General features: G+C 38.6%; 2 protein-coding genes across 4 annotated transcripts in view; one reads left to right on the top strand and one right to left on the bottom strand.

The window, feature by feature from the left end:
• Ift74 (intraflagellar transport 74) overlaps positions 1-13,904 on the bottom strand; it is a 78,106-nt gene extending 64,202 nt beyond the window's left edge. For 2 of the 3 annotated variants that reach the window (XM_021199859.1, XM_021199860.1), the window contains exons 1-6: positions 13,746-13,904; positions 10,654-10,788; positions 6,475-6,610; positions 3,741-3,789; positions 1,477-1,575; positions 1,238-1,298 (exon numbers count right to left, since the gene is read on the bottom strand). In XM_021199859.1, coding sequence (XP_021055518.1) covers positions 1,238-1,298; positions 1,477-1,575; positions 3,741-3,789; positions 6,475-6,610; positions 10,654-10,773 — 465 coding nt within the window. In that variant the 5' untranslated portion in view covers positions 10,774-10,788; positions 13,746-13,904. The other variant, XM_029540182.1, reaches the window with a different exon arrangement.
• A 13,972-nt stretch (positions 13,905-27,876) lies between these two features.
• Positions 27,877-60,810, top strand: Plaa (phospholipase A2 activating protein). Its single transcript, XM_021200097.2, has 14 exons — positions 27,877-28,409; positions 39,098-39,291; positions 41,814-41,914; positions 41,998-42,118; positions 42,485-42,652; positions 42,960-43,095; positions 45,579-45,748; positions 46,039-46,196; positions 46,913-47,132; positions 51,185-51,253; positions 54,382-54,450; positions 55,551-55,652; positions 57,749-57,913; positions 60,065-60,810. Exons 1-14 carry the CDS (start codon positions 28,261-28,263, stop codon positions 60,625-60,627), a joined length of 2,385 nt encoding a protein of 794 aa, XP_021055756.1. The 5' UTR covers positions 27,877-28,260; the 3' UTR covers positions 60,628-60,810.
• The last annotated feature ends 7,140 nt before the right edge of the window (positions 60,811-67,950 follow it).

The following is a 67,950-nucleotide window of genomic DNA, read 5'->3' as shown; positions in this document are numbered from 1 at the left end:
ACACACACACACACACACACACACACACACACACACATATAATTAAAAGTAAAACAAGATGTAGAAAACAATAAATAATGTTATAAAACAGAACATAAAGTCCTAATTAATATTGGGTTTCAAAATATTTGTTATAGACTATGGCGCTCAGCAAATTTAAGAACTGCAATGTGCTCTAATTAGCAACATTTTATTGGAAAGTATTAACAATATCAACTAGTTATATCATAATTTGCCTACTCAACAAAAGCTAGCCACTTCATCAACTCAAGGCACCATAATTGTTTAATGTATGTAACAAATCAGAAGAAAATTCTGGTACCAGGACTTCTTTGGAGGTAGTGTTACTCCAGGGACAGGTGGCTATCAGCAATACCAACTTGACTGTCCACCGTGGGAAACATCCTTCAGGAAACCATTTTTATACAAATATTGTATTTTGACAGAATGCGCACAAAATTAAACATACAAATGGAAGTAATCTGTATGCTACAAAATTATTTGTTTCATGATAATACTCCATAGCAAGGTGAAAGATATTTTTAAAGCAATGAAATCATTCATAAATTGTAATGTTTTTTTAAAATTACTATTTAAGCATTTATAGGAAAAAAGTGTATATAATAAGGCTGGTCGGTGTACAAGATGGCTCAGCAGGTAAAGATACTTCCTACTACAGCAGGTGACCTGTATTTGATTCCTATATAGAAGAGAAGTGAGTCACACAAGTTGTCTTTCAACCTCCACGAATGTGTCTGGAAGGTCAGAACAGACAAATAAATAAATAAATAGTAAGTAAAATATAAATGTATTTTAAAATAATTTTTAAGATGCAAAAAATTGAAAGAATTTCTATCAATATGTTAAGCCAAGTTATTTCTGGGGAAAGAAATGAAGGAGAAATAAAATGGGGTGATTTAATTTCTGTATGCTTACAGTTTCAGTTTTTCACATAGACTGAGGTATTATTTAGTATTTTTTAAAAAAAATTTAAGATTTTATAAATGTGAGTACACTGTCGCTGTCTTCAGACACACCAGAATACAACAGAGGATCTCATTACAGGTGGTTGTGAGCTACCATGTGGTTGCTGGGATTTGAACTCAGGACCTCTGGAAGAGCAGTCAGTTCTCTTAACTGCTGAGCCATCTCTCCAGTCCCCTAAAAAATAATTTTAAGTGTCAAGCAAAAAATAAAAAAAGAAGAGAAATTCTGTGAGGAAAGAAAAAGGCAATACCATGTTGTAGTCTGCTAGTTGTCCTTGAAAGTCTTTAATTTCAACAGCTAATGTCTCTGCCCTATGAACAAAAACAAGTGCATTCATAAATACATAAAACATTAATATTAAGAACTGTATGGATGGTGCACACATATTCAATAAATTATGTTCATAATACTGAATGAATACTGAATTGATATTCAGAGGTATACATCCCTAATAAAGATCCTGTATGTTTTAACTGTAAGATTACTCACCTCTTTTCATATGACAAATACACTGAATTTTCTTGGTTGTACATTTCTATTTCTTTCTGAAGCTTATTAATTTCAGTTGTAAGTTCACTTATTTTGCTCCTAATTGGAAAAAAAGAAGAAATTCAGCAACGCTTCTAACTCAGAAAAGAATCCTAACAAATAAGCTTTTCATAAATGTATAACTATACCGAATTCATTTACAAAGAATAGTTTCAGGAGTTTGTGTGACCAAGAATGGGAACTATTTTATCTTATTCTCCTGAACAAATGAGAAAAAGTACCTGGCATAGAGACTCTAGTCATGAGGAAAGATAACCAGGCCAGGCACTATAGCACACACTTTTGATCTCAACATGCAGGGGAGGCAGAGGCAGGAAGGTCAGTGTAAGCTGGAGGACAGCTGAGCCTACACAGGGAGTTTCAAGTCAGCTAGTGTTACAGAATGAGATCCTTTCTCAAAAAATAGAAGCAAAACCAAACACCAAAGAAAAACAGGATACATCACTAGGACAGCTAAGGAAAGATATTAGGTGGAGACAAATTAATTTACTTTCTTTATAGAGGGATTGGGGTTAGCTTAGGAAGAACAGGGTTCATTTCCCAGCACCCACATAGCAGGCAGCTCCTAGCTATCTGTAACTCCAGTTCCAGCGGATCCAGTGCCCTCTTCTGCGTTCCACAGGCAAAGGGTATCCACATGCCATAATTACACATAGGCATGTACAACATTCAAACACATAAAATTAAAATGGTGCATTGCTTTTAAATTTCTTCATTTAGAGATCTTAATAAAAGGCCTAAAGCCAGACATGGTGGCACATACCTTTAATACCAGTGCTCAAGAGGCAGAGGCAGGTAGATGCTCTGTGAGTTGAGACAGCCTGGTATACATAATGAGTTCCAGTTGAAGCTATACAGTGAGATACTGACTCAAAATACCCCCCAAAAGGCTTATAAATTAATTAAAATTAGGGCAAGTTTGTAACAAATGACCAAATACATACTTACATAAATTTCTATAATAATTAAGGTATTATAAATATACACTTCCTTTTTTAATACTACAATCAGTGATATTTCAATTACATGAATATACTTAGAATAACCCTTAAAAAGCATAAAAGATTATTACTTCCTGAAAAAATGAACATGATATGATCTGAATGTCTGTGTTCCCTCTAAAATTCACATTGAAATTTAATCCTCAACTTAACAGTATTAAGAAATTAAGACTTTTGCCAGGTGTAGTTGCACAAACCTTAAATCCCAGCACATACTATGCAGAGGTAGGTAGATCTCTGTGAATTTGAGGCAAGCCTGGTGTACATAGTGAGTTCCAGGACAGCCAGGGCAATGTAGAAAGACCCAGCCTCAAGCCACTCTATACACACCCACATGCACATGTGCAAAATAAATTGAGCCTTCCAGTTTCTAAGTAGGCCATGAAGGCTATTTCATATATGTCAGTGCCTTTTAAGGACTGGAAAGAGTTATACTGGCCTCATTTTTCTTTTTCATGATGTAACGGTAAGAAGAATGTGCCATCTATAAGGGCCAGACTGTAAACAGACACCAAACCTCCTATTACTTTAATTGTAATATTTCCCAACTTCTATAATACATAAGAAATAAATTCTTGAAATTTATAACTTAATCAGTCTTGGGTATTTTATTATGGTAGCACAAACAGAGTGAGACAAAATGTATAACTTGCATATATGAAACTACATAAAAAGGTAAAATCTTAGCCTATTTAGACAGCTTAGAGGGTAACGTATTTGCCTGGCGAGCACAAGGACCTGAGTCCATTGCCAGAAGCCATGTAAAACATGGGTTTGATGGCCCGTGCTTGTAATCCCACCCAGGGGAGGCAGCAACAGGAGGATCACTGAGGGTCAACAGCCGGCATCCTACTTAGCCTCCTTAGTAAGCTCAAAGGGAGCGAAGAGACACTGTCTCAAAAACAAGAGTGGACGGTGTCTGAAAAGTGACACTCAAGGTTGTCCTCCTGCACCCACGTCCATCCATATAAGTGTATGAATATCAGTCCAGATATGTATACCACAATACACACATACATGTACCTCCCTGTACCACACAAATTTCGGTCTAACCGTATTACCATGCAGTGCAGCCTATTAACTAGAAATTGTGTTAGAATATAAAATTATTCTTAGAATTAAAAAGGAAAATAATTATTGTAATAAATATCACAACTAAAACTCCAAGGTCATGCATTAAAAAAAAATACTTAGTTTACATACCTAAGAAGTCCAAGATAGTAAGATTTGTCTAAAATTTGTCTCTGGGGACCTAAAAGAAATGTTTTTGATGTGAATATTAATAACCAGCATAACAAATAACAAATCCAAAGCACAATCACTATGACATGCCACTATTCTCAAACCTCCCTCATGAATGCCAGAATACATCAGATGAAGAACAACTGAAAACTAGTATCCTAGAATCATGGCATAAAGGAGGCTGGACTTAGACCACAAAGATGGGACTAAAAGCAAGGCTGTAAACAAACAAGACTCTCCAACTAACTTGGACCCTTGGAGCTCTCAGAGTCTAAACCACCAACCATAAACATGCACAGGCTGGACCTAGACTTCCCGCACATACGTGGTAGATGTGCACCTTGGTCTTCATGTGGGTCCCAAACAACTGGAATAGGGGCTGTCCCAAACACTGTTGCCTGTCTATGGGATATGTTCTTCTGGCTGGGCTGCCTTGTCTGGCCTCAGTGGAAGAGGATGTGCCTAGACTCACAGAGACCTTAAATGCCAGGATGTGGGGATACCTCACTGCTCAGAGGAAAAGGGGAGGGGAGGGTGGGGAAAGGATTTGAGGGGGTGACCAAGAGGGGGGCAGTGAGCAGGATATAAAGTGAATAAGTAAAAAAAATAAATTAATTAAATTTTTAAAAAAGAAAAAGAAGACACTGGCCTGGAGACATGGCTCAGTGGTTAAGAGCACCTCTGCTTTTCTAGAGGACCCAAGTTCAATTACCAGCACCCACAATGGGCAACTCACAATGGCCAGTAACTCTAACTCCAGGAAATCTGAGAGCCTCTTCTGGCTTCCATGGCACTGCACTTCTGTGCACAAACCCACACATAGATACACACATACACACATAATTTTAAAATAAAAATACAGTCTTTTTAAAAAGAAACTAGTCACTACAGGACTGACTGACTAAATAGAAACTAGACCTATGGAAGCTTAGAACAGAGCAATCCAAAAGGACTTTTTAAAAATGTTATTTCATTATCATTAGATTATATGATGAGGGGAGGATACATGTGCCATAGCATACACGTGGAAGTCAAAGACATAATAATTAACCTATATTTTTATATTATTAATAATTAAGCAAAGGCTTCTAAATAATCAATGGTTTTTCTACTTAGTAAGCAATATGGTACTATAAAAAAATTAAATCTCCTAAAATTAATCCCATACTATTAAAGTACAGTGGTTGGGAAGGAAGAATAAGAAGTGGTTAGATTAGCAAGATGGCTCAGTGGGCAGAAGTGCTTGCCACACAAGCCTGACAACCTGAGACTGATTCCTTGTTCCGGGAACACACAGTAGGAAAGACCCTTCTCCAGAAAACTGTCATCTGACTTTCACACATGCACTATTGTACACGTGTCTCCCCCCACCCCCACTCTCTCACACATACACACACAAAAAATAACAATAAAATTAAATAATAAAAATACAGTTGTCCCTTGGTATAAAAAGGGAATTGGTTACCAGACTGTAATAGACACAAATCCAGGGATGCTCAAGTCCCTAATAAAGCTGCAGTACTTTCACATAATGTATGTATGTTACCTCACACTACTTAAAACCATCCAGATATAACTTACAATGTCTTATCAGTGTTATGGAGTTATATCACTGTTGGTATATTTATATTGTTTGAAATTAACTTTGTACATCAGGATTATCATCAGTCCTCATAAATCATTAGTCACAAGAAAAATACCTAAAAATTTTAATCATTGTTTAATTTGGCTTATATATGACACTGATCAAATTACTGAAATAAGCACAATATAATAGGTTTAGGGAAGAATTGCAAAACTAATTTAAGCCAAGTACAGTAATATCAACAATTGAGAGAGCTAAAGTAGGAAGACAGGAGTTCAAGATTGTCCTCAGTTGCATATTTTTGAGACAGTCTCAAAAATAAATAAAAAAATAAATTATTATGCCTTAGAAAGAAGCATAATGTCAGTCTTTATTTCCTTTCCTAATCCTCATAATGGAGAAAAAGCAGTAATAGTTCTTATCTCCTAAAAAGTGTTTTAATAGGACCATTTAAATTTTTTATTACATTAAAATGTTTAAATTCTATGTGTATGGGTACATGCCATGGCACATGTATGAAGGTCAGCGCACAGCTTGTGGGAACTGGTTTTCTCCCTCCATCACGTTGGTCCTGGCATCAGGAGCCATTTCACAGGCTCAGTAAGTGTGATTCTAAGTTGAATGCTATTAAACGAATTTCCAAATATTCTTATATAGTATAAAAATCTAATTTCCAATAATCAACTCTTCTTCAAATTTCTTCCAGCTGTAGTAAAACTCTATGAACAGAAAAATGAAGATCAAAGTGTGTCATACTCACACACATACACACACACATATACATAAGCACACAGCTTTCTAATTCACAATATATTTCACATGCATTCTATTATCTAATAATTTTAAAGGTCAAAAAATAAGAACTATGCTGGGCAGTAGTGGCACACGCCTTTAATCCCAGCACTTCGGAGGCAGAGGCAGGCAGATTTCTGAGTTCGAGGCCAGCCTGGTCTACAGAGTGAGCTCTAGGACAGCCAGGGCTACACAGAAAAACCCTGTATTGAAACCCCCCCCCCCAAAAAAAAAGAACTACAAGCTACATTACTCATTTATTAGGATGTGCTGTAACAGTTTTGGAACAAAATATATTCATCTTCATAAAATAAATACCTTTCATGCCAGTCTTCATTCCACTCAAACCTTGTTGGGTTACAGGACGATCAGCAACTTTGATTTGAGATGACAAAACTCCACCAGTCCCTAAGGGCCCACCGCGAGAACCTGGTCTTGCTGTTGTTGGTGGCATCTAAATGAGAAGAAAATTTACACTTTTATTAAACCAGGAAAAACAGTATATATCTATTAGCATAAGATTATAAAGAGAAATTTTATAAAAAATGAAGACTCTACATAATTTACATGTTCAAGGCCAGCTTAGACTACATAGCAAAAGCTACCTAGAAAAACTTCTTTTAACATAGGGCCAGCTAGTTAGGGCCCTTACTGCCATACCTTTTGATCTACGTTTGATTTCTGGGCCCTACACACTTAGAGAGAACTGATACTCTAGGGTTTTCTTCTGACCTCCTCATGGGAACCATGGTATGGGCCTCCACTTTCACTCAGATAAATAAATGGAAAAAAAACATTAAAGTATTATTATTTCTACATAATGATATTATAGTTGATTTTCTCCTTTACAGAATCTGGTGTTTCAAGCATTATTATAATGAGTATATGTTTTCTTTAAAATTAGGAAAAAGAAAATTTTCATTTTGGAAAAAAAAAGTTCTATTTTGCAGTCTGAGAAAAGACATAACTCTCTTCTTGTCAACTATACAGCACAGAAAGTCATGGGAAATTACAAAAATATAAAATATATAAAAATTATGAAAGTGTTCCAAACTCTCTCTGTATCTTCTACCTTTTTTATCTTTTTTTCATTTTCCTTTGTACAAGATCAGATTAAATATAGGGTATAAATTTTAAATTATTAAATTTGTATCATTTACTTTGTTGCAGGAGTGGATGGGTAGGTGGAGGAGCACCCTCATAGAAAGGGGAGGGTGGGTGTGATAGGGGATTTCTGCAGGGGAAACTGGAAAAGGGGATAACATTTGAAATGTAAATAAATAAAATATCCAATAAAAAATGAGTAAAAAAAAAAAAAAACTACCAAATTACCCACTTCTTAAGTGACTCAGAGAATTACTTGCATACTATTTAGATAAGTTGCCAACACTGGTACTGGAACAGAATCCAGAGAGTATGCTAAAAAATAGAAATGATTATAATCCAAATTAAAAAGTTCTGGGCTACCCACAGTGGTCTCCAGGAGAGACGGATAAGCCTTTGCGTTGGAAAGTTTCTAAACAATTCTTTCTTCTGCTTTAAGCAAGCAGAACTGGGAGAGCTTTGTCCTTTATCACTTACAGATGCAGTACAGAGGAAAATAAGGTAGAATGAAGTTAAGTACATATATAAGTACCTGGAAGAACATTCAGAAGATACTACTGAAAGGGGCAAGAAAGGCTAACAATGAATAGAATATGATCCTGATTTTGAAGCTATATGTGCATATGATCCAGACCACAAGCTATATGTGCATATGTGGTTTGTATCTGTAAATGCACAGAGAAGGTTGATAAGTTACATACCAAACAGCTGACAATGCCGGGAATAGGAAGTTCCCCAGTCAGCCACTGTTTGATTGCTTTACAATGAACATCACTCATTTCAAACCACAGACGTTACACAAGTAAAGTACATGGCAATTAGGAGTTGGGCAATAAACTGTCAGATTACTTTTCCAAGTATTTCATTAACAAGCAACAAAGTATCAATTATTTCTAGAACAAGAGAAAAAGATACCATATATATGAAGACTTTAGAAAATTATTTACATTTTAGGTTATAATGATATGATATCATTATCTTAAAGTCTAGATAAATCATAAAAGTTAGGGGGGGGGAAGATGCTGTTCTTCTTTAAACACAGGACTCAGTACTATATTTCTTCTGTAATCAGCCTATTATTGGAACTTGTATACCAGAGCTACATACTTTCTTAGTTACTCGAAACCAGATCTCCCTCTCCTCTCCTCTCCCTCTCCCTCTCCCTCTCTCTCTCTCCCTCTCCCTTTCCCTTTCCCCCTCCTCCCCCTCTCCTCTCCCCCTCCCTCTCCTCTCTTCTCTCTTTTCTCTTCTCTTCTCTTTTCTCTTCTCTCTTCTCCTCTCTTCTCCTCTCCTCTCCTCTCCTCTCTTCTCCTCTCCTCTCTTCTCTTCTCTCTCCTCCCCTCCCCTCTCTCCACTCCCCTCCACTCCTTTCTTTTCTTTTCTCTTTCCTTTTCTTTCCCTTTTTCCTTTCCTTTCCTTTTTTCCTTTACTTTTTCCTTTTTTCCTTTCCCTTTCCCCTTTCTCCTCTTTTGTTTTCTTTTCTTTCTTTTCTTTTCTGAGACACAGTATTGCTATTGTCCAATCCTGGCCTGGACAGGCTCTTGCTATTCTTCCAGTCTGGCTTTGAATTCATGGTTCTCCTGCTTCAGCCTCCAGAGTGTCTTAGCCCTCCATTTCATTTCTAACAATATGTAAAATAAGTCTGTAAGTATTTTAATAATGAAAATATAATCATCTTTGTAAGTAATAATTTATCTTCGAATGATCAGTTTATAAGCTTCATACTCTTTCAAATGTGGTGTTTCTCCTACTGACTTATACCACTATCTTAACATTTTAAAAATACTTTTCTCAATTTCTGTGACAATCGAAAAAATTTTACTAATACCATTCATGTATTTATATTTGGCTATTATTATATCTTTTCTCCTTTTTGTTTTTACCATTGTAAATGATTTCTTCCACAATTTATAATTCTATTCTTCCCCGGGGGGGGGAAATAACTGCACGAAATTTTACTTGAACATGAGTTTAAAATTTTAATCTAGAACAAACTCATACATATTAGTAAAGTTTACTTTTTCATCTTAAAATTCTGAATACTGATGTGTGTGGTGGTAGTCTGTAATACCAATTCTAAGGACATACTGAATTCAAGGCTAGCCCAGTGTATATTAGGATTGGTATTGCTCTCGCTCGCTCTCTCTCTCTCTCTCTCTCTCTCTCTCTCTCTCTCTCTCTCTCTGTGTGTGTGTGTGTGTGTGTGTGCGCGCGCGCGCGCGCGCGCGTGTGTCTTTTTGAGGCATAGTTGCTCTGTGGCTATCCTGGAACTTGTTCTGTAGATCTGGCTAGACTGGAACTCAGAGATCTACCTGCCTCTGCCTCCCAAGTGCTGAGATTAAAGGTGTGCACTGCTAGCTTTTGTCTCAATTTTTAAAAAGTTATGAACCACATATAGAAAAAGTTAGCAGTTTATCATTTCTTTCCATTTTAATGGAACCTTCGATTTTTGTAAAGTCGAATATAAAAACTAAAATATTTTCAGTATCTGGTTTTTCTATCAGTAGAAAGCCCTCAGACTTATCAACTTTATATTAATTATGAATATTCTCCTCTACCAGTTATAAACTGTTTAAAATATCAAGTTTCTACACTCTTTGTAAACCTAACAAATGATACAAGAAGAAACAAAAATTTGCTTTAAGAATTCATTAGGTGCCAGACATGGTGGCGCACGCCTTTAATCCCAGCACTCGGGAGGCAGAGGCAGGCAGATTTCTGAGTTTGAGGTCAGCCTGATCCTACAAAGTGAGTTCCAGGACAGCCAGGGCTACACAGAGAAACCCTGTCTCGAAAAAACAAAACAAACAAACAAAAAAAAGAATTCATTAGGTTTGGGGCAGTTTCAATATTCTGTGTTTTCTTTTTAACTAATTTGAAATGCGTAATAAAATTCTTACAAATGCTTGATTCTGGTTCTTGTCTATTTTATCTCACTTAATTTTGATCCTAAAAGACACTGCACAATTTTAGTTATAATAGCTTTACTCTCACCTAGTATATACAAGTCTCTGTGTTTGATCCCAGCACTACAAGAAGTAAATTCTTTTTTTTTTTTTTTTTTTTGGGGGGGGGGTTCAAGACAGGGTTTCTCTGTATAGCCCTGGCTGTCCTGGAACTCACTTTGTAGGCCAGGCTGGCCTCGAACTCAGAAATCCGCCTGCCTCTGCCTCCCGAGTGCTGGGATTAAAGGTGTGCGCCACCACGCCCAGCTAAGAAGTAAATTCTTATAGCTTTAAAATATCATAATCAGTAAGTATAATTCCTTGATAATGGCCTTATTCTTCCATGTTGTATTTTTTACATATTTCCACAACATTTTTCATACAATACTATTATTTAAAGAATAAAGAACAATAAAGTAAAATCTGTTATTGCAGATTCTCAACTTACTGCAGTCGCCACTCGAACATTGCCAGATGGGGGTCTTATTCCAGAAGGAGGCCTTCCTGTTAGTCCTATTCCACTCCGAGAAATAGGGCGAGGGGCTGAAGATTTGTGATTACTGGCCATTGTTCACTTTAACCACTGTTTGGAAACAAAAAAATAATTCAATTCTCCTTTGAGGTCTCATACACCAAAATACTTGTAGTTCATTATACCCTTCTTTCAAACACCCAATTCAAGATGATTTTTTTCTTCTTGCACACTGACATTCTCAGATACTACTTCAAGTCAAAATTAGCTTTAATTTTACTCCAATTTTACTTTAATAGCTCATTTAGAACTACGGGACTGAGGCCAGTGAAATGGTTCATTTGGGTAGAAAAACTTGTCATGCAAGCTTGGTGATATGAGTTCAATCCCTGGGGCCTTTGTAAAGGTGGACGAAGAAAACTAACTACAAACTTGTCCTCTAACCACACATGTACACTTCATGAGCTACACTTATTACAATATCAATCTTTAATATTCCATCTCTGCAAAGGCAAGGCACTCTTAATTCTTCTTGGTGTATACAATCCTTAATCATGTCTCCATGTGATCCTATTATTCTCATTAAATAACCTGATTTCCTAGAAATAAGAAAATTAGGACATAAACTCCATCGCCTTTAGAACACATAAACCCCACTGGAACATCCTGCTCTCGTATCAGCAGCCATCCCTCCCTCATTCAAGAGTAAACTCTATTCTGATTTGCCCTCTTTGACCCACTATGTGGGTCATATACTCCATACCTCCCTTGAGATACTATCCCCACTGCTGCGGCTCTCTTTAAAATTTACTTTTTTCAATCTCTTGTCATGTTTAATTTTTTTCCTAACCACAAGAAACTCCTTTGTCCTGCAAACTTCTCTCGGCTGTGCAGAAAGTCTTCCTTATATAATCAAGCTTTCCTGAGAAGCTTCTTTCCACTGCCTCCTAGATTTCTACCACTGCATTTAATGCCCCGTCAATATTACAGGGATGTAAGGTCATCTTTGACTGTTGTGTACTCTATGTGAAATCATCAGCATGGCACTCGCCTACTCTACTCCTCTCTTCAGCCTCCTTCAGCCTCTACTTGGCTGCTGACCCTGGAGCAGGATGTACTAGTTTGCTTTATGTGCTCTAAAGGTAATACACAATGCCATCCATAGTCTCCTTTTCTTTTGCTAAGCTCTGCTTGGACCACTGCATTCACACTCAAGGTTTTAGCAGACAATAAGCTAAAGATTCATAACTCCTCGTCTCTCTCTGACACACTTAATATAATTAATGTCTCTACTCAGATACAGTCTAATTGTTTTCGAGACAAACGTATATAATTAATGAGAATCTGTCATAGCCCCCAAATCCGCCCTTCTTCTTGGTCTTACCTCCTATCGTACATGTCAGAAACTTGGTCCTTGATTTTTCCTCTCTCACTTCCAATTGTGGGAATTATTAATTCCTTCAAATACTTAACGCACACACTTTCCTGTCTATTTTTACAGTTCTGGCATCCACTGTAGAGCCTCACAGTTCAGGTAGCCTATTATATCAACTTCTTAATGAGTCTCCTTTCCTAACAGACAGACATCGTGCACATGGGCTTTTCTCAGAATTCTTCCATGACTATTCCAAAGCAACTCCACCTTCTGAGGGCTTACTGGACAGCTGTATATGCTACCATATTTCCTGCCCACATCTCTGTCACAGTACCTATCACAGTAGCTGAAACAATCTGCTTATGTATTCCTTTCCCAAGAGAACAAGAGTTGGCTGGTATCTTTAATCTTCAGCATCTGATTCAGTGGCAAGCAGAAACTATGTGTGTGTATCTCTTGATAGCCTCCAATACAAAGGCATTCCCAATTACAAAAACTTGCTATAGTTGAGCTCAGAAGGTAGTTCAGTGGTTAAAAAAAAAACAGTATTACCCCAACCATTCTCCAGCACCACTAAGAGAAAAAAAAAATGTCTTTTAAAAAGATAAACTTTTGGGAAGATATATATGCCTAACTTGACTTACAATTTTAATTTTAAAACTAAATCAGGTATGGTGGTACATGCATGTGATGGGAGGACGGAAGCAGTTACTATGACTGCAAACAAAACATCCACGGAACTGTTCTCCACCTCAAGCTCAGCACCTTGGCTTTTCTTTGCAACAACTTCTACAATTTTACACCTTTTAGTTACAGCTGTAGTAAGAACTCATGAATGTCTACAGTTTTATCATTCAAACCAGGCACCAATTCTCAATTTTCACTTGTTGACTGAAATTTTCCATTTGGACATGCACACCATTATCTCTTCAAGTGGAGGGGGGGGTCAACCTCAGAATGTTTATATTCCAAGTAGCACTATATCCCTATGGTTTTGAACAACAAAGAGACATCAACATTATTTTTGCAAAGCAAAGTCTTATAGTCAAAACTCAAAATTCGAAAAACAACAACAACAACACCTCAACAAAAAACCTCAGTAATCCCAGCACAATTGGTCACTGTTACTCTAGTGGGCTCTCTGGAGTTCTTCGGCCCATTCTTATCACCGCAGAGGGAATATTCACACAATCCCTGATTCCACAAGGATTAAGGATACAGTCTACCTCTGACAGTAACCACTACATAAACTTGGCACACAATGCCTTTGGGATGTGATTTCTCGTCTCTAAAACAAAAGTGTGGCCAGGAGTCCTTATTTTGCAGTTGTTGTGAAGTTTGGTTCTTACATGGAAAACATCACGTTGTTCTGTTTTCCTTGTTATTACTACCATTATCCTCCCTGACCCAACCATTCTGACTTCTATTAACCGAAAGTTGCTACGTCCTTTCAACCGGCTGACCACACCTTCCTTCGGAGCAGAGACTTTTCTGAGGCGTCCTTATCCTTCCCCGGTTGGAGCATCCTTTCAGTCCAGGCGTAGTGTGGCACTTCCCAGGCCAAGCCTCCGTCCCCAAGTTATAGAAGAGCCAAGAGGCCACGAATTCCAGTTTGTTCCTTTTGGAGCGAGTCAGAGTGGACACAGAACTTTAACCCACGCAGAAAAAAGGCACAGCAGCTGAGATTTCTCACCTTGCCTGGTGCGACTGGGGCGCCGCTAGGACCCCGCGACATGAACTTCTTTCTGAGGAGTCAACGCGAGCTTCAGCCCCGCGTTTCACCGCTCACCAGTGCACAGCCAGGGAGCCAGGCCTCAGAGTCCCCCCCCCCCCCGCGATGCCGCGTATCCTAGCAACCGTCACCGCGCGGAAAACGCCCCTAGTGATTGGCCGGCGCTACGCCGGGAGGAGAGTCTCGCGAGATTTGAGAACAGTTTCTTTCCCTCCGTCCTTCCCTTACTCTTATCCTTTTCCCAGCTCATTCCACACTTTCTTGAAAGAAGTCTTTAATCTTTCTTAACACCAGAGTTCTGCTTTTTTTTTTTTTTAAACCTAAGTCTATGAGAAAGACTGTGTAAAGTGGTTTGAGTGTCCTTAAGAGAATTTGTTTTAAAACAAGCGCTCTGTCGTTTAAAATCACTGAGTAGCCCAGAGTGTTAAGTATCTCATTGGAATTATTTCTGGTGTGAATTTAGTTTTTTGTTTATTTCATAACTAAACGTTTGACGGATTTCTTAACTTACCCAGGCCATCTCCTCTACAGGAAACAGGGTGACTGCATTGGCCCCTCCAGTCGTCCATAATAGTGGAATCTGAATTCATTGCTTGCAAGCTCCAATCTAACCCTGTGCTCACACCCAGAAACTGAATGTGAGCCCTAAGGAACACATCAGGGGTCTATTTAAGCAGGGATGCCAGCCTCAGCAACTATATCCAGGTTTTAAAACTGAAGGTGTATCAACAGCAAGCTGCAATATCTTTGTCAAAAACTTGTAGCCTGTTCTGCCAGATTGCCTAATTACATTTGGGGGGGGGGCTTATTTGTTTTGATTTTGTTTTCATTTTAGACTGTCTTTGTAGCCCTCCCTATCCTGGGAACCCGTTATGTAGGCCAGCCTGGTTATAAGGATCTTTCTGACTCTCCTAAATACTAGAGTTAAAAACTTGGACCACCATACCCGGCTTCTTAATAAAGTTTAGTATGTTCATTTTTCTGATTTTAGTTTACAGTTTCTGTGCCTTCCAGTTAAGAACTCTGACAGATGTAACAGTTGGCAGGACAGGTGTTCTTGCCCCAATTTTAAATAGACTAATTTCCTATAAATCCTTTGGATAGTGAGCAGTGTTCCTGTTCCCATATCTTTTATGTGATGAAAATAATACAGAACTGAGCATCTCATTTAATAGCCTCTCAGCTTCCGGAGGGAAGGAATCGACTTTATTTGACTTTTGGTCATTTTCACTTTGTCTTTGCTTGATTGCTTTTTTGTTTGTGGTACTGGATGCCAGGCACTGTACCACTGGGCAACATCCAGAGTCCAAGATTTTGTTGTTGCTGCTGTTGTTGTTTACAGGAATTTACTTGGACTTCATCAAATAACTGAGTATTTTAAGTGTACTTGTGTCAGGTTCTTTTCTGTCTGATGACCTCATCGTCTTAAACTGTAGATCATGAACTCTCGTGGGCTTTAACTGAATGTTGGGGTTTCCCCTCAAATTTACAATAGTAAAACCTTTCTTAATACTCAGTGAACAAAAGTTAAATTAGAAACAAATTGTAATGGATCAGGTGTGTCCGGCAACACTCACCCACGCTGCATCTCATGTTTCACTAAAGCTTTGGTTCTTAAACACATGGGCACTCTGCAATCCCAATACTGCCATAGCACACTAGTGCTAGGTGAAACACCTTGGCTCAGATTCCAGGCTAGGAATTGCATGCTAGGAATTGCAGTGTTTTTACTATATAATTTATCTAGTCTTATGAAAACATTAAACTTTCTGGTTACTGAAGTAGCATTTTTACACTCCAACAGAATCCTATAATGAAAATTTTGGAATTTTGGTTTCTTTTAAAAACATAGAAATATCAGAATATGTTTTCATTTCAATCCTAAATATGGGATATGGGCTGCTTCAGATGGTCCACAGCAGCAGACTATGATTTACCTCATGCTCAGGCAGGGGTGTGATTTTGCCAGCTGTAGATATTTCTGCAAGTTTGTGACATCTGGAATTCTGAGGACTTTTTTGAGTGTATGTAAATGTTAGGACCCTGAGAGGCAGGGTGGGTTATGAGGAGGTCATTGTGTGTCATGGTCTGTTAAGTAGTCACGTGCAAAGAAAAAAACAAGAAGAAAAAAAATTACATATTCTGATCAAACTTTCCCCAAGGAACTCAAAGCCCCTAATCAACAGGAAGTAGCCAAACAACAATGTTGCCCCTTTCAGACCCTTGACCTTATTAAGGGATCTCTTTCCTCTCTGTCCTTTTTTCTTTCTTATCTAGTGTTTGGGGGTTGAAAGAATAGAAGAAAACAGGGTGGAGAAGGGTGGAAGAAAGAAGAACCCACAAAGTAGCACAGACAAGCTACAAAATCCAACATACATTATTTCCTTGAGGCAGTGCTTTTGAAAGTTGGGCATTTTAAAAATTCCATTAGGCATGACTAGTCACTGATTATATTTTCTTTTTTCTGAAGATTTATTTATTATTATATGTAAGTACACTGTAATTGACTTCAGACACACCAGAAGAGGGCATCAGATCTCATTACAGGTNNTTGTGAGCCTCCATGTGGTTGCTGGGAATTGAACTCAGGACCTCTGGAAGAGTAGTCAGTGCTCTTACTAGTTGAGCCATCTCACCAGCCCACACTGATTATATTTTCTTTTTTTGTTGTTTTTTTGTTTTTGTTGTTGTTTGTTTGTTTGTTTCGAGACAGGGTTTCTCTCTATAGCCCTGGCTGTCCTGGAACTCACTTTGTTGACCAGGCTGGCCTTGAACTCAGAAATCCGCCTGCCTCTTCCTCCCGAGTGCTGGATTATACTTTCACAGTGACTAATTTTGAAGTTTTTTGTTTGGTTGGTTTTGGGGGTGTGACTTTAGAACCTGAGATTTTTTTTCCATTTTTCTTATATTTAAAACTATCAGATCTGTGGGCTGGAGAGATGGCTCAGTGGTTAAGAGCACTGATTGCTCTTCCAGGGGTCCTTAGTTCAATTCCCAGCAACCACATGGTAGCTCACAACCATCTGTAATGAAATCTGATGCCCTCTTCTGGTGTGTCTGAAGACAGCTACAGTGTACTCATAAATAAAACAAATCTTTAAAAACAAACTGTATCAGATCATTTCAATACAATGCTATTTAGCATGTAAGCTGGATTGTTGTACGTATGGTATGTTTCTTCAAAAAACTAAGTCAAAGAGAAAAAAATATTTAAGCATAAAATTGGTATATTACTAGATTTTAATGCATTAGAAGGATTGATTTTAAAAATTGTTTAAATTGATGACTTGAGTTCAGAAAAAAATTTCCAAATGAATTTTGGCTTGAATTAGGACAGCTTTTCTAGAAGGGCCCTTAACATATTTCTACCATTTTGTATAATGTGGGGTTTTTTGTTTGTTTGTTTGTTTGTTTTGAGACAGGGTTTCTCTGTATAGTTCTGGCTGTCCTGGAACTCACTCTGTAGACCAGGCTGGCCTCGAACTCAGAAATCTGCCTGCCTCTGCCTCCCAAGTGCTGGGATTAAAGGCGTGCACCACCACGCCCAGCTCTTGTATAATGTGTTTATGCAAAAAGTTATTCTCTTTGAATTATGTTAAAGAGTTATCAAATCAAAATGTTGATCCATTCTGTAAAACACTCAAAATTAAAGATATTGTAAATCCTGAGTTAGGTTGCCAACATCCTTATCCAAAGACGCGAAACTGCCTGGATTCTACTGGCACTGCACTCATGTGCACATAGACACACACACACACACACATACACACACACACACACACACACTTAATTAAGAAGAAAGCAAATCTTACAGCGTTGTTCATATGAGCAGTATTTGTTATAGGGAAAGTGATTAAGGCACTGCAAGGGTCCCTGCAAGCTCTCCTGCTGGCAAGGACACAGTCCATGTAAAGTAAGGAAGAAATCTTGGTTCAACTGGACTTAGTCAAGCTGGATCAACCTTGTAGAGAGGCTGATGCCAGGCGGTTTATTATAAGCATATTTAAACACCGTACAATTTGGAAAATAGTTTCTAGGCAACAATCATTCCAAGTCCAGTCATACTCTATAAAGTTTAATGCATGACTGTATAGGGACCCTTTGCATAGTAGGTATGATCAGGAAGATAGCTTCTAGAGGTTAAAGGCCTAGGACCTGGTGTGGTCTCTGAGATAGCACAGAGGTCAGCAGGCTAGGAAGTACTTGTGACATCTCCCTTAAGGATGATTTCTGCTGAGAGCTAAAGATAAAGGACTAGGGAGGAAGTACCTGGGATAAACATTCAAAGGATGTCATTGAGGTCTGGCTCTATAGACATCGTGGGTCACTAGGTCATTAACAATGTCCACTCCCAGCCTTTGCCAAGGACCAGCTTCAGCTAGGCCTAGGTTCCTGAGAGAAGGGGTGTCTGGGAGCAGGGAAACAAATGACTTGAAGTCAAACTGTGGGTCAAAGATGGCTGCCTATGCTCTGCTTTCTCTCTTTTCTGCTTGCTTTCTTTCTCTGATCTGCTTTTTTGGAGATCTCTACACAGCTCTCTCTCTCTCTCTCTGGTCTGCTTGAGACAAACAATTGTCTTTTGCTATTCTTTGGATAGCTTATCTTCAGAAGATCATACACCCAGCCTTTATTTTACATATCAATTGTTGTGCCCCCTCGACCAGCAAGGAAGAGGCGACCACCAGTAATTCTAACAGCAGTTTATTCAGCAAGCTTCAATCTTCATCTCTCCCTTCATCTCCCTTTTCATCTCCCATGAACCCTGTGGAAAAGCCCAATATATATGCATTCACGCCAACCAATCACACCAGACAACGTAGCTTTGCCAGGTGAGTGAGCTCAGCCAATGATCAGCAGGAATAACAGCAGCAGCCTAATAAGGACTTGTTTATTATAAGAACTCTCTTCCTGTAGGCACCATGTTGGGGTGCGGCCCCAAGGGCTGTGGCTCCCCACAATCAATCAATATTTTACTTCTGGATTCCTAAGAATCAGCATCAGAGACAGTTAGCACACATTTTCCTTTGACTTTGCAAAAGAACTCAGAGATCTGCCAGCCTCAGAGTAGCACAGATAATAAGCTAGCAGGGTGGGAACCTCTCCAGAAATTACCATTTCCACCATGCCTGGGCCTGGACTCATTGTGTCCCAGGCTGACCTTGAACTCAGGAATCTGCCTGCTCATAGTATAGCTACCTCTGTTCCTTTAGATTTGTGTAGCCCCTCATAATTCATATTGCATTCTTATATTTCTTACATAGTTGAGAAAATATATATATTCAAACTCATGTTTTTAGAGGTCTTTTCCACATCCTTAAGGGCTGTCCTGAAGGTCCCAGCATTTACCATTTTCTAAAACATTAGCCACACCTTTGTCTCCCAGACTCCTGCATCTGAAAACTTAACAGAAAAATTATAGAGGAAAGGAGACCATCAATGGTGCTTGAGTTGTTAACTTGCAGAAGCTACAAAGGCACACCTCTATATATAGGGAACACCCACACACTTCCTAATTTGCACTCCTGGATTCCCACTTGTATTTCCTAAGGCATCAAAGGATGTTATTCATTGACACTATTTTCTTTAGCATCATATACCCATTTTTTGTATTAAGTTGGGCCTACAAGCTCTTAACCATTTGATGAAACATGTTTCTTTTATTAGCTCAATTTGTGTAAGAACTGACTTTTTCTCCTTTTGTTTTTTGTTTTGTTTTGTTTTGTTTTTTGTTTTTTTCGAGACAGGGTTTCTCTGTGTAGCCCTGGCTGTCCTGGAACTCAGAAATCCACCTGCCTCTGCCTCCCAAGTGCTGGGATTAAAGGCATGCAACACCACGCCAGGCTTAAAAGCTGTTTCTTATTCTATATTGCTGGTAAGTACAACACAATGAACTGTATAGATTTCAGTAACTCCACATCATATGAAGCAGTATTTCTCAGGCTGGGCCATGTGCTGAGTGACTCCATTTTATAAGACAGCCATTTGCTTCTTTTAGAGAGTAAATGCTGAGGCAGTCTTATCTGTGCAAGTGAACAATTACCATCTGTCTAACACAAAGTACAAGGCATAGACAGATCATGTAATTAAGTAGAATATGAGTTTCTTAAACAGAGCACACAGATATACATGGCCATATGAAAACCACATCAGAAATCCAGAGCCATGAGCTTATTGAATACATAATTCCAATGAGGGGTGTAATCTTCCATTAGGATCATATAAAAGTAGTACAGTGGTACTAAGAAAATCCTAGTACATAGAATTGATGCAAAAGGATGTGTGATTGACAATGGTAATGACTTTGAATGAAATTAGTGGCACTTGGCAGCAAAAGCCAACAAATGTTTATTGGTGTTCAATCAATTCTGACAACACAGAGCAATACAAGTGTGCCAACCTATGTTTCTGATAAGTTGCTAACTTTTTTAGTAAAATAGATTTCGTTTTTTTAAAATATTGTGTCTTTTTTTTTTATTGGTTTCTCTCTTTTTTTCTTTTTTTAGATTTATTTATTATTATATCTAAGTACACTGTAGCTGTCTTCAGATGCACCAGAAGAGGGCGTCAGATCTCATTACAGATGGTTGTGAGCCACCATATGGTTGCAGGGATTTGAACTCAGGACTTTTGGAAGAGCAGTCGGTGCTCTTAACCACTGAGCCATCTCTCCAGCCCCGTAAAATAGATTTCTAGTTAAAGTATTTGCTTTTATAACGTTGATTATGAAATTGTGAATTTGTCAATTTTCCACAAAAAAGGGAAAAATAAAACTTTCTTTGATATTCCTGCAATTAAACATATGTGGACAACTGTAATGATAAAATTATATTGATGACTAATTTACAATTGTGCTGATGTTAACTTTTTGTAATTTTTTTTTTGAGATTAAAATCATTTTCCTCTGCCCTTTCCTTCCTCAAAACCCTTCCAAATACCTTTCCTTGTTTCTTCATATTCAGGCCTCTTTTCATTAATTGCTGCTGTGCATGTGTGTGCCTCGGTGTGTGTTCCTAACTGCATAAATACAACCTGCTTAATCTATATGGTGTTACTTGTATGTATATTTTCAGGGATGACCTCTTGATATCCACTTGCCTATAGTTCCTTGAGTAGCATTGAGGACCTGAGTGCATTCCCTGTCCATGTTAGCATGGCTGTTGTAGTTGTCCCTGTTCAGCTCATTACTAACCATTCTTAAAGCTAAAGCCGCGACCAGAGAGACGGCCTGCTGGTAAAGATAGCCGCTGTCAAGGTACCTGAATCGGATTTCTGGTCCCCATGGAGTGGGACAACTAACTCCTATTAGTTGTCCTTTGATCTCCACATGAACACCATGGCATATGTAGATGGTGGATGTGCATATACATGTAACAAAGCATTTTTTAAAGAGATGAAGTCCATTTTATCTTTCCCTTTTCTGTTCTAAGGGACTTGGACTTTTAACAATTACCCTTTTGGGGGAAGCAGTCTGAGTCTCACGGTTTAAAGAACTGTGACTACAAGATTCCTGCCGTGGTACTTTCATGTACTTAACATATTATTTCATGTATAAACACGTGGTTCCTAACTATCAATGGTGGTTTTGAGTATATGATAGGTGCACGTGACGTGGATTAGGTAGAAGCCACAGTTCACAGGTGGTATTTTGTTTTTTCTCCATGGACTGGTAGAATAGATATTCTTTTTTTTTCTTTTGGTTTTTCAAGACAGGGTTTCTCTGTATAGCCCTGGCTGTCCTGGAACTCACTCTGTAGACCAGGCTGACCTCAAACTCAGAAATCCGCCTGCCTCTGCCTCCTGAGTGCTGGGATTAAAGGCGTGCGCCACCACGCCTGGCATGATATGATATTCTGTTGCAATACTGAAATGCAGCAAGCCTCAGAGCCCAGCCAGCCACGGTGGATCACAAACGCATAATTGTTCTGAGTGTGATTAACCAACAGGCTAAGGAGAGGAGTCAACTTTTCCTTATCAAATACGATTTGTGCCAAGAGCTTTTGCTCGGCAGCAGGCTAATATAAATGTTCTAAGTGTATCTAAGGTGGAATAGGCTAACAAAACAATGATACTTGATAGCTCAACTTAATGTTAAATGCATTTTTTGAAAGTTTTAGTTACTATGAGTAGTGTGTGTGTGTGTGTGTGTGTGTGTGTGTGTGTGTGTGTTTTATGTGCATGTGCTTGCAGAAGTTTACACTTCAATGTGTGTGTATATAACAGAGGATGACTTTGTGGAGTCAGTTCCTTTCTGTCAACTTTACTGAGGTTCTGGGAATCCAATTTAGGTAGTCACGCTTGTATGACAAGCATCTCTACTTGCTGAGCTATCTCTCTGGCGTCTTAAATACACTTTTGCTTATGACATTTGCAACTTCTGAGAAAGCAGCTACTTTTTTTTTAGTTTTTCGAGACAGGGTTTCTCTGTATAGCCCTGGCTGTCCTGGAACTCACTCTGTAGACCAGGCTGTCCTCGAACTTAGAAATTCGCCTGCCTCTGCCTCCCAAGTGCTGGGATTAAAGGCATGCGCCACCACGCCCAGCCTAGCAGTTACTTTTTAAGTTGAGGATCACCTATATTTTGGTATCTCAATCCAAAAAAAAGTGCCAATCTTTTGGCACTTTGGCCAAAGTCAGAGTTCCCTATTTACATTCTATTTTGGTTAAAATATTGTTCTTTTAAAATATTCTGCCATTTGATTTGAAGTATAGTCCACTGCTAACTTAAAACCACCTTAAAATTGAGATCCTTCTGACTTCCCGTACTTTCTCCCACTCCCAATGTAGAAAGAAACTTTCAGCAAAGTTACCTTTCAACCTGGCCAGAGCAGCCAAGAGGAACGGAAAGCCTGAATCTTTCTACTGAAAAATCTCATTAACCAGAGAAGACTTAAACTCACATTGCAGGACAAAAGCCCAGAGTCTGTCAGCATCTGGATGTATTTTTGTCACAAACGACTGCCCCTTAGAGAATCACCCACAAACTGACGTTTGTTCTTTGAGTCAGCAAACTTTGTCCCAGCATTGTATGCTTTTCAAACTTACTTTTTACAAAAACTGCTTAGAACCACTTAATATTTTCTGTAACTCCATATTTCTTTTCCCTTTAGACATGAAGAGGGTTGGAAATATAGCATAGTAGTGTATGCTTACCATGCTCATGTGAACCCTTGGTTCAACTTCTAGAATGATAAACAAAAGCTCAACACACTCACAGACATGAGGTATATCAGCATCTATCATGTGTGACCAACATGTGCCCATGGGCCACTGGATAGCTGACAATGTGTCCCAATAGATTTGAAGATGACAGAGTCATACAGCAATGTCAAAACATTGGCCACTCGTGAATTACTTACGGGACACGAGCATTTATACTATGTGATTGCTTCTGTGTATGCAACTCATATACTGTTTCTCACACCTGTTTTTGTCAGATTATGCTAGTAAACAGAGTAGAGGTCAGAGTTCCCTATTTACATTCTATTATCATAATTTCATACACATGAACACACCAGTGATACACCAAATGTCATTACTAATTGCTAAAATTCCTTTTTAGTTTGGCAAAATTTGTTTAAGTTACCAGCTTTGGGCTATACTGATCCCAACTCTTATTTCCCTATCTTTTACATTGGCTTTTCAGTAATGAATTTGAGTTTTTGTTGTTTTTTTTTTTTTTTTGGTTTTTCGAGACAGGGTTTCTCTGTATAGCCCTGGCTGTCCTGGAACTCACTTGGTAGACCAGGCTGGCCTCGAACTCAGAAATCCGCCTGCCTCTGCCTCCCGAGTGCTGGGATTAAAGGCCTGCGCCACCAGGCCCGGCTGTTTTTGTTGTTTTTGAGACAAGATCTCTCTATGTAGTCCTGGCTGTCCTGGTACTCCCTATATAGACCAAGCTAGTCTCAAGCTCAGAAATTTGCCTGTCTCTGAATCCCGAGTCCAGCTGAATTTAGGCTTTTTTTTTTTCCCAAATCAAGTCATCCTAAAAGCATCATACTGAGAACAAAAACAATAATATGTAACTTTATCTGTCTCTCTATTTTTACTTATTTATTTTGGTTTCTGTGAAACAAGGTTCCTCTGTGTAGCTCTGGCTGTTCTGGAACTTGCTCTGTAGACCAGTTTAGCCTTAAATTCAGAGATTCACCTGTCTCTTCCTTTCAAGTACTGGGATTAAAAATGTATGACATCCTCACAACCATCCAATGGACTGAGCACAGGGTCCCCAATGAAGAAGCTAGAGAAAGGACCCAAGGAGCTGAAGGGGTTTGCAGCCCCATAGGAGGAACAACAATATGAACCAACCAGTACCCCCAGAGCTCCCAGGGACTAAACCACCAACCAAAGAGTTCACATGGTGGGATTCATGGCTCCAGATGCATATGTAGCAGAGGATGGCCTAATTGGTCATCAATGGGAGGAGAGGCTCTTGGTCCTGTGAAGGCTCTATGCCCAGGGCCAGGAATACCAGGAGTGGGTGGGTTGGTGAGCAGGGGGAGGGTTTTCGGAGGGGAAAACAGGAAAGGGGATAACATTTGAAATAAAAATAAAGAATATAAAAAATGTAAAAAAAAAGTATGGCATCAAATCCGATTCCTTTAGTTTTTGAGACAGGGTCTCAGTATGAAGACAAGACTGATCTCAAAGTCAGACATTCACCTGACTCAGCCCCAAGTGCAGGAATGAAGGCCCATCCTGCCTCATTCCCCTACACCATACTCTGCCTCATTCCCTTGCTTCCTTTCCTGCTATATCTGAAGATCAAACTCGAAGTCTCATAAATACTATGAAAACGCTCTACCCCTGAGATATGCCCTTAGCACAGTTTACATATAACAATATGGATATGCAACTTTTCATATATTTTCTTTGAAAGAATTATTGATATTGTGGAGAGTTCTGCAATGTTCCCTCAGGCATAGAAGAGAGTTTATGAAAGTTAGAAGAAATCTCTAGTTTATAAACTTTTGAACCCTTAACACAGGATGTTACAATTAGGGAAAAAAAAAAAGCCCTCCAGAGCTCATCTTAGTGTTAATAGGATTTAAGTTCAGTCAACTGTTACATTCTTGCTATATGACTTTAAGATAGTTCACTTAACTAAGTAATTCTGTCAATGAAAACTACTGCACACCCCCATGCTGTTGAAACATTAACTTGTAGACCTGTCCTGAGCCCGTGTGTTCTAGGAGTAAGACTAAACCATGTACTTGAGCCTTTAAAGTGTCAAGTCCAAGAGGAAGTTCTGGCCACTTCTATGGCCTTTGACGTTCTATGTGCTGGAGCTGGAGAGATGGCTTAGCTCTTGCTCCGGCCGCTTTTCCCGATGACTTGAGGTTTATTTCCAGGTCCCACATGGTGTCTCACAACTGCCTGGAACTCCAGCTCCAGGATATCTGACATCCTGGCCTCCACAGATACCAAATGCAAGTGGTGCACATATATGAAGGCAGAACATTCATATAAAAACATAAAAATAAATTTAAAATGAAAGCTTCATTATGCTATGTAGGAGCCTACATGTGTTCATATGTACCATGTGCATGTGGTGTCTGGAGAGGGTAGAAGAGGGTATTGGTTCTCTAGACCTGGAGTTACAGACGGTTGTGAGCCATGATGTGAGTGCTTGGAACTTAACTCAGGTCTTCTGGAAGCCAGGGCTCTTAACCACTGAGCCATCTCTCCAGTCCCCATTTCTGATTTTGATTAAGTTTCTGGTTCCTGCTGAGTTGAGCTTTAGAGTTAGGGCTGTTTTTGTCTAATGGACTCTTGCAAATTCCTTATCTGTGAGATGGAGATTATACTCACTGCTTTGTAGGATAACTATGAGGATGAAATGAGAAACTACATGAATTTTATTTTTTTAGTTGAGGTACTATAGTGGGAGAGTATCCATTGAGGACTTATTATATAGAAAGCAGTAAATCTGATAGTTCAGATTGATGATCAAAGTCAGAGTCTCATCCACCTCAGGGTGGCAGTGGTGGCTCAGCCCTGTAATCACAACACTTAGGAGGCCAAGACAAGAAGATGGCTGTGAATTGCTCTCATAGCCAAGGTCAATGTGAAACTGTTTAACAAAACAAACCTGGGTTGCTGAGATGTCTGAGTGGGTAAAGCTGCTTGCCACCCCACCAAGCCTGAGGACCCGAGTTATAGCCTCAGGAACCATGTAGTAGAAAAAGAGAACCACTTTTTGTAAGTTGTCCTTTGGCCTCTCTACATGTATATCCTGGTGCATGCACAAACATACACATTCAGAAATGCACAAATACACACACACGCACAAATATACACACAGAGAGACTAAACATAATAAAAACTAAAAGGAAAACAAAACAAAGTAACAGCAACTATAAAAAACATTGAAAAAAGAGTGAAATGTCCTAAGAAAATTTAATCTTGCAGAAATGATTGATATACAAATATGTCACAACACTACGAACACTAAAGTGGCAATGATAAAACTGTATTAATCTAAAGAGGAACTAGGAGGGTCCAGAAGATACACAGTATTGAACTGTGACAGATGGAGAAAAGATTACAGTCTAATTGTGTGTTTGTGCTTGTTGAGGGGTGTGTGTATAAGTGTGTGTGATGTATGTTAATGGGTGTGTGGTATGTTTATGTGTGTGAGACAGTTGTGGTGTGTGGTCTGTGTGTGGGGGTGGGTGGTGTGGTTTCTTTTTTGTTGTTTTTGTCTTGTTTTTAAGATTTATTTATTTCATGTATGTGAGTTCACTGTAGCTGTACAGATGTTTGTGAGCCTTCATCTGGTGGTTGGGAATTGAATTTTAGTTGACCTCTCTTTGGTCAACTCTGCTCTCTCAGGCCCAAAGATTTATTTAGTATTATATGTGAGGACACTGTAGCTGTCTTCAGACACACCAGAAGAGAGCTTCAGATCCCACTACAGATGGTTATGAGCCACCATGTGGTTGCTGGGATTTGAACTCAGGACCTCTGGAAGAGCAGTCAGTGCTCTTACCCACTGAGCCATCTCACCAGCCCGATGTGTTTTCTTAAGACAGGAATTCTTCCTGTAGCCAGAATGACCTAGACCTCACTATATAGGCTATGCTTCATTCTCATGATCCTCCTCTATCAGCCTCCCATATCACTCGTTTTTGTTTGTTTTAGGAACCTAGAAACACCAACCTCAAACATGGTTATGTTCAGAGAAAGATGGCAAATTCAACATGGCTGTGGCAGACACACACCTAAGGGAAATGACCTTAGTAAAATAAATTAGGGAAACGAGGAAGGCCTTATATAACAGTGTCTTCTTAAGAATGAAAAGCTGTTGGGGCTGGAGAGATTACTCAGTGGTTAAGAGCACTGGCTGCTCTTCCAGAGGTCCTGAATTCAATTTTCAGAGACCACATGATGGCTCACAACCATCTGTAATGGGCATCCAATGCCACCTTCTGGTGTGTCTGAAGGCAGCGACAGTATACCCACATACACGAAATAAATCAACCTTCAAAAAAAAAGAAAAGAAAAGAAAAGAAAAGCTATTGGGGTCACCGAACAAAGAGAACAATACATTTCAGAGCTAATGTCAAGAGAAACACACACACACACACACACACACACAAAGGAATAGTGATTTCAAGCCTAGATGAGGGTTTTAAGAACAGTGAAGAAAAACACACAACTTGGATTTGGCAACTTAACAAAGGTTTGTGGTGTGATGGATGTCGCAAATACGGAAGGCTAACGATGTAGACACTCTCAATGCAATGTAGTGAGACTCCTACTTACACCATCGGGGTTTGGCTAAATATATAACTGATGAAAATCTTGGGAGACGCTCCAGAATCACGCAAAAAAAAAAAAAAAAAAAAANAAAAAAAAAAAAAAAAAAAAAAAAAAAAAAAAAAAAAAAAAAAAAAGGGCAAAAAAATCGTGGCGTAAAGCAAACAAGCAATTTTGCTCTACTACTCTGAGTAGTCAAACGAGCCCCTAGATTTAAAACATCCGGATTCAGCGCGCCGGCGAGCCACCCGGGACGCTCGGCATTGTGGGATTTGTAGTTCCTATTTAACAGCCCTCAAACTACTACAGATTTTCGGTTGTTCTCTGAAATGGACCCGGTTCCGACCGGATCCGGACCTCCGGCGCCTACGCAGAATTTCCAGATCTCACCGTCCCTTCTTCGGCCGGCGACCCAGGGCGCAGAAGAGTAGAGAGCCTCGGTCCGCGATGCTGAGCAGCCCGACGCACACACTCTGCGTCACCGCGGGCCGCGGTGGATGATGAATTCCGGTGTGTATGTTAGGGTTGCTGTGTCACTCAGGCGGCTCGGCGCGCCCCTTCCCCCGCGGTCCTTCCGCACCGGCTGACTGGCTCTTCCGGTCTCCGGCGCCCCTCTCCTGCAGGCGGGTCTCGGGCCGCCGCCTGGCGTACGCCGGCTCGGGCCCGTGGACGAGTCTCGCGCTGTGCCCGGGAGCCGGGCTCCGGATCCACGCTGGCCATGGCGAGCGGCGCCTCCAGATACCGGCTGAGCTGCTCGCTCCCGGGCCACGAACTGGACGTGAGGGGCCTGGTGTGCTGCCTCTACCCGCCCGGAGCCTTTGTGTCTGTGTCCCGGGATCGGACCACCCGCCTCTGGGCTCCAGACAGGTGAGCGCTGCTAACCCGCCGCCCGCGGGTGGACCACGGGCTTCCAGACACGTGGGAGGAGTGACCCTCCTTCCCTGCCCCGAATCTCCCTCTTCCTGGTGTCCGCGCTGCTCCTGCCTCCCTGCCGATTCCCGAGCTTGGGCTTTCCCGGAGCTGTCTGTGAAACCGACAAGATTTCGGGGGGATGAGTATGGATGGGATTGGAGGACCTGGCTGCCTGTCTTGACTTGACCACTAACGGGCGACTTGACCTTGGACGAGCATCTTAAAACACCTTAAGGGCCTTCAGCTTTGGCAGATAACCCCTTAGGTTTCTTTTAGACTTTAGTATTTATTGCTTCTTGCGCCCTCCCAGTTTCGGCGCTATGAAAACATCTGGCTTGCCTCCTCGGCTCCGATCTCAGGAGTTGCTCTCTAGCCATCTCTCAGATTTAAATTTTTGAAGACTATCAGTAATTGCTTTGCAGACAGTTACACATGGTGTCCTCTCTTGGTTGTCCAAGTTATAGTCTGGTTGGGGAGGAGAGGATGAACCTCCTCAAATGTTACCGTTGTGTAGGAATGTTCTGTTTTCTCGAGGAGGAAAAATTATCATTGCTTTGAAGTTCTGCCTCCAACCCCCCCCCCACACACACACACTTCACCACCACCACCAAAAATAAAAAAAGGTTAACTAAAAAGTTAAAATCCAGCCCAAATCAATATCAGAGGTTACGTTTAAAGCCCTGATTAGTCGAAAAATTTATGACAGCAAACAGGTTAGTGACTTTGGGAAGGTAAATTGGAAAAAGACATCACTGACAGGAGGACAGGTGCTCTCTGTTTACAGAACTTTCTTATAATCTCTCGTGAGAATATAGAGTTAGACCGGAAAAGATATTAGTAGGAACCTTTTTCTCTTTTTCTTCGAGGTGTTCCTCCTGTGTGTGTGTTGAAGCTGGCATCTCTTATTAGATTGAGTAAGCTGATCTTGGAGGGTGGACTGGGGGAACTTTAAAGTGGAAAAGCTGTAGTTGGAGGACTAGGTTCCAGGTCTGCAGAAGATAGAGTATTCCATGAGCTCAGGTCCTGAAGGCTAGCAGGAGCCAGGTTGTAGTGTTTATATGGAAAAACACTTGAATTGGGGGCTGGAGAGATGGCTCAGCCGGTGAGAGCACTGCGCTATCAAAGGTCCTGAGTTCAAATCCCAGCAAACCACAAGGTGGCTCACAACCATCCATAATGAGATCTGATGCCCTCTTCTGGGGTGTCTGAGGATAGCTACAGTGTACTTGCATATAATAAATAAATAAATCTTAAAAGAAAAAAAAAAGAATAAAGAAAAGTCTAAAGGCAAAGCATGGAAGTAGGTGTTTGATGGCTTTTGCAGTGCAGCCGGTGGACGATGGTAGAGTAAGAATGGTATAGAGCCAACTGCTGTGTTGAATTGGATATGGCCTCACATAGTCTCTTCCAACTATGGAGAGGCTAACATCCCAAACCACTTAGTAAAACTAGTAATAATTATAATTATTGGTGAAAATTGTACCTCTAAAACCCTTGTTCTCATTAAATAAACTTCAGAAATATTGAGGTATAGCACGTAGCTCACTGCTTGGCCTACTTAAAACCCTGTGCCCAACAAATGAAACTATGTCCAGTACAAGCATATATCTATCTACAAGGATGAAAACATTGGTTTAAGGAGTACCTATTCTAAAGGATACCTGTTTTAGTAGTTGATGAACCAAGAATGGTGGGAGAATTTAGGAGGTTAAAAGAGATGGGTTTTAGGGTGGACTTAACAGCTAGGTTTTAGCCAAAGTCCACTGAAAAAAACAAAAGGTACAGCTTGGCAGAGAAACCATCTTATGAACTAGACCAGTAGCCTGCCCTGGTTTCACATGGCTGGCTTCAGACCTCTTTAAACTGGCATCACACTAAATCAGATTCCACTACTCTGTCACAAACTTCTGGGGTGCGAGAGATGAGGTATGGCTTCAGCAACTTTGTCTTTGTATTGATTGGCCTCTTGAAAGCTACCCATATTTGGAGATTAATTTTAAAATTTACGACCTTACATTTTATCTTTCTTGACTGTGCTAGTATAAAAGTGACTTCTCCCTCGGGTTAACACTGAGCACCTGGGATCCTAAATCAAGATGGTTCTATAGGATTAGCTAGGAAAGCCAGTTTCTTTTCTCTCTCATCCCAGATTTCCTTTCCTCAGAGGCAATGTTTTTATCTAACTGCTCATTTTGTGTTTTATTCCTATGTCAATGTAAATTGCAATGTTGCAATATTTATGTGTTGATTTTTTTTTTTATTTGAAGTTAGTTTTACCTATTTTCTGCCCACCCCCATCTAGTCTTGTCTTTTTTGTTTGCTCACCTTTGCTTAGCTTGACTAAATCAGTGTTTATTACTATTTTTCCCCCTCTGGTTTGGGTTTCCATTTGCTGAGTTTTCTATGTATTTATCGTAATTCTACTTCAGATTCTTTTTTTTTTTTCTTTTAAAGAGAGTTACACTGCCTTTCTGCATCTTTTTTAAAAGGATTTGTTTATTTATTGTATATGAGTTCTGAAGCTGTCTTCAGACACACCAGAAAACGGCATCTGATCCCATTACAGGTGCTTGTGAGCCATCATGTAGATGCTGGGAATTGAACTCAGGACCTCTGGAAGAGCAGAAAGTGCTCTGAACCACTGAGCCATCTCTCTAGCCCCTTACTTCAAATTCTTTAAATTAACATCTAAAACCGTTGGATAATTTCAGGTTTCCTCTTCTGACGGTGACAGCTTTCTCCCCTGTTACTAGAGCACAGGTAGTCATGGGTAACTTTACTGTCCCTTTCTTTAGACTGTTGGTGTTGGATCTCTGTTATTTAAACAGTAGCTTTCACTTTCTTGGTTTTCTTCATCTCTTGCCTTATAGCAATCCCGGCGCTCCCTGAATGTAGGTTATCAGTAACAAAGGTGCTTGTTTGTTTGACTTGCAAGTTTGAAAACATTTTTTTTCTGTCTTGCTGGAATAGTGACAGTTGTAGTGGTTACACAGTTCTAATCCTGAAGTAATCTTCTATCCAGGCTTTGCAGCATCGCTCCATTGTTTATCGCTGTTAGGCTGTCCAGAAGTCTAAACCAGCCTAGTGTGTTTACCTATTCTCCTCCCACCCCTCTCCCATGTGCACACTTTAAAAGGACTCTGTTTTCATCCATTTTCCTGGATCATTAGTTAGCTTTTTAGTTTTGATAACCTCTGCCCGTTTTCAAATTAACACTTGGTTTCTTTCTCCATTTCTTTACTGTCTTCTTTCTTAGGAACTTCCTATTCAGATTTGAGTTTGTATTCTACACCTCTTTTCTCACCTGTACTGCTTTCTAGTGGGTTGACTTGAACTTATGTTCTGGTTTGTGGTTGCAGTGAGTACTGGTGTTTAATTTTTAAGTTCTTTTCTTCTTGGTGGTCTGCTTCCTCCAGAGTTGTGTTTTCCCACACTGCTCTTTGATGCTGGAAGTTCTCCCTGGATGCCTGTTATTTATTATGAGCTCAGTTCTAAGGAGGAAGATCTGAAAACCTTCTGGGAAGCTGTGTTCTTGGGTGGGGTTGCTGGCTGGAACCTTGACTAAAGTAGCACTATGGGGGAGCTGTTTGATTATGCTGATCTGCCTACAGGCTATCGTCCTGGCCTCTGGTGTTTTGTTTTTTATGATCTTGGACTGTGATGTAAATGTCCTTACACTCCAAGATTCAATGATCCCTGTGTGTCTCTGCTGCTCCCTCTCCTCCTCAAGACTTTTTCTATAGCAAAAGTTTCAGATATTCGAGGGGTGGAAGAGGGCCGCTTGTCTCCCTGCTCTGCCTCTGTCTCCCCCACCAATGCTTCTTAAGTATTTTGTCATTGACTTAAGAATTACTTAATGCTTACCTTGTAAAATATTGTGGTAGGAACCTGGGAAGATATAAAGAAGAAAATGAGACCAAATTGTGGAACTAAGAACCTAATAGATCACTGTAAATAACCTAAATAAACAACTATGCTGGGACCTGCTAAAGTATACACATATGTTACATAATGCAGATTGTGATGCTGGGAGTAACGCTACATGTCCAGAGAGTGGTTCCTGTGAGCTAAGCTTAGACTTCATACCACTGCTTCAGAAACAAACATAAACGGGGTCTTAGTTGTTTTTTAAGCCATCTCTTCTGCCCCAGAGACATTTTAGAAAATGTTTTATCTTAAATTTCTCCAAGCTTATTAATAAAATAATTTGAAATCACATTTTAAAAATCCCATTAAAGTACATAAACTAAAATTACCTACTACCAAATAGCTAGCCTTAGAAGAATTTTCTCTATGATAACTTCTGACTGGTTCTAAATTCTGTCTGATTTTTTGGTGCTATTTTAAGAGATTCACTGAACAGATAGCCCTCTTAATCCACTCTTCTCTGTAGCTCAGGTTGTCCTTGAACCTTTGATCTTACTGCCTTAGCCTCAACATATTCCACACACCTCACTTTTTTTAAAAAGAGAGTTCTGTGCAGAGACACCATGATCAAGGCAACTTATAAACTACAATAAAGCATTTAGCTGGGGGCTTGCTTACACTTCAGAGTGTAAGTCCATGAACCTTATGGCGAGGAGCACAGCTGAAGGCAGGCAAGCATGGCACTGGAGCTCAGAGCTCACATCTGATTTTCGAGTTGTAGTCAGAGAGCAAGATTGGCACAAGCTGGGCTGGTGAGATGACTCCTCAGGTAAGAGCACTGACTGCTCTTCCAATGGAACTGAGTTCAAATCCCAGTTGTTTTTGGAGCCATCTCTTTTGCCCCAGAGACATTGTAGAAAATGTTTTATCTTAAATTTACATGGTGGCTCACAACCACCTGTAATGAGATCTGACGCCCTCTTCTGGTGTGTCTAAAGACAGCTACAGTGTACTTATGCGTAATAATAAATAAATCTTTGGGCCTGAGCAAGCAGAGTTGACCTGATTGAGTAGGGCGACCAGAGAAACTGGAGCGAGCAGATGTCCTAAAAATTCAATTTCCAACAACCATATGAAGGCTCACAACCATCTGTATATGTACTCACATACATAAAAATAAAAAATAAATCTTTAAAAAAAAAAAAAAAAGATTGGCACAAACTTGGCTTTTGAAACCTCAAAGGCCACTCTCAATGACATAGCTCTTCCAATAAGACCATACCTACTCTTAACAAGGCCACACCTCCTAATCTTTCCCAACTAGTTCTACTAACTGGGAGCCATATATAAAAATATATAAGCGATCCTCATTCAAACCACCACAGCACGTTTGTCTACATGCTTTTGCAGATACCCAAGGATGACTTTGAGTGTTGTGTCCAGGCTAGCCTGGCAGTCAGGCTCCAGGGATTCTCTTGTGCCTACCTCCCTCCAGGCAGCACTGACCTACAGGTGCTCACAGGTATAACTGGTTACTTATATGAGTCCAAGGGATCCAAGCTCAGGTCCTTACGCTTGTGTGGAATGCGATCTTACCAACTAAGCCATCGATATCCCTGCCCAATTTTTAATAAACTACAACAGAATTGACCCTCGAGTATTTTTAGGTGTACAGTTTGGTGGTGTTTACTACAATCATAACATTGTACCACCTTCAGCACCACCATCTTCCTAATCTCTTCTTGGAAAACTGGAACTATATACCATTAAAGTAGTAGCTTCCCTTCTTCTCCTTAGCTCCTGGCTACCACCACTCTTCTGTATGTCTTCAAGATTTTCACTTTAGGTAACTTGTACTTCATATAAGTGGACTCTACAGTATTCACTTTATAACTGGCCAGTTTCATTTAGCATAATGTCTTCAAAGGGCCATATTGTGGCATGTGCCAGAATTTCTACATACAAGTGAGACTGTTGTGTGTAGACAGCACATACTTAGATCATATGTTTAGGCATTCTGTCTTTTGATTAGAGCACTTAATCCATTGACATTTAAAGTGACATAAAATTCCTCTTTCAGGCTGAATACAATTCTCTTTTTGCATAAACATTTTTTTCTGATTGATTCATTCATGGTGGACATTGGATGGCTTCCATGGTTTAGCTATTGTAAATTGCTATATGATAATTTTTGCTTAAGAAGCTCTTAGAGACTGTTTTTATTCTGTTGCACATATAATCAGAAATGGAATTGCTAGATCATATGGTGACTGTGTTTTAATTTTCTGATTAGAAGAATTGCTCTGCCTTTCATAATGTTTTGTTCTTGGCTAGAATATATTCTTATTACTGTATTGTACAAGCTCTCTGTTTTCTTGATTGTTTTTTTTTTTTTTTTTTTTTAATTTGGCTTTGCTGGAGATTGGATACCCAGCCTTACCTGAGCAGTGTTCTGCTGCTGAACTGTACCCCAGGCCCTTGGCTTATTCTCTGTGTTGTCATCCTGTTTTTGGGTGGGATATTGAGGTCGCAACTGTGACAATGCAACTCAGCCAGTCAGTTGTCACTTGCTGCATTTTGATGATCACTTCAGACACGTAACTGTATACTTATTGAATATTATTGCTGTATTTATTCTTTTTTTGTTTTAATTTCTTGGTACAAGGTTTTGCCATGTAACCTAGGGTGACCTAGCCTGCAATTTGCTGGAATCACAGGCATATGTCAGCATACCTGGTGTATTAGTTAGGGTTTTACTGCTGTGAACAGACACCATGACCAAAGCAAGTCTTATAAAGACATTTAATTGGGTCTGGCTTACAGGTTCAGAGGTTCAGTCCATTATCATCAAGGGGGAGCATGGCAGCATCCAGGCAGGCATGGTGCAGGCAGAGCTGAGAATTCTACGTCTTCATCCAAAGGCGGCTAGTGGAAGACTGACTTCCAGGCAACTAGGGTGAGGATCTTAAATCCACACCCACAGTGACACACCTACTCCAACCAGGTCACACCTCCAAATGGTGCCACTCTCTGGTCCAGGAATATATAAACCATCACACCTGGCATGAAATTTTATTAATGTGTAATAATATATTTGACTTGATACCTGTTTTTAACTAAAGATGTTTGGTTTAATATTTATATAGCTCCCCCTTGCTCTTTTTTGTTTACTGTTTACATGGAATATGTTTTTTCCAGTGTATTTGTGTTTGGGGAGCTAAACTGAAACTCTTGTGCGTAGACAGCACATACTCAGATCATGCTTTTAGGCATTCTGCCAATCTGTCTTCTGATTAGAGCATTTATTCCATTGACATTTTAAGTGAATACATTTTATTATTTTCTATATTAGCTTTTTTATTATTATTTAAATTTATTTAGTTGATCTGGGGGAGTAACTGAAAACTCTGAAATTGTGTATGTGTATATATACAGCTAGTAGGAACTAATTCTCTCCTAACAGCTCTTGGGTGCAAGTCATTGAACTCAGGCCAGTCAGGCTTGTGAGTAAGCATCTTTACCTGAAGGCTGGCCTCAAGGTGGAGATTCTGCCTTGGTCTCCCAAGTGCTGAGATTGTAGCTAGGTCTGTACCTTTAGCATAGATGAGGACCATTATTCTTCACATGACTCTGAATTCATTTCATATGGAAAACACATACTTCTTAGAGGGCAAGTTTGATAGTATGAAATTCACTTGCTTTTGTTATTTGGAAATGTCTTCATTTACCTCCTTTTTGAACAACAGTTGAACAAAACAGCACTATTTGTTGATGGGTAAGTTTTGTTTGGTGTGTGTGTCTCTATGTGTATGCGCGCCTGCAAGTGTTAGCACTTGGAATACGTTGGCCCATTGTCACATGCCTCAAGAATTATTTGTATAGGTGCACAGAGGAAATTGCACAGAGACTCTCACCCATGTAAAATACTCTCCCACTGAGCCATGCCTTCAAAGGTTTTGTTGTTGTTGTTGTTTTGTTTTTAATGGGAAATTTACCTGGTATCATTTTGTGAATAAGGTTTGTGTGTATGTAGAAGCTGGAGGTGGATGTTGATGATTTCTTCAATCACTGTCCACAGTTTTTTGAGACAATGTCTCACACCGAGTCTGGAGCTCATCTATTTAGTTTGGCTGGCCAGTTGAGCTCCAGGATCTGCCTGTTTTAGCTTCTCTATTGCTGAGGTTACAGACCTGGGCCACAGCCTGACTTTACATGAATGCTGAGGGTCCGGACTTGGTGGTCTCGGTGCTGGTTGCACAGCAGATACTTTATCAGCTGAGCCATTTCTCTATTTTCAAGCTTGGTATCTTACAATCCTCTCTCTCTCTCCCTCTCTCTCTCTCACACACACACACATTTTTATTATATTTTATTTATTGTGTATATATGGGAAGACACACTTTCCCCAGTACTCTGGAGGTCAGAGGACAACTTGCAACAGTAGCCACTTTGTACCATGTGGGCCTGAGTGATTGCACTCAGGTCATCAAGCACCAATACTTAACTGAACTGTCTGTTAGGATGCCTCTCTTAGATTTTTTTTGACTAGTGGGCCTGCCATTTGGCTTTTTGGTCTTTTTCAGAAACCACTTCTAGTGATTTATTTTGCTCCTTTGAGTAAGCCAGAGTTTGTTGATGATTTGTAGTTCCATGTCCCTGTGTCAAATACCAGCCCAGTGTGTATACTTGATGTGTACACTTAGGTCTTTTCTCACTTGCATTTTCCCTCATCATGCACATTCAGTTGTAACATCCCTGTATATGCAATCGGCTTTTGAATAGCCTTGTTTTAAGGCCATTTGTATTTTGAGACAGCCTCTACCTGTGTAGCCAAAGTTGACTTAGTTCAAAGTCCTCTAAGTGTTGGTACTGCAGACTTCCACACCTAATATCTTGGGTTTTATTACTGGCTCTCAAAAATAGGTAACAAGCATGCTAAAGGGGCAAAATGGTCAGTCCTTTAAATTTCTCATAAACCACCACTTGGAGAGGCAGTTTGTATGAACGGGGCAGATAGGAAGTTTCAACAATGGCCGCCTATTTTTGAATAGTAAACTGTGCTCAGAGAACTGATCTCTGCTGTGACAGGATGATATATGCACACTTTGACTTCTTCTTCTGTGTGCAGTCAGTCTATATGTGGAGGATCACCCACCATAGAGTTAGAGACTGACAGATCAGTAGCTACTGTTCCTATTGCTAAAATTGAGTAAAATTAGCTTCAGTAGGCTGGATATGTGGTATGCATAAGCTCTGGGTTTGACTACCAGTGCATTTGCTGTCTACATGGGGAGAAACAGTCCTGGTTCTTCCTATCAGCTAGCATTTTCATGGGGGTCTATGCAGTTTTTGTCCTTTTGGGGAGAGGGCTGATCGGTACATTGGTTCTCCTCTAAACCTGCTGCCAGTGTAGAAATCATTTTCTATGGGACTCCTAGGCCTTTACTACTTGACAGCTGGTCTGACAGTATTGAAAAGTGTATTTTTGTTTGTTTGTTTTTACCTTCATCCTCCCTGCAGTGCTTTTTATTTATTGTGAGGACACTGTAGCTGTCCTCAGACACTCCAGAAGAGGGCGTCAGATCTCATTACAGATGTTGTGAGCCATCATGTGGTTGCTGGGATTTGAACTCAGGACCTTCCGAAGAGCAGTCGAAGCTCTTAACCTCTGAGCCATCTCTCCAGCCTCCAGCAGTGCTTTTATTGAGCCATGAACTGCTGTTACAGTCAGGTGACTAGTTAATGCGCTTTTGGAAAGAAATGAAACTGTTCAATTTTTGTCCAGGAGTTTAATCTTGTTATGTGCACTTGCCTTAGCTGTTGCACGTAGATTGTAAACTCTTTTATTGCTAGAGATAGACCTGTACCAGCCTCTTAGTTACTAGCTTATTGTTTTCTACATAGTATATGGTATCATTGTTTGATTTACTTAAGGTGGGGATGCTAAAAGATTGATGTATGTGAGAAGTGGGCAATCACTTGTAATGTAAGACACTTATTAATGTATTGTGCTCCCCCAAATAGTACATTGGTTTCTCTCTCTGTTTTTGTTTGTTTATTTGTTTGTTTGGTTTTTTTTGTTGTTGTTGTTTTGTTTTGTTTTGTTTTACAGGGTTTCTCTGTACAGCTCTGGCTGTCCTGGAACTCACTTTGTAGACCAGACTGGCCTTGAGTTCAGAAATCTGCCTGCCTCTGCCTCCCAAGTGCTGGGATTACAGGTGTGTGCCACCATGCCCGGCACTGGTTTCTCTTTTTTATTGCATACTAAAAATGATTCCCATTCTTAGTTGTTCAGATGTATCTATTATACTAAATATTAATAATAATATACTATATATTATACTATTATACCTTACTAAAGGGTAGTAAGGTAGTACTTCATTGAGCAAATTTACTTTACTGACTGTAGATTTCATTATCTTAATTTTTGTTTCAATTCCCCAAAGATTTCTTAGAGCAGCAATACCTGATGAGTAGAAAGGTGGTGGGGAATGAGAAAGAGCACTTGCAGTGTTCATCCCCTGCCCTCTGCTTTCTTGTTTTTCCTGCTAATCAGTAGACTCGTACTGAGAAATCACATCAGATTTTTCCCAATCTGATATATAATCCCTTACTCATGCAACATAGCTATTTAATGTTTGATTAAAAACAGTTCTTTAAATGGTGTATTACTTACTCAACCTGTGTACTGAGTAGTAATGAATGTCTTTTATGTTTGATGTCTTAGGGTGAGCCAGGGGCCAAGTGTGTTTGTATTAATGATCCTCTCTTTCCAGTCCTAACAGGGGCTTTACAGAAATGCACTGTATGAGCGGCCACTCTAATTTTGTGTCTTGTGTGTGTATCATACCCTCAAGTGACATATATCCTCATGGACTAATTGCCACTGGAGGAAATGACCACAATATTTGCATTTTCTCGCTGGACAGTCCAATGCCACTTTATATTTTAAAGGGTCACAAAGATACTGGTAAGTATCACATGATGGTATTTTTGTATTTGAAGAAGTTTCACCACTTTGAATTACAATCCGTGTATTTTTCTTCCTTATATTTTTAGCTATGTTTGTTAGTGGAAACCTTTTCGGACCATCTGGGGTCTGTAAATTTTTTGTTATAAATTTACTTGCAAATTTAGAGACTGGTATATTCAAGTAGTTATTCTTTTTTGTTCTGGGATCAGATAGCTTTGGGTATCTGATATTACTAAAGGGAAAATACTTCAAAAATATCACAGCTCTTATAAAATGATGTGCTAAATCAATGTTGTGGTCATGCATACTTGTTTTTATTTTAAGATTTATTTTTATTATTTTTAATTATGTATGAATGTTTGTGTGGGTATATACACCTATGTTCAGGTCCCCATGGAGATCAGAGACAACAACACTTCTGGAACTAGGGCTATATGTTGTCATGAGCCACTAGATCCAGGTCTGGGAGCCGAACTCAGGATTCCTAGAAAAGCAGTTTGCACTCTTAATAATGGAGGCGTCTCACAGCCCCCTATACTTTGTAAAGTATGTGTAGAATTTGGAACATGATTTATAAACACTTAACATTAATTCCTGTACAGAGTAAAGATGTTTGTGTATATGTAATATTTTACATGCAGAATGATACAAATTTTAAAGTTTTTTTATTTTGGAAAGTTTTAAATGTATACAAATTATAGACTATTTTAGAGTGAGTTCTAAATAAATATATGTACTATTTACAACAGTAAATAGTATAAAAAATCCCCCATGAGTTTACATAGCTTCTGCCTTAAGGATTATCAGTGTCTTTTATTATTTAATTTTCTTACAGTACCATGGTATTATTTTAAAATGAAATTCTTGATTTTTTTTTTCTGTACTTCAATATGTAGCTTCACAAACTTCTTCTGTAAAGTGTTAGTTATTAAATGTTTTAGATTTTTAGACGATACGGCTGTTATAACTCCTCAATTCACACACAAAAGCATAAATCAAAATGTCTGTTTTTCAATAATTCTTTAGGGCTTCTCACATGCTAGGTAAGTGTTCAGCCTGTCTTAATTGCCCAGGGTGCTCTTAGACGCGTGGTACATATAGTATAGGAAGGCCTTTAACTTGTCATCTTCTTGCATTAGCCTCCTGGGTAGCTGGAATTCCAGGCTTATGCCACCAGGTCCAACGAATAATTTTTATTTATGGACACTTGAAATGTGTATTTCATGTAGCTTTTACATGTCACCAAAGGTAGTTTTAATATCCCCCTGTCACTTAAGGTAATATTATTTGGCTTTTGTGGGTTTCGAAAAAACAAGTGGTTTGTGTGCATTAATTTGCTGATTTTTTTTTTTTCCCTCCCACTAAACAATGACTCTGGGGACAGGGAGGGGCAGCCTTGGGTGTTGTTCCTCTACTGCTGTCCACCTCCCCCATCCTCCTTTTGGGCCAAGTGTGACATCCTTTAGTCCTATCACTTTTGAGGTCGAGGTAGTTTGGGGCTAGCCAGGGCTAGCTACATAAAATTATTTTAGTAGTATATTTGGCAGATGAGTGTCACAGCACATGCAGGGCCAGGGGATACCACTTGGTAGTCAGTTCTCTTCCTCCTCCTTAGGAGATCCAGTGATGGGACTAATGTTGTCAGGCCTGTGCACAAATGTCTCTTCTCATAGAACCCTCTACCCACCTTCACCTTTTTAGTTTTGAGAAAAGGACTCTCAGTAGCCTGCTGCTTGCTAAGTTAGCTAAGCTGCCTGGCCAGATAGCCTGAGGGATTTGCCAGTTTTCGCTAGCACTGGGATTATAAGCATGTTACACTCTTAGCCCCTTGGAATTTTTGTATGGGTTCTGCAGCTTGAACTTAGTCCTTTGTGCTTCCTTATAAGGGAAACACTTTACCATCTGGTCCTTCTCCCTAGCCTCAACTTTTTTTTTTTAACCTAATAGGAGGAAATAACCATATTATCATAATTATACTTAAAACAAACAAACAAAAAATTCATACTATTGACTATCTAATGAGTATTTAGAGTTGTTGAGCTGACTCAACATCTTTTTTATACTTTGAATTCTGACCCTCACAAGGTCCATTTGCTAGTTTTTACCTGACACCCATGAAGGTTGGGGAGCTCACAACAGCCTGTAATTCCAGTTCCCAGGGTATCTAGTGCCTTTTTCTCGTCTCTATAGGCACCTGCGCACATATGGCAAACACCCATATAGACATACACATGTAAATGAGAATAAGAATAAATTAAAAAACAAAACTATCTCAAAACACTTGGACTGTTAGGGCCACATGGCTTATAAATGGCTCAGCTAGGCCTTGTCCCTAGACATTCTGGCACCAAAACTTGTAATCTTGATCTCCATGTTCTCTTGTAGTTCCACTAAATAGAACTTTATTGGCTAAAAAAACCACTTCACAGATTTACTTAAAAATTTTAGTACTTCAAAAGATTGCCAGTTGAACATTTGTTCACATAAAAATGTACTAACTAATCATTTTCCCCCCTTAGTTTGTAGTCTTTCTTCTGGAAAATTTGGGACATTACTTAGTGGCTCATGGGACACCACTGCTAAAGTCTGGCTGAATGACAAATGCATGATGACATTACAGGTATTGTTTCTGTGAATATTTTAGATAATAAATGAAAATGAAGATCCTGTGAAATCTTAAGTTGATACCCATTTTACTTACAGGGTCATACAGCTGCAGTATGGGCAGTAAAGATTTTACCTGAACAGGGCTTAATGTTAACTGGATCAGCAGACAAGACAATTAAACTATGGAAGGCTGGAAGATGTGAGAGGACTTTTTTAGGTAATGTCAGGGTTAACAGCTTTTGTAATACATAATATACTTCTTGCCTGCTCAATTGTTTATTCGAAAGTTTAGAAGCTGAAAAGTGATCATTTAAAAAATTCAGTATAATTGAGGCCATTTGGGTGAGTCTGATTTTGTGTGTGTTGTAATACATGTAACTTCCTAAGACTGGAGATTAAAAAATACATATATTGCTAAATGGTCTAGTTACCACACCACTTTCTACAGGAGAAAATAAATTTCTGTAACTTTTAAACTTGGATTTTACTGCTCACTTACTATTAGCTTTATGGTGTTAATGGGCTGCATAGTACAATCAACCAAGTGGTACGTTTATTGATTTGTGTTCGTTTTTGAATCTAGGGCATGAAGACTGTGTAAGAGGCTTGGCCATCTTGAGTGAGACAGAGTTTCTTTCCTGTGCAAACGATGCTAGTATTAGAAGGTGGCAGATCACTGGCGAGTGTCTGGAAGTATACTTTGGACATACAAATTATATTTATAGCATATCTGTCTTTCCAAACTCCAGAGGTAAGATTACCTTAGGCTGTGTATTTACATTTGTGCTATTATATTCCATTTTTGAGAAATTCTTTTACTACCTTCATATTATTTCAGAGTAGATGACTGTTGAGTGATTGAGGAAAGACTTTGTATAATTAATTGGTCCAAAGAATAGAGTGTATAATGTGAAATGAATAAAAACATGATTTTGAAGTTGTAATAAGTTACAAAATCTAAAATTAATTTTAAATTAGTATACATATGAAGAAAGACATTGTTTTTAAGTATACTCAATTTTATCCAAACAAATTAATTCTGTTTTCATGAATTTTAGATTTTGTGACAACTGCAGAAGACAGATCTCTAAGAATATGGAAACATGGTGAATGTGCCCAAACAATCCGACTTCCAGCTCAGTCTATATGGTGCTGCTGCGTACTGGACAATGGTGACATTGTGGTTGGTGCGAGGTATTTATATTCTAGTCAGTCCATACATTTTCTGTGTTTAGGTGGTTAGTAGATACTTAAGTATTGGAGGATTGTTTGTACATTTTTGTTATCAAGTAAAATAAGAGTAATAAGAACTTTCCAAATACTGATGCTTACTTTGTGGTATAGTATTATAAATTATATAGTGAAAACACTGAATACGAAAGAAATTAAAAAAAAATAGAGATCTGTATGGAAAAACTTTCTGGAGAAGTTAAATTGGATTTTCAAAGTAGAGTAATGGAAATTAGAATTTCTGATAAATAATAATATAGTAAGTTCCCTTTAGAAGTGAATATTCTGTGTTTAGGGAAATACTGGATTAAGATTGGGGTATAGCAAAAGGTGGTCTTACCTACGGCTAAGATTCAAGCTAGGTCCTTTTTAGATTTGTTGCTTAGTGTTAAAGGATTGTAGCTCTTGACCCAAGATGTGATCACATTTAAGTGGGATTTAGAACTTTTGCAGATTGAGTTCAACTGGAGGTAACACTGACCTCACAACACTAATGGATAAATGAATGAGGGAATTAAGACCTCACAACACTAATGGATAAATGAATGAGAGAATTAGAAAAATCGGAAAAGGATAAAGCTTAAAACAATAGTTTGTGGTAGTCCTCATTAATAAAAAATAGACAAATGGGAGAATTAAATTGGTCTTAGTGTCATAAAGAAGACAATACTTTGGCTTAAGACTTATTGAAGGCAGGCATGGTGGCGCACACCTTTAATCCCAACACATGGGAGGCAGAGGCAGAGGCAGGCAGATTTCTGAGTTCAAGGCTAGCCTGTTATACAGAATGAGGTCCAGGACAGTCAGGGCTACATAGAGAAACCCTGTCTTGAAAAACAAACAAACAAACAAAAAAAAAAAAAAAGAAAAGAAAAAGAAAGAAAGAAAGAAAGAAAGAAAGAAAGAAAGAAAGAAAGAAAGAAAGAAAGAGAAAAAAAAGACTTACTTGAATCTGAGTAGTGTCTTGCCACATGGCCAGTGGGTCCTGAGTAGTCAGTTTGAATTTTAGTATAAGACTGATACTGAAGATTTACACAGAACTTTCTCTGTGAAGACAAATATAGAAGAGAGACGGAAGACTAGCAACCGAATCTTGTGAAATATTCCAGATATAGAAAGGTCAGTAGGTTAAAACACACATACACAGGATTCTAGAAGTCAGAATTCGAGGAGATGGAAAAGAGACCTGAGGAAGCTTCCTGCCAGTGTCATAGAATGCTAAGTGGTCCGAGAATGGAAAGGTAGAAAAGCAATGGCTTCATTTTGAAAGATGGCACTGCCTGTTATTGCTGTTACATTTTAGTAGAAAATTGTACAGCAAAATAAAGGAAATAAAGGAGTATTTGATCTAGGAAGAGATTGTAAACTAGACATTGGGAACAAGAAGAGAAAGGTGACAGCTGAGTGCAGAAGGTTTGGTAGACCTCTTATTTATGGTTGTGGCAGGGATTCATTTGTTGACATAGGTATATTTCACATGAAACTTGGTAACCATCAAAGAAATAGAAGCCAACTGAGAAAGTGAACAGGATATTAGTAGAAAATTAGGAAATAAAGTATTCTGTAGACTTCATTAGAATTAATGCAATTTAAATGAGATAGCATGACTCCCTCACTTTAAAATCAGAATTGAGAAATGTTGTCATAAGACTAGAATTTTTCTTGGGAATATAGGTTGAGGACTATATTTAGGTAATCATGGAGCTATATTTTTCTTAGAGGATATTTGAGCATATTAAACATAAGACTAGGTTGGGTCTTTGAACCAATTTTGTAAAGCAAACTGGCCCAATAACCCGTTGTTGTTGTTGTTGTTGTTGTTGTTGTTGTTGTTGTTGTTGTTGTTTGATTGTTAAAGTTTTGTGTTTTCAACATAGGGTCTTGCTGTGAAACTTAGGCTCATTGTACATTGCCCAATGCCCAGCCAACTCTTTGATAGTGTATGTTTACTATGTGGTAGTGATTTCAAAAAGTAAATGCTGTATTTCTAAATTATTACAGTAAATACTTAACATAGAATTGAAAATTGTGCTGGACACAGTGACCCTTGTAATGTCAGCTTGAGAGGCTGAGGTGGGGAAACAGGTTTAAAGCTGGTCATGGCTATGTACTAATAATAGCTGTCTAGGAAAAGCCAAATGCTAGGAGACAACTCAGTGTGTGTGTGTGGGGGGGTGTGGCACGGGCTAATGGACACAAGGCTCTGGTGTGTTTAGTCACTGGCAGTTGTTTTAAAAAAATGAAAATTGTGTTTTAATGTATTTCTCCTTTGCCAGCAACTTTTTTAAATAGCTGAAAAGTAATATATGTCGTAGTCAGCTTACTTCTCCACAAAACATAGTGATATTGTTACATATTCATGCAAACAGATAATTATTGCTTTATTCACATGAGAGAATGTTAATAAACTGTGGCAATGACTTAAAATGTGTCTGCTTTTCTCGTAGTGATGGTATTATTAGGGTGTTTACAGAGTCAGAGGAGCGGACAGCAAGTTCTGAGGAAATCAAGGCTTTTGAGAGAGAGCTCTCTCAGGCAACTATCGATTCCAAAACTGGTGACTTGGGGGATATTAATGCGGAGCAGCTTCCTGGGAGGGAACATCTCAGTGAACCAGGTAACTATTTATTACAGTGAAATCATAGCTAAGAATACCACCACATTGCCTTTTGGACTACCAGGAGTGCTAATGGGAGTGTGTTGATGATGTTCCATGTGTTCTAAATGCCAGGTACTGATACTTGAGGATTGGTCCTGTCACACATAACTGACGAGAGAAGCCGTGTTATTGCTCATCTTACTTTTTAAACTTGGAAGCATCCATAAAAAAAACATTAAAATTTGTCTAAGTGTTTTTGCATTTTAGTCTGCTAGTCGACCTTTGACTCTTAAAATATTTGTTTTAAGGTACTAGAGAAGGACAAACTCGTCTAATCAGAGATGGAGAGAGAGTTGAAGCCTATCAGTGGAGTGTTAGTGACGGGAGGTGGATAAAAATTGGTGATGTTGTTGGCTCATCTGGTGCTAATCAGCAAACATCTGGAAAAGTTTTATATGAAGGGAAAGTATGTCTATTTCTGCTTTCTAATTATTATTTCAGACTATATAGAAAATTAGAAGTTTTCTCTGCTAATAAAATTTTCTTTGGTATTTTGACATTTAAAAATAAATTATAAAAAAATTACCTTTTATCTTAAAATAGATTTAAAATATATATCAAGTTGTATATAATTAAAGTATTTTAAATATATATCTGTATAAAATCTTTCTATGTGAAGGAAGCTACATGTGACAAATTAGCCATTATCTGTCTTTTAGAATATCCCATACAAAACTGTTTCCAGCCGTTTTGGATTGGGAGTTTCTTCCATTTCATGCTTAATGCCTGTCTGTGCTCAACTTGGGAAGACATGAGAGACACTGCAGAACTGTGCTTATAATGCCAGTATGTCATGGTTACTGGGGCACCTTAACAGCTGATAATTTTAACCATAAGATCAACCATTTGGAAATCATCTTTTGGACCTAGTATTAATAAGTAGTTACAGTCGAGTCCCACCTCAGCCATTACCTGCCCCATTCATAATGAAACAACTAATTTTGCAGCACATGCACACTTTGGTTCCTTATCTGCCAAAAAGAAAACTTTATCATTGCATTTTAGAGAAAAGTTTTAAATCTAAATGGTTAGAATAAAAAAACCGTATACCATCTGTATTATATGTGTCTTCAACATATTCGAACAGGTAAATTATCTTTGATTTTTCTGTTTCCATTACAGGAATTTGATTATGTTTTCTCAATTGATGTGAATGAAGGCGGACCATCGTATAAATTGCCATATAATGTCACTGATGACCCCTGGCTAGTTGCATACAACTTCTTACAGAAAAATGATTTGAATCCCATGTTTCTGGATCAGGTGGCTAAATTTATTATTGATAACACAAAAGGTCAAACATTGGGACTTGGGAATACCAGTTTTTCAGATCCATTTACAGGTGAGTTTGGACTAGTATTAGGGATTGTGTATGTGGTATTTGTTTTAGTGGAGATATTAATCAATGTCATGTATGAACAAATCCATACTCTTACCACAGAGCTATAACCCAGCCCTTGCTAATTTTTCTTATCGTCTAATGATTATGTTATGTTTTTAAATAAAAACTAGGATAGACAGTTTTATTTCATATTTTAATTGGTAAGCCTCAGTGTATACACCAAGTTTATATTTTACAGAAACAATTAAAATACTCTCTGCCCGGAGAGATGGCTCGGTGGTTAAGAGCACTGACTATTCTTCCAGAGGACCTGGGTTTAATTCCTGGCACCTACATTGTGGCTCACAACCATCTGCTACTCCAGTGCCAGGGGGCCTGGTGCCCTCTTCTAACCTCCTTGGGCACCAGCATGCATGTGGTATACAGATATACATACAGATAAAACACCCATACACATAAAATAAAATTAAAAAGTTAAATTGCTGTCTTTTGAAATACAGCTTTGTGGGGCTAGAAAGATGGGTAAGTGGTATGGGTGAGTGGTAAGGAATGTTTGATGCTCTTGCAGAGCACTCAAGTTTGGTTCCCAGCATATATATCAGGAGGCTCACAACTGTCTATAACTCCAGTTTTAAAGAATCTTAATACTGTCTTTTGAACTCTGCAGGGACAGTACACATGTACATGCCATCATTACACATACACATACATAATTAACAATAAATAGATATATATGGGCTAGACAGATAACTCAGTGATTAAGCACTCTTGCAGTGGCCAGCTTCAGTTCCCAGTACCCACATAGTGACTTACTATCATCTGTAGCTACAGTTCCATGGATTCAGTTCTCTCTTCTGATATCTACAAGTATTCTGATGTCCATAGGTTTAGGGCACACATAAAGTATATATACATAACATGCAGGCAAAACACTCATACACATAGAATAACAAAAAAATATCTAAAATTTGTTTAAATATATAAAAATAACTTCCCAGTAAATTAAATAAAATCAATAGATTTTTGATGTTTACTTTGTACATATTTTGTGGGCATGCATAGGACATGTGGAGGTCAGGAGACAACTGTCAGGGGTTGCTGCTGCTCTCCCACTATGTATGTAGTTCCCGAGGATCGAACATGGGTTACTAAGCTTGCTAGCAAGGTGCTGCTACTCTCTGAGCCATCTCACCAGTGCTGTTTTTTAAAGAATGTGTATCATGGTTGTCTTTGTTACTTTCCTCTTGCTCTGATAAGATGCTATGACCAAGGCAACTTATAAAATAAAGTGTTTTTTGGGGGGATTAAAGTTTCATGGTTAAATTCCATGACCATCATGGTGGGGAGAAGTGGTGGCAGGCAGACAGGCATGGCGTTGGAGCAGTAGTTGATAGATCACATCTTGAGACACAACCTGGGATCTGCCTGGACTTTCTGAAAGCTCAAAACCTTCCCCTAGTGACAAGCCTCCTCCAACAAGGCCATACCTTCCAATTCTTCCCAAACAATTCCACAAGCTGGGGACCCAAGTATTCAACTATATGAGCCTATGAGGGCTATTCTCTTTCAAACCACCACAGTGGTAAACAAATTAATGTTTTCATATGGGGTTAAATTACATAGATTAACAGCAACTTTAGGACAGAGTTTGAACATGTGATTTGTATTTCATTGCCTCTGATTTAACATGTTATCTATAATAAAAATATCATTAATAGGATTAGGAGTTAATGCTGTAATCAAAATTATAATCCAAGGAATATTACTATAAGTACAGGGTCCAAAAAATTGAGGTACAGAGGGAAATAGATTAGGCTTCCTCTAAAATTTTAAAATAGATACTTACAGTTAATGTCTCCCTTTTGGGGATGTGTATAGATGTATTATAGTTGGGATTTTTTTTAATAGTTTTAGAGCTTTATTGTAGAAAGGCAGGGGGAAGGAGAGAAGGTAGAAAGAGGGTGAGAGGCTGGCCATGACCACAGGAAGAGAGGGGTGAAGGGAGAGAGAGAGAAGGGCTAGAGAGTAAGAAAGGTGAGAGCTTAAAGACTATAGTTGGGATTTAACTCAGGGAAGGCCTTGTACATTCTAGCTAGCCATTCTTCTTCAGTCTCCTGTTTTTATTTCTTACCACTGTGTTTCCTGTATTTTTAGTTTAGTTTTGTTTTTTGTTTTTCAATAAAAATTCATGTAACCTTCCTCTTTCAAACTCTGTAGTAGATGTTATGGTTTTAATATGTTTGGTCCAAGGAATGGCAGTATTTGGAGGTGTGGACTTTTTGGAATAGGTTCGTCACTGTGGTTGTGGGCTTTAAGACCCCAATCCTAGCTGCCTAGAAGTGACTCTTCCACTAGCCTTTAGATGAAGATGTAGAACTCTAAGCTCTGTGTACACCATGCCTGCCTAGATGTTGCCATGCTCCCACCTTGGTGATAATAGACTGAACCTCTGAACCTGTAATCCAGCCCCAATTAAATGTTGTCCTTACAAGACTTGCCTTGGGCTGGGCAGTGGTGGCGCATGCCTTTAATCCTGGCACTTGGGAGGCAAAGGCAAGCGGATTTCTGAGTTTGAGGCCAGCCTGGTCTACCAAGTGAGTTCTAGTACAGCCAGGGCTACACAGAGAAACTCTGTCTTGAAAAGCCCCCCTCATTCCCCAAAAAGACTTGCCTTGGTCGTGGTGTCTGTTGATAGCAGTAAAACCCTAGCTAAGACAGCAGATCTGACTCCTTTTTTCTCAATAATACTGCATGCTCTTCACATTCTCTTCTCTTCTAGGGTTTTCTTCTTCTAGGCATTGCCTATTTACATAATTGAACTAATTTAACCTATATATTATCATAATTAAAAATTTCAAAATAATGTATTAATATAAGTGGCTTAACCCTCCAAATACTTGCGTTTAGCACAAAGAGAAGTGGTGAGGGAAACTGCATGCTTAGTGCCTGAAGATTTCCATTGATATTTCAGACTACAGAACATAACCACCTGACTATGTCTAGAAAATTAACAAAATATTTCGCTTCTAAGACTCTAACTTTATAAGGGACATGTGTGTGTGCACGTGTAATTATTTCTTCCAAAGGTACTACAAAACCATTTCACATACCACTTTTATGTACATGTCAATGTAGCTGTCATTCCCTATAGCATTTTTTCCCTCTGACTATCAAGTAGCAGCATCAGAGGTTATAGTTAATGTACCTGGCTAGAATCTCAGCACTGAGGGCACCTTTGACATGGGAGTTAAGGAACCCAGGGCTTTCCCCAGAAGATTAACATTTAATGCCTGTGGTTTTCATGCAGCTGCAACCACAGGAATCCTAGTAAATCTGTACAGGATCAAGGATAGGAATTACATATGTATATTGTTGAGTCAGAGACCACCTACAATTTTCTTATATTGATTTCAGTTTTTTCCATATTTATGTGCTGGGGCTAAGACTTCAAAAAGGAGTTAGTTAAGAAACTACACTTAGGAACTGGAAAGACAGCCCAGTAGTTAAGAGACTTACTGGAATACACAGGTTCTGGTTCCAGCATCCATATGGCAGCTCACAATTGTTTGTATCTTCAGTTTCAGAGAATCTGATGCTCTTCTCTGGCCTCAGAGGACCCTAGGCACATATATGGTGCACAGACATAAATGTAGGGGAAAAATACATATTAAAAACATTTTTATGCAATATATTGAAAAAAGGCAAAAAATCTACAAAAATACAGTTGATTATGTTTTGCATTGACCATCTACTACGGGGCACAGGGTCTGCCCTGAAGCATGGTTAATATCCCTAGTAAAACTCCATTGGAGAAAATTAATATTTCATTTGCAGATGTCATACACATAAAATTAAAAAGGAAAGGAGCTATGCTTGGTGAACCACTGAAATTTTAGTTTCTGTGCAGCACTAAGACATTTGACTATAATTCCTGTCATGGGACAGCTTTGCTTTTGCTCTTTCTCCAAGCTTGGATTCATTTACCATAAGCACTGTGCTATTAGCAATCTGTTTCCATGTACTTGAGCTTTTCCGCTGTTTTGCATACATAGGTGGTGGTCGCTATGTTCCAGGAACTTCAGGACCTTCCAACACAGTGCAGACAGCAGATCCTTTCACAGGTGGGATGCAGTTTTCATAATATAACCTTGGCTCAATATATAGTACTTACATGACATTTATATATAACATGTATATGGCTTTACATTTTGGAGCTATAATCCAATAATAGTTAATTCCCTTAAAACTATTTTAAATTTTGATAGATCTTCAATTTTTGAATTTTTCCTATAATGTATAGATTTTATCTTGATTTTTTAAAATTATTTTATTAGATATTTTCTTCATTTACATTTCGAATGTCCCCGAATTTCTAATGTCAGGCTAACCCGAATGTCCCCTATACCCTCCCCCCTGCCCTGCTCCCCTGCCCACTCACTCCCACTTCTTGGCCATGGTGTTCCCCTGTATGGGGCATATAAAGTTTGCAAGACCAAGGGGGCCTCTCTTTCCATTTTCTCCTGATTTTAAGTAATATATTACCAGAAACATTTTTTTCTCCAGTGGTTCTTTCTACCTGGAGATCAGAGTAGCTGGAAAGGTTTAATGGAAAATGACAATAGTTCAAAACCTAGCTCTACCATATCCTTGCTTTGAGAAATTGGCAAGCTACTTAACTCATCTGGATTTTTTTTTTTTTAAAGATTTATTTATTTATTATATGTAAGTACACTGTAGCTGTCCTCAGACACTCCAGAAGAGGGCGTCAGATCTTGTTATGGATGGTTATGAGCCACCATGTGGTTGCTGGGATTTGAACTCCGGACCTTCGGAAGAGCAGTCGGGTGCTCTTACCCACTGAGCCATCTCACCAGCCCCTGGATCTTTTTTAATCTGTGAAATTAGATAATAGGTTGTTCAACGAAGATGTAGTATCACTGTTATTATTGGCATTACACTACCATAAATTGTGGACAAGAAGTAGCCATGTGAATCCTTCATATTGGAGAGAGCAGTGAATCAAGAGGTCTGCTCACACTTTTTGACTAAGCACGGAAGGAGGCATTCTGCTCAGCTAGCCAGGATCAGTGTTCCTAGTTGAAGTTATTAATGGCCTTCTTGAAGTCCTTGAAGTGTCTTTGTAGGTTTTCAGGGTGCATTTACTTCCTGAGATAAGCAAGCCTCAGTTGAGTCAACACTACTGGAAAAACCTTGCCAGAGTTGAACTTTAATGCTGCCGAAGAAAGAGCTAGTTTCAGAATGCATTAATTTATCTTTATACACTGGCATTGGATCTTGAGGTTGAGTTTATGAATGGTATACCCAGTTTGGAGGAGATTCGTGACCTTTAATGGACTCCAGTGGCCATCCAGACTCAATACTGTGAGCTATGGAAGTGGAAACCCATTACCTATTTTACCCATAAATTGTTTCACTATAACTGTAGATCAGTGTCATGAAGCTCTGAATTTCTCTCAATGAGATTCCTTTCTCTAACGAATAATGTGATTACTGAAATGCAAGTGGTTGTACCTTGTACACTGACGACCAGATCTCAGGGTTATATGCTTTGGCAGTATGGTGTCTGCTAAGGAATTTTTGAGTACATGATTTGATTTAAAATTGTAATGAAGACATGAAGAGTATTTAAATGATGTCTTTCTCTTTACCAGTAGTTTTCAGAACAGTGATGCCCTGAAACTTAGTCCAACAGAATTCCATAATTATTTTCCTGACCTCTTTTTTTTCTTTTCCAAAAATAGACTAAACATACCAAGCTTAAACACATGCTAAGAAAAATCAAGAGATTCTGGGTCCATCATTACCAGGAGATACCTTCTTGGGAGGTGTCAGTGACTCAAGAGATGCAACAAGCATGTAGATGTTCCAAGTAGCCTACTAAATAGCTCCGAGCATTAAGATGCTGAACTCCACACTTCAGAAATGAGATTACAAAGTTTTATATGATGGTACCAGTTTCCTAGCACTCAGGAGGTTAAGGACAAACTGAGCATCATAAAAACCCTGCCTGTTTTAAGAAACAAGAACAACAAAATGGCAATATCCTACCGTATAAAGATATGCAAATGAAGTGGCATAACGCATATAAAGGTTTTTTGCAAAATATCAGGAGGACAGTTAGGTCATCAGTATTTATAACTAGTATTGCTGCTGCTTTTTCAATTTTACCAGTGATGCAAGGTCAAAAGATGAAAGAGTTCCTCATGTGGCTCACAATTTAAGGTTCTTAATTCTTTTCCTTATTAATTTATGTAGCAGTTGAACTTTTAATGTTTATTAGGATGATCTGGGGAGCTTCTTTAAATTACTTATTTTAGCATTCTGGTTGGCATACACTTAAAATCAACAAATTCATTTCCTCTGTCATCATCATCATTATGTACATTTTTGTTGGTTTTTGCTTTGCCTTTTCTGTCTGTGATGCCTTGCTTGTGCCATCTAGATTATATGTAAACTTAGGAAGTTTTCATCTTCCTTCTTCCCTCAGGCTGACAGAGGGCTCTGAACATCACAAAGTTCTGTTGATGCTCTACATCTAGTATTCATGCTTCTGTCTTTAGTAACACTGCCAAAAGTACAACCTGAGAAGTGACCAGACTGTTGTCAGAGCATCCCAGACACACGTTTAAGTCTTTCTCATTGACTCATGCACCTGCAGCTAGTCCTGTTCTTTTTCCTTAGGATAAGAGATTCATATATCATCTATTCATATATTCATATGTCATTGAAGAGAAAAAAGGCCATTTTTTTCCTTCAATCTACTTATGTTTTGCAATTCACTAAACTGCTATAATTATGATGTGAAAAGCTAGATTATTTTGTCACTTGAAAAGTATTATTTATAGTAATTTTAAATTATTTTGTTTATTTGCATGGATGTCTGTGCACTGTGTTCATGCAGTACACTCAGAAGCCAGATCTTTTGGGGCTGGAATTAGAGATGGCTGTGAGCCCCCACATGGGTGCTGTTAATGAGACATCTTATTGAAAGCCCAGGTCCCCTGGAAGAAAATCCAGTAATCTTAACCATTGAGCCACCTCTCCAGCCCCAGGAATTACTTTTTAGCGAACATGTAATGACCTTCCTGATAAGCAGCTCACTGTAGGCATTTTTCTTATGTGCTGTTTTGAAGTATGACCAGTGGTTACATCATTAGGATGGGGAACTAATGGTTAGGCTTTATGATATGTACTTACCTTTGTTCATAGGAGTCTTTTTACACTGTAGGTGCTGGGCGTTACATGCCAGGTTCTGCAGGTATGGACACCACCATGGCTGGAGTTGACCCATTTACAGGTAGCTACTTTAAAGTTCTTTTTCTTTTAGATTTTTTAAAATTGCATTGAAATTTTTCAGGTCTTAGCCCAGTTGTTGAGCTCTTGCCTAGCATGAACACTGCCTTGACTTTGATCTCTGATGTTGCACAAGAAAATTTTGGTTTTGTTTCTGTTAATTTGAGAAATGGTCTCTTTTTATAGCCCTGTGCCTTCCAAGTGCTAGGACTAAAGGTGTGCACAAACATATGTAGCAACAAAAGACAATTTTAATTCGAGAAATTTTAATTTGAAGTCATTTTATTCCACTAAATATTACTGAAATTTCAATTTGTGCTCATTTGTTAGTCCTGGGATCTATCTCTCTTTGGAGTGTGACTGTTCTCGAACTTGTTATGTAGACCAGAGAAATCTAGAACTTACAGGACTCTGCAAGTCTCTGCCTCTTGAGTGTTGGGATTAAGGTGTGTACCATCACACTTGGCTATTTTAACCCATTTTGTCAGTTATCAGATAACTGAGTTTAACATGGATAATTTATAAAGAAAATGATGACACTGTCATTTGGCATAAGCTATGAGCCATATGAGAAAAGAGTTACTAGCATAGTATTCAATTAGGAGAAGAATGAAGGTTCAAAATTGTTTTTGTTCTTTTGTTTTCTTTTTTTAAAGATTTATCATTATAGCTAAGCACACTGTAGCTGTCTTCAGACGCTCCAGAAGAGGGAGTCAGATATCATTACGGATGGTTGTGAGCCACCATGTGGTTGCTGGGATTGGAACTCAGGACTTTTGGAAGAGCAGTTGGTGCTCTTAACCACTGAGCCATCTCTCCAGCCCTGTTTTTGTTCTTTAGCCAGAATATTTTAGGTTGAATATGAAAAGCCAAATTAGGAAATATGACATGAAAAGGTGCTTTTCTAAATCTTCTTCCATTTCCCAAACCAGAAATTATTACACTAATAAATACAAGCACTATATAGACGTTTGTGAATTGTTTGGAGATGGCTTGATGTGTTATTGCATGCATGTATCTCAGTAGTTGTGAGAACATAGCCATACAATTAGAAGAATCTTACTTTTGAGAATGCCTTATGACTTTCATGGTCTCTGTAAATAGGGAATAGTGCCTACCGATCAGCTGCGTCCAAAACAGTGAACATTTATTTCCCCAAAAAAGAAGCTCTTACCTTTGACCAAGCAAACCCTACACAAATATTAGGTAAGTCTATATTAATATTTTTTCCTTGCATATTCAATGACAATTAGAGGTGCTCTCAAAACTTAATCTTCCAAATACCAGGATTTGGCAACCTAAACAAAGACTTATAGTGAGACATTTGTATATGTTTAGTTTATTTTTAAATTTACTTTATGTATGTTGGTTATTTTGTCTCCATGTATATCTATGTGAGGGTGTTAGATCCCTTGGAAATGGGGTTACAGAGGAGCTCTAAGCTGCCATGTGGGTGCTGGAATTGAACCTAGGACCTCTGGAATACAGCCAGTGCTCTTAACTATTGCACCATATTTCCAGCCTCCTTGAGGTATTTTCCAGCTGTGTTAACTGCAGTTTAGTAATTTGACCTTAATGGATTCTAAGAAGCTTTGTACAAATATGTTTTATCCTGACTTTAATAAAAAAATGAAAGTCCTGCCCTCAAACTCTTATTGTTGTTTGGGTTTCTTTGTTTGTTTGTTTGTTTCTTTTGGATTTTTTAGGTTTTGAGGGGGGGTGACAATGGATGAATGAAGTATTTGAAAAATAAAGGTCATAATTTTTCGGTGTTTTTGGAGCAGGTTTTTACTGTGTATCACAGGCTCACTCTGACTCCTGATCTTTCTGCCTTAGCTTCAAAGATGTGTGCATTTTTGTTTCTAAATGTTTCTTGAACTTTTATTTTGCCTCTTTTCTCTTCTGTTTGTTTTTGTTTGTTCTGTTTGTTTTCTCTTCTGTATTGTTTTTTATCTAATTGAATAATTATTATTTGCAGGTAGGATCTGAGAGGAGTTGGGGAGGGAGAAACCATATATTATTTTAAAAATATGTTTTCAATTTAAAAGAAAAAAAATTAGTGTCCTGTAAACCTAGGCAGATTAAAGTACTTGTTGCCATGCCTGAGGGCCAGAGTTCAGTTCTTGGGACCCACACGGAAGAAAGAAAATGGACTGCATGTCCTCTGACCTCCATACCTGTCCAGAGTCAACAATTTTTTGTGAACCCTGCACCTAGTATATGGAGATCCTAAAGCTTTTAAAATGATGAATAAAAATAGATACTAGAGGTAGGTATTCTACGCCTTTAGGAGGATGAAGCAGGGAGAGTGTAAGTCTAGCTTGAGTTGTATATTGAAACTATCTTGGAGAAAGGGGCTTGGGGGCAGCAATGGTGAGAGAGAAACTGTACTGTTTGCTTTGATACCTTTTCTTTTAGTTTTTTTCAAATTGAAGTGAAAAAAGAAAATGTGACTATAAATTACTTTATCTCTCAGCCACAAAGCAGATGGTGACAAATGACAAAAGGACTGTGCTTAGATATAAGGCAAATATTTATTATTATTATTGTTGTTGTTGTTGTTATTATTATTATTTATATTGGTACCAGGAGCATTGATAGGCCATAATACTTTGACCTAAAATGTTTATGCACACTTAGGCATTTGTTAATTCTACTGCAAATCTAAGAGATTTTTACATTCCTTAAATGTTGTTTCAGATAATTTGCCAGTTTTTAAAATTGTAGTACCAAATACAAGTGAGATAGGTTCAAAGTCCATTTGTGATTGTTAAAAGATTTGTAAGTCTGAGACCGGCGAGATGGCTCAGCAACTGAAAGTGCAAGCTTGATGCCTAGAGTTTGATCCCTGGAATCTATGGTGAAAGGAGAGAATTGATGCCTTAAGATTGTCTGCAAACCACGGCACATATATGTCTCTGTACGTGCACATGCACACGCACACACACTCGCATACACACACACACACACACACACAAACACCATTCACAAAAATAATAGATACATGTTTTAAGTTATTGTGAATTTGGGGAAATAGGAGGTGACTAACACTTAAATATATATAACTTCCTATTGCTTTGGAAGATGGACTGGCTCCAGAGCAGTACCTGAGTGTCTGGAAAAACAGGTAAAGTCAAAACCAATGTGGTCACCGTTCTTACACCATACAATTCAATGTTCATAGACTTAATTTTATCATCTTTGATAATTGCCAAGAAGAATGTTGCTGTACAGAGAGTTTTCCTGAAAAATGTTGTCTAAGTTCAGTTAGGGAATTCTGAAAGATTAATTTTGCTTTCTAGGAAAATTGAAGGAACTTAATGGAACTGCACCTGAAGAGAAGAAGCTAACTGAAGATGACTTAGTACTTCTTGAAAAGATACTGTCCCTGATTTGTAATAATTCTTCAGAAAAGCCAACAGCCCAGCAACTTCAGATTTTGTGGAAAGCTATCAACTGGCCTGAAGGTAAATAAGTAGTCTTCAAAATTTAACCAAGAAGTTTTTATTTCTAACAAATTACTGATATTTCTAGATTAAATAAAAGTTAACCTGGGTATTTCTCATTGAGATTATAGACAGTTGCACAGAAAGGCTTTGCCACATCACTAGAGTTCATAATCTTTGCTTGGATTATAGCCTATGAGAATCTAATAGTGTATGTTTGGTGTTCCTTAACTGAAACTTAGGAACCAGGAATGTTTTAGGATTTGGAGTTTCTCAAAGTTTAAAATATTTTTATTTAAGTTATAAATATTTTATTTTTATTTTTTTTATTTTACTGATTGATTTTTGGATTTTCGGTTTGTTTTTTTGTTTTGTTTTGTTTTGTTGTTGTTTTTTTGAGATAGGGTTTCTCTGTATAGCCCTGGCTGTCCTGGAATTCACTTTGTAGACCAGGCTGGCCTCGAACTCAGAAATCTACCTGCCTCTGCCTCCTGAGTGCTGGGATTAAAGGCTTGCGCCACCACGCCTGGCGATTTTTGGATTTTCTATTTTTTTTTTTTAATTTAAGATTTTATTTATTTTATTTATATGAGTACATTGTAGCTGTCTTCAGACACACCAGAAGAGGGCATCAGATCTCATTATATATGGTTGTGAGCCACCTTGTGGTTGCTGGGATTTGAACTCAGAACCTTTGGAAGAGCAGTCAGTGCTCTTAACTGCTGAGCCATCTCTCCAGCCCCGATTTTTGGATTTTCAAATTAGAATACTTAATGCTAAATAAAACACTTGAGATTTTAGGATTTAGGATTCTCAGCCTTTACTACAATGATCCCTGTACCCACAGCAGTTTGTGAACTCTGTCATACTGTCTGATCCCTTTCAGACCCTTTGCACCACATGAGTGCTTGATGAATGTAGGGGTCAGAAGAAGGCAACAGAACCCCAGGGGCTCCAGTTAGAATGATTGTAAGCCACCATGTGGGTCTTGGAATTTGGACGTGGGTCCCTGTAAGAGTAGCTAGTAATCTAAATCACTGAGCCATCTCTCAAGCCTGTAGTTTATTTTTCATGGCAGTAATTTATTGTTGGTAAGAAGGTTGCTTTTCTTTCCTACAAAATAACCACTTTAAAGATTGTAACTGATGCTTTGAATGCTTATTGTGTTTCCCTATCTCTGTATTTCCGTTGAGTGGCAATTAGACTCGACCTTATTAGGGTTTTATTCTAGTTCATGTGAAGATCTTTCATACATGATGGTGCCTTTTGTTTTTGTGTTATGAAGCATGTAATATCCCATTTTATTATACTCACAGTAGTGGCCCTCAGTTACAAAGTTCTACCAACTTATGAGGATCCTTTCAGCATTTGTTACCTGAAATTCTTCTTTAACTTTTCCTTTAACTCTTTAGCCTAGTTATCAAATATTTAAACTAAGCCCTTGCAGCATTCATTCAACTCATTGATGGTTTAACTGTGTCAGACTATTTGACAGTGGAGAGAGTTGCCTCAGTTTTTATGTATACCAATAAATCTAGTCTGTGTTGTAGTAGATATTATTTGCGGGTTTCTATCCCACCTTAGATCATTTAATTCCCAAATAAAAGACACAAAACCTTTATGTTCATAGTAAGACTTAAAGCTCTAGAGCTAGGCAGATATCAACTCTCTATGATATTTTTTCTATTTCCTGTCAATAACCCTGAGATATAGATGTCCCTGCCACGTTCCTCCTGGGCCTCTCCTACTCCAAGTAGCCAGCCCTCATGGCTATGCTTCATGATCTACCTACCCCATGGCATCTTTATACTTCTTTCTTCCTCATGGTGTCTGCCTCAGACTACGAACCCAGGATCCGAAGCCCCACATACCTCTCTTCTGCCCAGCTATAGGCTCTAGGCATCTTTATTCAACAAATAGTTTTAAATTAAGGTGCCGGATTCAAAGCATCACTTGGTATACATGAGGATCTCCTCATTGGGGACAGCCAGTATTTAGCATTACAATACATAGCAACAGACCAAATCTCAACACTATGCAAATATAAAAACATTTTTTATATAGTCTAAAAGTGATTGTTTTATAATGGGAAAATAAAGTACATTTGAATAATAGCTATAAGGAATTTTCTAGATATTTTTATACACGTTAATGAATATTTCTTTTTAACAGACATTGTCTTTCCTGCACTTGACATTCTTCGGCTATCAATTAAGCATCCCAATGTGAATGAGAATTTCTGCAATGAAAAAGGAGACCAGTTCAGCAGCCATCTTATCAACCTTCTGAACCCTAAAGGAAAGCCAGCAAACCAGCTGCTTGCTCTTAGGACTTTTTGCAATTGCTTTGTTAGTCAGGCAGGACAAAAGCTCATGATGTCCCAGAGGGAGTCACTGATGTCACATGCAATAGAACTGAAATCCGGGAGTAATAAGAACATTCATATTGCTCTGGCTACATTGACCTTGAACTATTCTGTTTGTTTCCATAAAGACCATAACATTGAAGGGAAAGCTCAATGCTTGTCAGTAATTAGCACAATCTTGGAAGTTGTACAAGACCTAGAAGCCACATTTAGACTCCTTGTGGCTCTTGGGACACTTATCAGTGATGATTCAAATGCTGTACAATTAGCCAAATCTTTAGGTGTTGATTCTCAAATAAAAAAGTATGTCTCCGTATCAGAGCCAGCTAAAGTAAGTGAATGCTGTAGACTTATCTTAAATTTGCTGTAGCAGTGGAGAAAGGAGCTAAGGGGTTTTCTTTTTTTTTGTTTTTTTTGTCCCCCCCCCCCCACCACATTTTACATGACTGATTGCAGATGTTTAAAAGGAAAGAAAGGAAAATTGGATTAAGTTCAGATCTTGTAAAGTTGTGTTGAGGAGAAACAAATTATAAATAAAGTTTTTGCACTGATGGTTGTGAGGTTTTCCTGTGTAATGGAGTAGATTTTCAAGGGTGTAGAAATGTTAAAAACTATAACCAATAACAGCACAATTACAACAGCATTTTCTTCCTCACCTTAACCACTCAGGAGAACACAGAGTTATATAACCTGTCTCCGTTTCTCTATGACATCTTGTTCATTTGACTGTTCTCTTTTGTACAGTAGCTTCTCCACTTTCACTGTCGTATTCTTTCAATAGCACTGATGCATTTCAAGGTCTTCTTTTAGGATTTACTTGAAAAATAATTTTAATTAAGTTTGTTATAAATTGTAAATTGATGAATAACAATAATTTCTTGAGCCATTTGTAAATAGAAAGTATTATGGTTCAATTTTACATGAAGAAAGCAAATTGGTAAGCTGTTATATTACATATCACTTCAGACAACTGAGGCCTTAAATGAGTATGGCTTAGGAGTTTCTTTTACTATATGAGGTAACTTCATTTTTTTCTAGTTTTGATATCTTAGAAGTTAGATTGTTTCTTTTATCCTTCACCATTTGAAGTAGTAGTGTCATTTTTCATTTCAGTTTTGATATGATTATGTACATGTTGATCATTTTCATTATTTCAAAGAGAATATTTGGAATTTTTTTACTTTTAGTAGACAGTTGTACAAGCAACATTTATCAGACTTTACAGTAAAAAACCTGTCATGAAATTAGTATTTTTAGTCCCTGGAATGGTCCAGATATTACATTATATACATTGCTATCTAATTCTCTATCAGCTTTCTTTGAAAAGCGGTTATTGTGCTTCTGTTTTCAAAAGGAAAGGTAATAGAATAAATTATAATAGGAAGGAGAAAAATGAACGTAAAGGCAAGAGTACTCCATGCAATCTACACCAAGCCCTTGCCATGATGCAGCTTCCTAGAAAGCCACAGATTTCTTTCTGAATATTCCAGCAACTCAAACAAAGGAGGAAACATCCTTTAATTGAACAATTCATTATGTCTATGACAGTGCTGTTTCTTCTTTCTTTTTTGGTTTCTGGAGGCAAGGTTTCATTAGCCCTGGCTGTTCTGGCACTCACTTTGTAAACCAGGTTGTCCTTGAACCTCGAAACCTGTCTGCCTCTGCCTCCTGAGTACTAGGATTAAAGCCACCATTCCCAGCTCAATCCCTTTTCTTAAGAAGTGTACTTATACTGGTATGTGTATGTGTGTGCCTTTTGGTTTTATTTGTTTTTCAGTACTAGGGACCAAACCTGGGTGCATGTTGGGGAAGGTCTACTCACTGGATTACATTCCCAGTTTCAGGCTTTTGTCTTGATTATGGAAGAAAAGGTTTTAGAAAGACTTTGTTAAAAATGGTGAGCAGCGATCTCAACATTGCTGTTAAGGAGAGCCATGGGGTTCCTGACCCATTACCATATCACAGTCTTAAGAAGAACAAAGTTTTTTTCCACTAAGGGGAAGAAAATTCTGAGTGTTGAGATTCATACCGGGAAGAACTTCTAGAATATCAAAAGGGAGTGAGGAAATGTAAATAGGGGATGTGTACTTCACTGAGTATTAAATTCCAAGTTCTTGTGTGTACCTGAACTTTAAACTTTATGTTGCTGGTTCATATATGTACTCATGCTTTACTTGTATTGAATTGAGATTTAAATTTTTATATCAGAATTAAATGGTAAAAAATCATCCTGGTGCCATTATAATACTTGGCTTGTTAATACATCCCTTCTAGCATGCAATTTTAAGTACAATTTATGTTATACTTTGAAAAGCAGGGTGGGTATCTTTGAAAAAAGGATGGATGTGGTCTTACTTAAAACATGAGTTCACTCTTCAGAATGTAAGAGGTGGCAAATTGTAAATACTTTTGTTTCTTATCACTGGCTTTTTTTATAACTTTTATTTGTACAGCCTAACAAAAACATAATCGCACTTGAACCTGTCAAATGGTGGTTTACATATTTTGTTTTTCTTTAAACTTTTTTATAGACCTCTTAATGTTTTCTTGAATATAAAAGAAATAAACATTCATTTAGTAAAGCATACACACATCTTATTGACTGTAATCCTACTAAGTAGAAAACGATTCTTAGTTTTGTACTACATTGACATGTATGTAAATATGCATTTTAATTTTTCAAAAAGATGTATTGGTCAGAAACTTTAATATCCCATTATAGTAATATACCCATTTTCTATTATCTGAAACTTTTCTGCTTTTGATTATCAAGCAATGCTATTAAAGATTGCACAACAGTCTTACCATTCCCTTAGGAATATATCTTACGCATGAAATTGATGGATCAAATTAATCGGCAATTTTGGATTGATGTCTGTCAAAATCAACTCCACTGGGACAATTACAGATTAGTGAATTTCCTACTGTATTTTCAACTACATTGTCTACAAAAGACATACATGATGTCCCTTTCATAACTATTGTTTTTATCTCCTTATATATGCTCCTTATTTATTCACTGCAGTTTGACAAATGATGGTAGAAACATAGCTAAAGATAAATATTTTTCAAAGATAATTTTGGAGATAAATGTAGGTTACTTGGTGCTTACCACACAGCATTTTATGAAGAAGCGATAAAATGAATAGACAAGTGTTTGTGATGTGTTATTTTTGCTTCAGGTCTTTAAAGGATTTCCTCCTGCATGTCTTAAGAGAGAACTTAACTACTCAGGATTAAGACTTACCCAGGGGCTGGAGAGATGGCTCAATGCTTGGATACTTGTTGCATTTACAGAGCACCTGGGTTCAGTTCCCTATGCCTAATGGTGGTTCATAACCATCTCTAACTCAAGTTCCAGAGGATCTGATCTCTTCTGACCTGTGTGTACCAGGCACAAGCATGTTGGACATACATTCATACATACCTGTGTCTGCAAAAAAATATGTAAACTTTAAAGTGTGACCTAGTTGTATTAAAATGTACTTTCTAGGGGCTGGAGAAATGGCTCAGTGGTTAAGTTTGTGTTCTGCTTTTCCAGAACCTGAATTAGAGTCACAGTTCACAGGTGGCTCACAACTGCCTGCTAACTCCAGATCCAGAAAGACTGGATACCTCTGGCCTCTGATGGCTTAGCACTCAGGTGCCTATGTAGACCCACATTCTACACATAATTTAAAAGTAATCTTTAAGCCGGGTGTGGTGGCGCACGCCTTTAGTCCCAGCACTCGGGAGGCAGAGGCAGGCGGATTTCTGAGTTCGAGGCCAGCCTGGTCTACAAAGTGAGTTCCAGGTCAGGCAGGGCTACACAGAGAAACCCTGTCTCGAAAAAAAAAAAAAAAAAGTAATCTTTAAACTTTCTAATTTTAATTCCTAATGCATTTTCTGTAACGAACTGAATAGTTTAAGTATGATTATAGATATAATACTGAAGACCCTTTTTAACATTTTCCCATGAGTTTTCCTTTAATGTTCATAAAAGTTCTAAAAAAATTCAGTGACCTCTAAGGACTTACAAACTATATATGTAGTCCTTGTCATGGAGTTAAATCTCTTCCCAAATCTACCACTACCTCAAGTTGAAAACACATGTTGCTATACTGAACCTATTAAGCAGCAGCTTGAGACACTGGAGTACTGATTAGGTTATTTTAGCTGTCCTGCATTGTCCCTGCTTTGTACAAAAGGGTATCTTAACCAGATACTGCTATTTGAGAATAGCTTAAAATCTAGTTTTCTTCTGAGTGGCATTGCTCTTGTGCCATCATAAAGTCTAAGCACTGCTGTCCAAGACTAGATCCTACATTTTCACCATGCTTGCTTTCTCTGTATTTTTAAGACTGCATAAAAATATATTGCAGATTTCACATCAATTAAACATTTCAATATAAATCTCTGAATACAAGCATATTTATACATTTGATGTAACTAATGTCAAAGTAACTTCATGTCTGATACCTAGTCTGTATTTGAAATTACTATTTGCCCTAATATCACTCTTGCTTTACAAGTACCTACTCAGAAAAAAATCATCAGGATTTATGAGTTGTAGGTGTGTATGTAATATTTCTTACTCTAGAATAGTCCATCTTTTAAAGGTACTGTCTTTAGAATTCTGACTACTATAGAGTTTGAAGTACCTCATATGCTAAAAACATTTCCTATAAGCCCTCTGTATTACATATTTTTGTTTAATAAAATACCCTACAACTTAATGGTTTGAGATAATATATTATTATCATCTAGCTTACCCAACAATGCCTTGTGAGCTACAATACAGACTTGGAAGACAAAATGTGCCCATTGGGGCAACAGCAGGATGACTCTTCCAGAGGTAACTTGCCCTCTGATTGTATCTGAAGTCCACCCCACAGGAAGGAATTTATGCCTGGCATTGTAAACCTGGTCAAAAGCCTATAGCTGAAGAGGTCATAGGTCCCAAGGGGGAACCTAACACTGTTGTGTTGCTAAATGGACATGGGGCCAAACACCCTTGTAAACACTATGATTGTGGAGATGTACTGTTCTCAACCTTGATCAAAGAAGCTGCTTTGGTAGTGAAATGCAGAGCCTAATAGCTGCTCGAGGTGCTGAGAGCAGGTGACCATTGCATACTCATCTCTAAAGAGGTTATCTTACCCTGTCTAAGGCTTAGAAAATAGTGGGAGAAACAGCAGAAAGAATCTAAGAGCTGGATAAAGGAGGACGGGGCCTGGAAAGACCATCTTCGAGCATGCAAGGTTATTGCAATCACGAACTGCAGTAGTAATTGATTACCTTTAGTGGACCTGCATAAGACTGGGCCTGTCAGCATTCAGTCATGACTTGGAGAGGGCCTCATTGATAGTTAATGGGGTGGGAGTGGGGAAGTCATTGTTTACAGTGGGAGGAACTTGAAGGAAGGAGAGGACTGGGGACTAAGATAAGAAAGGATGGGGGAGTGCATATAATTGGAATATATGTGTGTACACACATATGTATGCTAAGTCACCATTGTGTATCCAGGTCTAAACAGACTATATATTATCCTCTCCAAGACTTAGAAATAAAATTGTCAATACAGTTGAAAAAAATTTAAAAGACAGATGGGTTGTTGCTCACTACAAACCAGTGTGTGCATACATGTGTGAATACACACCCACATGTGCCAGACCATCTCACTGTGGTGTGAAACCTGACAGGTGCTAACTGAATCCTCTTGTTTCTTCTGAGACTACAACCAATGTGTCAGCAAAGGTCATTGTCTCCACTTAAGAACGAGGGAAACCAGGTTTCTTGTTTTATGTTTGGGGTTAAGTTTTAGGGTTTTTGGACTGAGGAACTCACATTCTAATTACTTGTTGGCAGAGAAAGCTGTCCTTTATTTCCCAACATAACAACAACAAAAATAAGAAACACTGCTAGCAGGACCATAGCTGGAGTCTTTATAATTAAATCACAGAAACGGCATCTCTGAAACATAAAGGGTATCCTATAGATTGTAGGCAGGTTACTGAAGGAGATTGAATTGGTTAGAGGGAGATTAAACTACTGGCAATGTTTTTTTATATGGTGTATATCTGTTATTTTGACTTGGTTCGTTACTACTTGAGACAGTCTTCAGGAATAAAATAATTTGTCTGTGAACTGCAGCAATTGCTTCTGATGCCACAGCACCTATCTGTTCTATGGAAATTTTGTTTAGAAATAATGGCCTACATTAAAGAATATTTACCTTGACTCAGCTGGAAGGTACACGGAAGGGCTAGTTACCTTGAACGCCCCTTTGCAAAGTTAACTGGAGTCCTGAAATATGAAAGTCAGCCCAAGGGTGACACCTTGAGGGAGTTATGGTCACAAGCAGCAAGCTTGTCATGCACTCCTCTCTTGTCACAATCAGTAAATCACTCATCAAAACTTGAGCAGTGAGCTGGGCGTGGTGGCGCACGCCTTTAATCCCAGCACTTGGGAGGCAGAGGCAGGCGGATTTCTGAGTTCGAGGCCAGCCTGGTCTACAGAGTGAGTTCCNGAGGCAGGCGGATTTCTGAGTTCGAGGCCAGCCTGGTCTACAGAGTGAGTTCCAGGACAGCCAGGGCTAAACAGAGAAACCCTGTCTCAAAAAACAAAAAACAAAAAACAAACAAAAAAAAAAAAAAAAAAAAAAACTTGAGCAGTAATTTTGCTTTCTTCCCTTCCTGAGTATCAGAGGTTGGGGACAGGCAGGTCCTGAGAGCTCTCTAGCTAGAAACTGAGGTTCTGGTTCAGTGAGAGACTCTTAAGACAATAAGGTGGAGAATGATACAGGAAGACATCCAACATGTAACTCTGGCCTCCACACATGCATGTCTGGGCTACTGCACCAGCACACACAGGTGTGGGGGGGGGGAGGGAGGGAGGGAGAGAAAAGAAAAGAGGTGGGGAAGAGAAGATGGAAAATGTCAATGTAATTTGGTGACTACCCCTACTTATGACCAACTCCTTCCCAACTGATAACTCTCAAAGACTTTTCAAGAGAAAAAAAAATGTACAAGTCCTTTTAAAAATGAATCTTCAGCTTCAACACCTGTGCTAGGTAGTTTTGAATGTCAAGTTGACACAGACTAGCGTCATTAGGGACGAGGGACCCTCAACTGAGGAAATGTCCCCACCAGGTTGCTTGTGGGCAGCCTGTGGCCATTTTCTTGATTAATCACTGAGTGGTTGAGTCCATCCCACAGAGGGTAGTGCTAGGGTGTGTGGTCCTGTATATATAAGAAAGCAGTTGAGCAAGCCAGAAGGAGCAAGCCAGTAAGCATTCCTCTATGGCTTCTGCATCAGCATCTACCCCAGGTTTCTACTCTATTTGCATTCCTACTATGACTTCTCTCAGTGAAAGACTGTGAGGTGGAAGTGTAAGCTGAATAAAACATTTCCTCCTCTACTTGCTTTTGGTTGTGGTGTTTTATCACAGCAATAGAAACCCTAAGACAACAACCAACTGATGAAACCAAACCTTTTGACCAGACAAGAAAAATTCCCTGAACATAATAAAAGAGTTTGCTGTTGCTGCTTTAAAAGGCCAGGGTACCTAAAAAGGAACTGTAGAAAATCCAGATATCAGCAGGAAGAAATTAGAAGAGGAACAGGGTTTCCTGTTTTACATGAGAATAAAGAAAACACTTTAGAGGGTCTTACTATATATATATATATATATATATATATATATATATATATA

The sequence above is a fragment of the Mus pahari genome, chromosome 6, assembly GCF_900095145.1.
Source record: "Mus pahari chromosome 6, PAHARI_EIJ_v1.1, whole genome shotgun sequence".
Taxonomy (NCBI): Eukaryota; Metazoa; Chordata; class Mammalia; order Rodentia; family Muridae; genus Mus; species Mus pahari.
This window is presented reverse-complemented; position numbering and strand designations above follow the sequence as displayed.

Excerpts from the sequence above, each read along its gene's own strand:
- Plaa (XM_021200097.2), top strand. The coding sequence starts at position 28,261 with ATGGCGAGCGGCGCCTCCAGATACCGGCTGAGCTGCTCGCTCCCGGGC. Across the intron at positions 43,096-45,578 it reads GACATTGTGGTTGGTGCGAG|TGATGGTATTATTAGGGTGT; the intron begins GTATTTATATTC and ends CTTTTCTCGTAG. Across the intron at positions 54,451-55,550 it reads TGGAGTTGACCCATTTACAG|GGAATAGTGCCTACCGATCA; the intron begins GTAGCTACTTTA and ends CTCTGTAAATAG.